At 42.3% G+C, this 60,948-nt stretch overlaps 4 protein-coding genes across 6 annotated transcripts in view; all 4 read right to left on the reverse strand.

Annotated features, from left to right (window-relative positions):
• The window catches only part of tafa4b (TAFA chemokine like family member 4b), a gene marked incomplete at its 5' end in the record, with an annotated part of 22,392 nt that extends 16,517 nt beyond the window's left edge, over positions 1-5,875 (reverse strand). The window contains one exon of the mRNA XM_083972343.1: positions 5,761-5,875. Coding sequence (XP_083828469.1) covers positions 5,761-5,875 — 115 coding nt within the window. The remainder of the gene's footprint in view (positions 1-5,760) is intronic.
• A 19,893-nt stretch (positions 5,876-25,768) lies between these two features.
• eogt (EGF domain-specific O-linked N-acetylglucosamine (GlcNAc) transferase) lies at positions 25,769-39,907 on the reverse strand. The gene is made up of 16 exons (XM_083971009.1): positions 39,854-39,907; positions 38,320-38,582; positions 37,878-37,975; positions 37,536-37,644; positions 37,192-37,286; positions 36,978-37,082; positions 34,386-34,492; positions 34,069-34,172; positions 33,225-33,317; positions 32,788-32,859; positions 32,036-32,122; positions 27,935-28,003; positions 27,537-27,598; positions 27,247-27,366; positions 26,762-26,864; positions 25,769-26,022 (listed from the first exon to the last, which is right to left on the reverse strand). The coding sequence occupies exons 2-16, from the start codon at positions 38,527-38,529 to the stop codon at positions 25,876-25,878; spliced, it is 1,581 nt and encodes a 526-aa protein (XP_083827135.1). The 5' UTR covers positions 38,530-38,582; positions 39,854-39,907; the 3' UTR covers positions 25,769-25,875.
• A 669-nt stretch (positions 39,908-40,576) lies between these two features.
• tmf1 (TATA element modulatory factor 1) lies at positions 40,577-50,687 on the reverse strand. Its single transcript, XM_083971109.1, has 17 exons — positions 50,029-50,687; positions 48,490-49,907; positions 47,735-47,838; positions 47,243-47,369; positions 47,018-47,123; positions 46,659-46,801; positions 46,229-46,395; positions 45,590-45,746; positions 45,092-45,184; positions 44,832-44,988; positions 44,550-44,742; positions 43,288-43,357; positions 43,107-43,199; positions 42,542-42,664; positions 42,289-42,447; positions 41,526-41,651; positions 40,577-41,416 (listed from the first exon to the last, which is right to left on the reverse strand). Exons 1-17 carry the CDS (start codon positions 50,162-50,164, stop codon positions 41,276-41,278), a joined length of 3,513 nt encoding a protein of 1,170 aa, XP_083827235.1. The 5' UTR covers positions 50,165-50,687; the 3' UTR covers positions 40,577-41,275.
• A 1,726-nt stretch (positions 50,688-52,413) lies between these two features.
• On the reverse strand, positions 52,414-57,665 carry uba3 (ubiquitin-like modifier activating enzyme 3; the record flags this gene model as incomplete). Of its 3 annotated transcripts, XM_083972688.1 has the most annotated exons (18): positions 52,414-53,115; positions 53,240-53,294; positions 53,570-53,633; positions 53,789-53,889; positions 53,985-54,066; positions 54,167-54,203; positions 54,363-54,416; positions 54,622-54,735; positions 54,896-54,998; positions 55,086-55,241; positions 55,344-55,408; positions 55,818-55,861; positions 56,111-56,191; positions 56,292-56,374; positions 56,475-56,555; positions 56,644-56,764; positions 57,475-57,513; positions 57,637-57,656. In XM_083972688.1, 18 exons carry the CDS (start codon positions 57,654-57,656, stop codon positions 53,027-53,029), a joined length of 1,389 nt encoding a protein of 462 aa, XP_083828814.1. In that variant the 3' UTR covers positions 52,414-53,026. The 3 variants fall into 3 exon arrangements, with proteins under 3 accessions (XP_083828814.1, XP_083828815.1, XP_083828813.1); XM_083972689.1 differs by lacking the exon at positions 57,475-57,513 and having other exon boundaries at positions 57,637-57,665; XM_083972687.1 differs by lacking the exon at positions 57,637-57,656 and having other exon boundaries at positions 57,475-57,624.
• Between the last annotated feature and the right edge of the window lie 3,283 nt (positions 57,666-60,948).

Consider the following 60,948-nt stretch of genomic DNA (forward strand, 5'->3'; position numbering starts at 1 on the left):
CAGAGGGTTCCATTTCTGCAGGCCATGGCCCCTCTCATCCTTTCTGATTTAAAGTTTGTTTGTTCTCTTCTCTAGAGAGCCCCATCAATGATCCCTGGCTTTCTGAGGGCGCCCCTCCGCTATCATCCCTCCACTTTCATTTCCCTCACTCCTCTGTCTCAGGCTCTCCTGAGGCCGGAGCAGCTGCCAGATTACCCCCCCACATACACACATACATTTGCGCACGCACGCACACACACACTCGCGCACGCAAACACATATAGCCTTTATCTACTGATGGAAATCTAGAATCGAATAAAATAGAGCAGAACTCAGCGGGTGAAGGGATAGGGATATCAGTGAAGCCGTAATCAGAGCTGTAATAATCATATTTTAAGCGCAGATGGGGGAAAAAAAAAAAGTTACGTTCATATACAAACCAAATTTCCCATGTTTTTATCAGACAGTATCATTACTGAAAATTAAATTCACTGTGTAGAGCGGTGACGGGGTAAAAATGGTCAATTGGCCGACCCCCATCGTAGAAACAGGCAGCTTGTTAGTGGGAAAAGGAGATGGGAAGAGAGTCATACAGGAGGAGGAGAAGGGGTGTCACAGGCAGCAGAAAGAACAAAGAGCAGCTCGCCTCTCTCTGGCATAATGAGGTCAGAAGGTTCACAGGTCTCCACTCTTTATTGCCTACATCAGAGCTGGGCCGAGGCTGTTTGTATTTTGAAACTGCAAAGCTTTTGAAGGTGTGTGTGTGTGCATTTGTGTGTGTGAGAGAGAGAAGTTGCTGGTGCAGCCTTCACTTGAGAGCAGCACAACAAACTACATGCAAAAACTAAACACAATGATGATGATTTGTTGCCTCACAACTTTCACTAACTGCAGCAGAATGATGACTAAGATGTGACAAAGATGTGTTCGTTTCTGCAGTATTTCTCAAATGTGAAGGACTTTGTTTCACTTCAGTGAAATTAACAACACCCCCCGAGAAAGTTAAGAGTAAATTAGATCCTGCTGGCAAAAAAAGAGTGAATGTTGTTTTATTCTTCAGTTTTCTGTGGGTGATGGTAGCTGCTTTTCCAATTGCGAGTGCAGACATTAACACTAACCTCAAACTGTGTCTGCACACAAAGCAACAGTGTTATAGTGCATTCTTTAGACGAGAACAAATAAGTTATTCTCCACTGATCTGATCACATTGTGTATCAAAACCTTGTTTGCTTTAATATCAGTGTTTACAAAAAATCAAACATGTTTTTTTTTAGTTTGTGTTTTAACTCTCAGCTTCTGAATCAAAGCTGAAGAAGAAGAAAAACGGTCTTCAATTTTAGTGATGATGTAGAAAAACGTCTTTGTGCGGTGGCTTAAATGTGAGTAAAGAATAAAAATAGTGTAAGCCTCAAATGACAATTTACAGGTATTTTATATCACTGCATCCTGAAAAGGTCAAAATATTCAAGTAATTTCTGAAAAATATAATCAAATCGGGTGCATGAGTTAAAATGTACAAGAGGTTATGTACGTCTATACTTTACAACTTGTGAGTGTGTGCCTGTTCCTATAGGCAGGAATATGCATGTTTGAAGGGGTATCGATGATTTATACCCTTGAGCATCCACGGAATTTAATCAATAAACAGAGGTTACAGAGTCATATGGAGTTTACAGCCAAAATCTATTTAATGTGGGAGAAATCGACTCAGAACCACCCACGCTTGTTGCCCAGAAACAAGCACTGCAAAGCAATTTTGTGTCTTTATTAGAAGCACACTTGTCTAACCATGATATAATGATGGTATTATTAGTGTATAATTGACATGCTTCAACATTGTCTCAGTTTGGAACTGCTGCCAAGTTCACTGCGAGTGTTCATCAGTGGTGAAGCTGTACTGAACTACCTGGGAATAAGTATGAGAACCTCGTGATTTTCTGTAGCAGAGTGTTACTGAGCAGTGATCCATCAGGTCAATATCTACTCTAGCTGTAACAACAACCAACTCCAAATAGAAACTGTGCAAAAGACTGAATTAAAATTATACAAAACCAATGGAAAGTGCCAAACATCAGAGAGTGGACTGAAGTATACTGCAGCTCCACCAGGAGCCCTCTCAGTTTTGTCTTCCCTCCACCAGCCGCTGCTCAGAGTGCCGCAGCCTCTCACCTCATCTGCTTACGATTCATGTGTTGAGCAGTCACCCTCCAGCCATATACACATAATAACAGTGTATCTAATGTCTCAATGTTGCCTTTAAACCATTCTGTTATGGCCATCTCAGTGTAATAGAGCCCAGCACACGCTGAGATGAAAAGACTTCTCAAGCATGGCTAAATGCTTCTATTCCCGCAGCAGGCAAAAGGGAGGTAGGGTGGTGGCGGGGGGTGGCAACAGTAGCTGGGCAGCCAACAAACCAAGCTACCTTGAACTGATGGGTTAGCCGGGCGATTGATGTATTCTGACAGACAAAGGCAAGCAGGAACACTGTGCAATTTATCAAAAGGCTGTGTCTTTCCCCTGTCAATAACTGACAGGCATGTCCACTGCTTTGAAAGGCCAGATATCTAGCAAACCTGACGGAGACGGCAAAGTCAGTGTAGAGGGGACAATACCGTACAAGGAGAGAATGATTTTACACATGTTCCCAAATCCTCTCTATTTTGGAATTTGGGAATATTTGGGAATATATCTCTCCACAATATATTCGCATGCTGCCCCTCTCTTCTGTCCTCTACTCCCCTCAATGTCCTCCTTACCCTGGTCCAGCACAGCCCATCAATCCTCATGACATTATCAGTGTTTAACAGGCCCACATCAGGCCTCACCCAGCTTTATGCTAATTATCATAACAGGTTGTTGGTACGGCTGAGTGCTCAGGTGCAACAAATCTGTTCCCAATAAAACCTGCTCCCTGAGACCTTGGCAGAGCTGGTTTTTCTTTTTGTTTTTTTTTACAGGATGCATCTTGTAAGCATGGCACACATAAGATAGGCTGGAGTTGGGTATGCTTGCTTAAACATGTGCAGACACACATACACATACAGATCTAGTGTAAGATGTGTTTATAACAAACGGGCTGCTCTTTAAAGCATGAATATGGTGTAGCAGACCTTTTGAAAGCAGAAATAGCAGGATACGCAGGTCCTCATGAGTCAGAGTGTCACACAGATACTCCATGAATTCATGAAGACATGTTTCTCCCTTCTCTCTGAGACTGAGAGATATCTTTTGTGATAAACTGTATGTTGAATCAGGGATAAGCAATACATCCAAGGAGCCAAATGTTATGTTTGCTTTTCTAATCGTACTGTAATCAGGCTGTGGAGAGTTGCCATACCCCAGTATAGCAAGACAGTAACTGAAATGTTGGTCTCTCAACTAGTTTCATGTGAAACGAGAAGAAAAAGAAAAAGCGAATTTTAGTGTGAATTCACTGCTAAATTACAAGAGAAACCTGAAGTTTCAATAAGGAACAACATTAAAGGGTAGAGTGCATAATCATTTGTGTTGCATTACTTTGACAGCTCATTCACTGTGCGGCCTGCTTCTGAATTGTTCCTTGTAATTGTTATGAAATAGGGGCGCAGCACTAAATGAATTGCAATAAAGACCTGACAGGTGTGTTAATGTGCATGTTTGCGTTAGGTTGCATAATTTTCTTCGCACCACCGTTCTACTTGTGAGAGGGTCGACTGTGAAAATGGCTGCAAGAGTAATGGGTAGATTAGCAGATCATTTCTGATAGCTGAACAAGATGTGGACCTAGGTATGTTTTTTGTGCATGTGTGTGTGGGTGTGTGCTATTGGCTGCTGAGAGAGACCTGGACTTGCAGGCTCTAGGCAACAGACTTAGAGCAAAGGGCAAAGATTTGTTGGTTTTATTTCTACTCTAAAATAACTACCTATTACTTATACAGTGATGCAAGTCAATGCCAGGCAATATGGGCCCTGAGAATATTAAAGTATAAACTTAAGCCAGTTTATCACGTTTACTCTATATGAATTCAAGATGTATCCAGTACTTTAGGTCAGATTAAAAGCAACGTAAAACAATACTAACTGGTTTTCAGACAGTTGAGGCAACAGCTGCCAGGTAGTCATGTGCTGAGATTACAGAGACACCTTGAGTGAAGAGCACATTTGGTGGCTCATTCTTCTCTCAATCTGCCTCAAATACCCATCAGAGCACTGCTGGGAAATAAAAAAGAAAAAAAAGAAAGCAGGCGCTACTTTTTTTGCACATTTATTTAAAGTGACAACTGTCAGTTATATCATGTGTGCCTGGTTAGTTGACATTCAATCCACCTATTCCCATTATAGATTTGTTTTGAAGTGAGTTTCTGTGAAGTGACAGATTGTCTTTGAGAATGACACTGTCTAAATGAGACTATAAGGAGAAAAAAAAACAAGATATTTCTTGAGGAGCATTTTTTGACCTCTAGAGCCACCATGTGGCAGCAGGTGGTACATCACCAGAAACACAGATCAAACAGATGCCTCACTGACCTGCCAACAAAAACAGCACTTAAGCAGCGAACGTAACTCGCAGTCATTACGTGCAGCCAATTATTTTTCAGCCTCTAACTGCTGCGTGTTTATCTGCTGGTATTCGCCGCCAACAAGTCTTAAACTTCCACTAATTAAAGTAAACCCTCTAATAAAAACCACCAGTTGGTTTGGGAGAGAGTCATCTTGTTTCACAGCACAAGTGAAGTAAGAAGGAGGCGGGTACTCATGCTGACCTTCACAATACACAGGGCCTGCAATTAGTAGTGTCCCTGCCGTAAGCAGACTGCCTCCTCGCCGTCAAAAAGGAAACTAATACCATCACTCACTTGCACAGACTGGGTGCTGGTAGCATTTCTGTGGCACGTAAAGGTCACCTTGCAAAACACGAGCTGCAAGAGCAAAGAAACCCTGAGATAATTAAGGGAATTGTCATAATTAAGTCCGAGGAAGAGGTGACTTGGGAGGTTGTCGCCAACAAATCGAGGCGCAAGAACTTGTGTGACTCAGCACAACTGTCCCTGTAGCCAGCCCTAATGAATTATTAATAAGACTGTATTGGTCATCTTTTGGTTTTGGGGGGGAGGCCTGTCTCCGTGACTTATGGAAATTAAAGATAGAGAATAGATTTAGCTTGTGGGCCTGAATTAAGTCAGCGTTGGCAATGCTTTTCTGTTTGTGTGTGCGTGTGTGTGTGTGTGTTTCTTAGGGAATAGTGGTGCCTTATTTAAGGGTTAGGGGTTTGGGATGTGGGGGTGGTGTGGTCGCAGAGCTATGCATATTAATGCAGGCATTGGCAATTATGAGCTTGAGGATTAGAAGTCATGAACCTACATGGCTTACATGAGACATACATCCTATTTTAAAGCAAAACCCAAACCACAAAGAGCAGGCCGCTTGACGACAGCAGCACCTCTGAACTGCTGAACGTTTGCAACCACTCTGAATAGATCAGATCACACCTACACTGATCTATTTGTGTTGACAGCTCCTGACAGCTTAAGTGCCATTTGTATCTGTTCAGTTTTCGATCACTCAAACTGGGGTATGTTTGCATCCAAGCCCACAACGAGGTCTCGTCTAGATTACATTCTGTCATACTGAGGGACAGAGCAAATTGTTCCCGCTCAGCCCCCTCCTGCAGGACAGGGACGGCTCAGTCAGCGACAGGCTCAGGGAACATGTGTTGTACCTCTACAGTGACAGCGTAATTAACCTCTCATGGTGGTGGAAGGGGAGGGTGGGAGGGGTTCAGAGCAAGACCTGGTGTACCTGTCGGTCCCCGATGGTTACGGCTGCCAGCGGACACCGGGTCAACGCAGAGCATCACCAAGGCAACAAGGAAGACCACCTGCAAAGGCCAAGCTGACCTCCCCCACGGTTTCATCCTAAGAGAGGAGAGAGAGAGGGGCAAAGAGGGAGCAAAGGGGGAGGAAGAGGGCATGAGAGGAGGTCAGGATCAACACACACACAAAAAAAACACACAAAAAGGCAGGATACAGAACAGCACAGCAAACAAAAATATTGCTTTTCGAAACAAGCAGAACGATATAAGAGGTGAGCCAGCAAAGGTCAGAAGAAACGATGACAAGCTGGGGAACAGAGCGGACCTGAGCAAAAATGTCTTCCAGCACAGATACATGTGGCGTAGGCAGAGTGGATACGGCTAAATCACCAGCTGTACCACCAGCATCCTCTTATGCCTGGTATTATTACATTAGGATTAACTCTTCCTAATGTGGGATTAACTCTTCCAATTTTCCAACTTTTCTCCTGGCAGCAGACCATCACAAAAAAGTTAATTGTATGACAAGTTACATCTCTTTCTCTATAAAAAAGTAGCAGAAAAAAAAAAAGTTTCCTGCCGGGGTGTGTGTGTGTGTGTGTGTGTGTGTGTGTGTGTGTGTGTGTGTGTGTGTGTGTGTGTGTGTGTGTGTGTGTGTGTGTGTGTGTGTGTATTGCTTGTTTGTTTCTAACACTGTTGATTTTGTCATTGTTTGCAAACTTGCTCTAGGCCTTATTGTATCTGTTTTCCCTTTCCTTTGTTGTGTATTTGTTTCTATATAATTGAATTTAAGCAATGTGTCCACTCAACAACCAGTAGGAGACATCATGCTTATGCTTCACTTATACTTCAGAAATAAAAAAAACTGGATAAAAACATCTATCACAGCTTCCCCCAACAGTGACGTCTTTGAATATCTTGTGCTAGCCAATCAAAAGTGTTAAGTATATAGGTGTGTATATTAGGCCTATATATATTTATATATGAGCTGATGAAATGAGTGAATGATTTTCTGTTGGGAAACGACCTGAAACAATCAATAATCTAAATAGTGAATGATGAATTTTTTTCTTGATCAAGTAAGCGTTTTAGCTCCGCTGTGGATTGGATGTTGTTGTTCTTAAAGCAACTAAGGTGATTAATCAATTAGTTGATCAACCAGAAAATTAACGGTCAAGAGCCGTGATAATGGATTAATTTAAAGAAGGTATTTTCCTGAAGGTGGTTTCTATTCATATAACTTCAGCATATTTGGGTTTAAGCTGTTGGTTCGACAGACAAAATCATTTGAGGATGCCAGTTTGTGTTCCAGGAACTTGTGATGTGTACTTTCATTGACATATTATTGATTAAACAATAAATAATCATTAGTTAGAGGCTGATGTTTTTTGGGGTTTTTTTCTACCATGTGCATCTATGCGGGACAGCAGCTCACCTGTTGGTCCTCTCTGTCCCCTTTGATTTCTGTTCCACTGAGTAGCTCCTCAATGGACAGGGCGCACAGGTCATGGCTGCATTCAGTTACACATCAGCTCTCCGCAGCTTCCTCCTCCGCCGCCGCCTCCTCCTCCTCACCCTCCTCTTCCTCCTGCCTCTCCTCCTCCTCACCTCAAACTGAAGAAGCCACTGGAGAGAGGAGGTAGAAAGACATTGGGTCAGAGAGGTCAGTCTGCCCTAGGGTTCTTCAACGGCCTCCAATGGCCTTGTATGAAGGTCTACACACGCAAACACACACACACACACACACACACACACACACACACACACACACACACACACACACATACACACACACACACAGGCGGATAGAGATGTGAAGGCCTAGATTCTGTCAGATCCATTGTTTACAATAGGTTCACCTACCCCCAGGCTGAATGTGATCCCCACTCTAGACATCACACAGCCCTCTCTCTCTCTCCCTCTCTCTCACTGTGTGTGTGTGTGTATCTCCCACACACACACACACACCTCCTACAACGCTATCATGTACGAACACATTCACTGATGGACACACTAAAGCAGTGTATTTAACACGGTAAAACTTAAATTGATTCCAAAATGAGTGTACATAAGAAAAACCTGCCGAATAACCTCACAGCTAAAAGAGTGACCGGAAGCAAATCGAATGATCAAACAAAGCCATAAACACAAGCTGCTGCTCTGCACACACACACACACACACACACACGTACACACACACAGACAGTACTTTGCACAGTGTTTGCAAGGTAAATTCAAACAGTGTCAGAGGACAGCAGGAGACACTCTCCCTAATTACAGCTGAGTGACAGCTTCTGATGTGTGTGCGCTGCTACACACTCATACACACACACATTCACAGGATAAATTACCATCCCCCTGTAAGAGTGTGTCAACACACCTCTCTTTACAAAGGGACTAACTCTGCAATCTAAATGAAAGACAACAGATTCATATTAATAACAAAATGTTCTCCCCTCCTCAAACCTTCATTATTCATCATAACTCATTGATATGCAGCTCAGTCTGCTGATTTGCTCAGAAACTTCCTAGGAAGGTGTCAGCTCCAACCAATTGTGATAGCCCACCTCCTCTGAGCCATCGGTGTAGTGCCACTGCCCCCTAGTGGAGAACCAACCAACAGCAAAGGCCACAAATCAGTTGCAGACTGAGCAGATACTCTCGGAACAAGCACTTTAGTTCTGCATAAGTGAGAGACCAGAAAGGCAACAAAAAAAGAGAAAGGTGGTTATTAGGAGCCGTTTGCAGCAACACAGACAAATTATCTTTACACACGACATCGAGGAGTGGGAACATTCAGAAAGACAAAGATGGGATCATGAGGAGGACAAAAAGAAGTGGTGAGATAATGAGAGGGCAGAAAGTGAGAGAAAGGCAATAATATAGGAACAGTGTTGACATTGAGAAATAACTGTTAAACATATAGTGCATAATATATTAGGTTCGCAGACAAACTGCATAAAGTAGGGGGTGAATGTGTGAGCGCCGCTTGCATATGAGCCTCTGCAGAGGAAGTGAAATGCAAATGTAAAAACAATATCAGTGCCATTCTGTACAGTATGTATATTTGTATATTTTAGATTAGCATTTTGTGTGTTTATTTGTTTTGTGCGATATGTATATTTGTGTCAGTGTATTTGTGCATTCACATAAGTGTGTGTTTCATTTCAGTACAGTATGTGAACGAATACGATGTGTATGTGCTGTGTGTGTGTGTGTGTGTGTGTGTGTGTGTGTGTGTGTGTGTGTGTGTGTGTGTGTGTGTGTGTGTGTGTGTGGAGTGATTAGGCATGCTGCATGGCAGCACAGTAGCCCATTTCTTATTCTCTTTTTAAAGGCTGGGCCATGGCACGCATTTTTATCAGCTTTGTTCTCTGATACACTCATTAAAAGAGCACAATAGTGCATGTGTGTGTGTGTCTGCGTGTGTGTATATGTGTGGTCTCCAGATGCAGCTCAGTCTCGTCAGGACTTCAGGGACATCCCATCAGTCACAGCAGTGCTGTCACCTCTACTAGGTGTCATACATATACACAGATTGTGGCCTTATACAACAGAGTAATAAATAAGAAAGAAAAGAAAAAAACGACAACAACAAAATGAAACAATCTGTGCTAATGCTCATGAAGACACATCCTCATACATTTTCATAAAAACCCAAACAGCTCTGGTGTCCCTGGGGACACTAGTTTGAAGGAAGCAGAGGTGTGTGTGTGTGGGGCTCAGCTGGTCATCATGGCTGTGAGAAGTTGCTGGATTGGGCAGCACACACACATCCACACACACAGACACACACACTCACTCATGCTAATAAACAGGGCGCAAACATGCTCAAGATTATCTGAGAACATCAAGTCCTACTCTTTCTAAAATTATCCCTCCACCTCCACTCCCTCTCTGTGCATCTCCGAGGGTTGAGGGGCTGACCTGTGTCATTTCTTGCAGTAATCACAGAGGAGTGACTCGGGGGCTCATTCGCATGCAATGAGACAAACCCACCTCGGCCACAAATATATCTGTGTGCCCCGCATCCAAACAGGGAATCTTCCAGCATAGCACACGTTGCACAGTCGCTAACATGGAAATGCACAGACAGTCAACTGCAAAATGATGCTTTTTACATCGAGCCTCCGTGACCTTATCTACCGCATCAGGAAACATGTATGCCGCACATCACAAATACAGCAGCGAGATGTTCTCTGTGTGACATGGATGTCACTGACACGCTGCTGTTTGTCAGTCACAGAGATTATATCATTTGTCAGGGCAGCACAGGAAGTTCCCGTTCAGTGGAAGTCAGCTCCTGCGAGGAATCCAAACTGAATTATTACTGGATGATCTCAAAGTCACCTGCTCAGCGTGTAACAATCTCAACCCGGGCCTTTGTGAACTTCTCTTGGCTTGTCTCTCTCTTAAATTGATTCATTATCTTTCATTGGATTAATTGCATTTCATAAAGTGTTGTTTATCGAACTTGATGAATAGAACAAGGAATGAAGTCGGCTTTAGATTGTTTGACTCGATAATCTTGTTATCAAACTGTGATTGGTTATGGTTCGTTAGACACCGCACTATGAAGATGTTGGTTCTTTAATGGATCCAACACTTTCTAAAGAGCATGATTTGTCACTTGTGATCCTCATAAGGATGAGATTTGGTGCCCTTGACTTGACCATTATAGCTTTAATGCATTAATATACAGGCCACAGGCATACGTTTCAGTGTTGTGGTCTAGAAATAAATAAATAAATAAAATAAATAAATAAAAATAAAACAGCAGGATGACATTAACAATTTTCCTTTATGCTTCATTGCTTAATATTTAACACTGTCTCTAACTGCTAGCTGGGACATGGGGTGAGGGTGATGCCTCTTCAAGTACCTTTAATTTATTTGTTCTTAGTAGTCATTCAGTCAAATGTGCCTTTTACATATCATTTATTCAGAGGCACAGTCGTGTCCTGGAGGTTGACTACAGTAAAAACAGATTCAGAGGATCACCTATTCTAAATGGCAGCTAATAATAATTTCAATCTGTGTTTTACCACAAAGTTTTTGCTCTCCCATGAGGCAATAAATACTGTTTTGGAGCCTGCTTTGCTCCATCTGACGAGATGAGTCTTCTGTACTGCATACAAGTGCACGTTAATTTACATGAAAAGTGAAATGAAATAAAGCTAGATAAATATCTAGATCCCAGATAGAGGAGCAAAAAAATGTCAGTATTACTTTCGCCACATGGGCTTTGGTTGTACTCCAGAGTGCATGATTTGTGTGAAAAATAGAAATGCAATGAGATTGAAGACCACACAGGCATCACACCAGCACATCGGGGTATGCTGAATATCTGTGCCCAGACACAGACCAAGCAGACAAAAAGCATATCAGTGTAAAACAAAGTGCATCTCCCAGAGGCGGAAAGATATTGAAAATGAAACGGCCAAAAGCACAAAGCCCAGTGGAATCTTATGTGGAGCGTTTCAGATTTCTGCCGATATGCACAGTATTAACATTCAGTTAGGGTGTGTAATGTTCTGCTTCTATATATTTGTCTGCCTCCGACTCTAAACCATTACAGCATGCTGCTCCTCGCCATTTCCTCTGGGTCGCTGGGCAGACAGAGCGGGTGTGTGCCCACACACAAACGCACTCTCTTGCTCACAGAGACACGCACAAACTTAAATTAACACACCAGTATGTATTCAGAAGCGAGGGCCCCTTATATTTTCCTTTCTCCTCATGATCCTTCCTGATATTTTCCTAGTTCTTGTTTGTTCTCCATTCTGCGTCTCGCTACAGTATCTATGCCACTATATGTTTGTATCTCTCTCTTCTCCTCCCTTTATCAGTGTGCAGATGAGTACCTCAGCCCTCTCCTCTCCTGCTGTTTTCTGTCTGCTACAAATAAAGTCAGTAACCCTCTGACTGCCCGACTGCATATGTGTGTGTCTGTGTGTGTGTCAGAATGTGCATGTTACTTTGACTGTGGTATTATGCAGGGGCAGTGGGGCAGAGACATTGGACATATTGCATGCGAGTCAAACACAGCAATGATGGACACACAGCACTGGTCACAGTCCTGCATCATGGAAGAATCAGTATATATGAAATATATTCACTCTGATACCTGCTCGTATGTTTCAACTGCATATTAATGACTCTATTTTAGTGTAATTTATGTAGATTTTTATGCCAAGGCGTCTCATATGTCAACACTTCTCATTCACATACAACTAATACTCCTGAACCGCAATAGTTGTATATTTACTTTTTTACAAATATAGCAGTTTTGTTATATTGACAGGCCATAAATATGTTCTCTTAAACCATATGTATAAATATTTAGCTGTAATTCTGTTTGGATTCTGTAAGAAAGTGCCTATAGCTGAGTAATAAAAAGTACAATGTGACCCTGTGTAAGGAACACAGCTATTGCACATTTATAATATTTTATAGCATGTGATTTATAGATCCATAAGTTCAGAAGCCATCTGTGGGACACATAAAGACACTGCACCTGCTCACTGCTATGGCTCTGCTCTGCCACACCTCCCCCACTGTATTGTTTCCTCCAATAAACCAACAAGCAATTAAGTGGAGGATCCTCTGTTTGGTGAAATGTCCAGGTGGGTAGAAAGAGAGGAAAGAGAGTTGTGAGTGAAAGTCTGAATTCAGGGCCATTACCTGGCTCTGGTATTGACTGCAGAGTTCAGAGAATGGCCTTGGCACTAAGGTACCATTACAGCTCAATTGATCGGCCTGCACTTAAGTCCAAATCCCACCTTGCTGCACAAGCCATCGTCTCAGGATCCAGTGACCACAAAGTGTATGTGTGTTTGGTGTGAGCGTGCGTGTGTTTGTGTTTGTGTTTGTGCGTGAGCAAAAAGGCTACAAAAATGTCTGTTTTTGTGTCTAGACGTTTGTGGTATCTTTGTCTCTTCTATCACTTTCTCTCAAGACCTGTCTAAGCATAAATATATATCTCTATCTCTCCATCTAACTATCCACGTGTCTATAAATGACGTGACTCCCAATGTGTGTTTCATGTGTCAAAGCAGGCGGAGAGCTGCAGATTCGTGCTCTGTTCACAAAGATCAGGCTTCCTGCAGCAGTTTACACGGGATGAACAGGAGTATTTGTTTCATCGTCTGGTTTTGCTGAAAGTGCCCGTCACATTAACACATTGGAAAACCGTCCCATTAAAGCCTTTTAACAACCACTCCCACTACAGCAGAGAAGGGGAAGGGGAGGGGGGCCGATGTAGGCTGTTACTTGTTTTATGGAGGGGAAAAAAAGCACAGACACTAACAGCCTAATAAACATTAGATCACTAACGCAACAAGTCTGTGACCGCAGCCCAGTCTCTGGTTTCCTCTTTACAAGTTTGTTGTTTAAAACCCAGACAGGCAGCCTGAGCTGACATAGATCAGAGCCGCCCTCCTCAGAGCCACTGACAGACAGAGGCACGGCCCGGGCCGTAAATCCGGCTCACTCTAATAAAGCAATAAAAGGCTATTAAAAGTCTGTGTCCCTCAGCACTGGAAGATGGATGGAAAGTTGGAAAGAAAAGGAGACACTTTCAGATGGCTGTACACACCCACACGCATTTTTGGCAGGTTTGCTTCCCCTCTCTGCTCGAGACAAACTAGGTATCTGCAATATTGATGTCTTTCTCCTGTTGTTACTCTTTTATTCTTTCTGGCTGCTGCTGGCTTTTGTGATGAAAAAAAAAGTAAACACTGTGATTTAGAATAGTGAATCGCAATATGATGTACTGTTCTGTTCACTCAGTACGGTCTCAGCCTCCACTACAGATCCACCTCCCTCCGTGCAAGCTGTACTGTGTGAGGTTTCCCACCACTGTGATTTCATACCAGCACTTGTGCATGCAAGCACATGCACACGCGTTTACACTCTCTATCATGCACAACTGCAAATGTAAAGTTGCCTTTTACATCCTGTCTTTACTATTTTACTGATACATGGCCAAGATTTAGGATTAGGAATTATTTATGAGAACAATAATGCCAAATTTAGCATTTTCCGCTTCTTTTTTTTTCAGGAAGAGCAATTTTCCGGTAATGGGACGCCAACTCCTTGTACAGGATGCTTCTTTTCTTTCTTCATCTTTTAGCTCCTGTATTGTCCCCAAGTTTTTCTTCCCTCCCCAACCTATAGAAGTGAAGGACCAAATCAAGGACAGCTGTAGAGGAGAGAGCCAGTGAACCTAAACAAGGTGGGAGGGAGGCAGCACAACCTAACCTACTAATAAAACATTGTTTCTACAAACCCAGTCACAGATCTTTGCTCCTTGCTGTACAAAGAGGAAGAAACTGACACAGACAGGAACAAAGTGTGTGTGTGTGTGGCAGTGTATTGCCCACTCTGACTGGACCCTTCGTCTGTGGCTCCTTGAATCGAATGGCAGCTCCACAGCCAAATGAAAACAGGCCGAGGCTGTGACAGTGCGTCTCCCGAGAGCAGCAGCAATTCATTGTGCTTTGTGGCCGAATTATGATTAATGGAAAATAAACAACCTTGATGTGGAGCCTGCTTTGATTTTCTATGAGCTTCGACCTCTGTTTAGTTGTAGCTGCTCCTTAAGCCCAGAAAAAAAAAAAAAAAAGCACCGGACAAACACTCACTGAACTCCAACTCTGGGCCTCATGAGGCTTTCGCACAACAGCTTTAAATCAATGGACACACAGATAAAGAAGCTCAGTCACTGCAGCTTCTCCCTCTCTTATGCCACACACATACACACATTTTGCTATCTCTGCACATCCATACACACACACAAACTCATATGCAGACAAACCGACATCTTGATTATATCAGTCGCCTCTACTGCTAATGACCAGCTTGCGCGTAATTATATTAATTACCGTACGTGCCATGCCTGTCAATTGGCCAAGTAGAGGCAGAGCTTCATATAGGAAGGAAAGAACAGGAGCAAAAAAGGAAGAAACCTATGGATGAAGGAGTTGGAGAGAATGGTCAGATTAGGGAAATAGCAGAGGAGGGAGAGAAGGATAAAGAGAGGTCGGGAAAATAGAGTGTGAGAGAGACAGAGAAAGAGAGAGAGAGAGAGGAAGCCTGATCAATTGTTCATTTTACAAAGTCACTGAGACGTGTCAGCAGTGTCAATAAGTGAATTAATTTGTCTGTGGGTCTCCAGAGCATGACACCATATCACTCCACTCCCCTGAGACAAGCAGGGCCTCTTACCCCTCTCACACACACAAACAAGCTGCGCACATGCTCACACACACTCGTACAAAACAATTCCACACAAGGATCGCACACTGATCTCAACGACGAATATGCTGACACAAAAACATTTTCATACCAATGTACTCGTGCCTGTAGATGCAGATACTATTAACCACACACAGCCTCTCTCACACAAACACACACAGACGAGTCGACGCTTGTTTTCACGATTTCGGAGGCTTTACATTGATTTTTATTTACTCCCTGTAGACGTACACTTATCTTAGTCGTAATCACTACGTGCCTATAACCCGGAGCCCCCTTAAAAACAAGGCAAAATGTAATCGCGCTTATACTGTGACAGAACGTACAGATTTTTGAATGAACCACGTTGCGTTTCTTATAAAAACATGTTATTCACTTCCAGTTTCCCATATTTTAACACAGGAGACGGTGCTCGGTAGCAATAATTGTCACTTTCATCCTGGAAAACATATGTGTAAATATATAAATCAATTCACCTTCTGGATGAATTCCAGTAAATTACAGTAAATGTGAAGTGACTACACACATATATGCACATACACATGCACACACACGTAAACACACACACACACACACAATGAAGATTCATCCTCAACTGAGCAGCCATCCCAAGGGAGGCCATTGTTCGCTGGTGACTGACATCAGTCAGGCACCAAGAGGGACCCTCGACCGCTGGCTGCCTGCTGTTTTCATTACAAAGCCATCACCTCCAGCACGCACGCACAGGACATACACATTTACACTCACACACACACACACACACACACACTCACTCCCCTGACAGATTTCCCCTCAGTCCTGACTATCCTCCCCTCTGGTGAAACCTTTCCCTCACACATCCGTTCAATCCGGCTCTCTGGCTAACACCCACACAGGGCCTTGGTTTCCTCTCTTGCCCTTCTCTGTTGTGCTATCTCTTCTTTTCCTCCCTCATCTGTCCGTACTATGCATCCCACAGGGTTAAACCCTTTCCCTCCCCTCACGAGTTGCAGTGTTGTTTGAGGGCTGCTGTGATGACCGCCCCAGGCTCCGCCACCACCACACCGCTTCCCCCGCCGCAGCTTCACAGCGGACCCGCGCTGCAGAGCATGTTGGGAGCTTCTCATAATCCCACAAACACACTAACACTCCCACAACCTCACACTGTCGCTCACGGTTACCAGCACATCTGCCGGCTGCCAGAGGGGCATGCTGTCTGTCGCAGAGACGGACACACATGCACATACACACACGCACACACACATGGGTGGAAGCAGCAGATTGCATCCAAGGTGATAGATAGAGCACTGTGGGAAGGAACTGTGCCTGTTCAATTACAATCATTACTATCACTTAGGGAGATTTGTCATGGTCAAAGTGAGTCAGAGCTGTGGAGAAAATCACCTTGAGGCCCCTGAAGTAGTGTTACTCTCAGTTTTCATAAAAGGGTTACGGCATCCTCGAAAGACTCTCCATATTGAAAATGACTAACACGAAACATAAATTAATTACTACAGAATTAAAAACAGATGTTTGAGAAATAATCCCCTCCACAGTACACGGCTGACTCTTTTTATAAGCACTTGAATAATAAAGAACAATGATCCACAAACCCTCAATCTGTCAGCTACCCTCAAATCATGCTGTCTTCTCTGAGCTGGACAGGGGGAGGCCATGTGGCCGTGTGAGCTGTCACTCAAAGCAAGACCTGTTAGATGGAATTAGAAAGTCTGGATGGTGTGATGGCGCCGCACAGGAGACCAAGGCCTCGTTGTCACTGATTGACTGACTGACGGAAAGGACGGATGGGAGGGAGGGAGGGAGGGAGGGAGGGGAGACGGAGGAGGACGACGAAGAACACACACAGCTGTGGTGGAGATCCAACATGAGACCTCCACCTCTGCCTGGACCAGCTGTGACCACTCTAAAGGACTGCTCTTTAATAAAAGTGAAGGCCAAAGTGAGAGCATCTGCTTATGGAACATTTTGAAAGAGTTGGATTTAGATACACTTTGTTTTTTTTGTTTATTTTTAGTGACTGAGCTCATGTTCTGGTTGTGTGATGGTGATAAATTCATGCTGCTTAGTACGAAGGCATTATAAAAACCAAAACGGAAGGTAGACAAAAGTTCAAGACAATCTATTGATATATAAAGAATATATATAAAAGAAGGAAGAAGGGCAAAATATATTCAAATACCGTCCTTGTAACTCAAGACCAAATTCAATCATGAAGCCTTAAATTCAGTAGACCTAGTCTAAGCCACCACATAAACTAAGGTATTATAAACACTAAAACAGCAGGTAGACAAAGGTTTACGCTAATCCACTGATATATAAAAAATGAAAGCTTGTTAAAAGTGAAGAAGAGCAAAAAATATTCAAAAACCCTCCTTGTAACTCAAGACCAAATTCAATCATGAAGCCTCAAATTCAGTAGATCTAGCCAGAGCCAGCACATACTGTTAACAAGGTATCGCATGTTACACTGTAGCCTGTCAGAAACATCTGAACTTTACCCTCTCTTCCCCAGGGTCATGACCTCTATCCAATTGCGGTTTTGTGGTTGAGACACGAAACAGATACACGGCCATGCGCACGCTCATTGATCTAATATCTCTGCTTCCTCCATTAGAGTCATGGATCTCCTGTTAGCGAAGAGACATCAGTCCCCGAGTGGATTTTTCCCCTGAACCTGATTTCATGGCGACGAGTGAAGGCGTTACTGTCAGCTGCTTCTGCGTGACACCTTATTTGTGCTCCTTGACTCAATACAACCCAGAAACTGCCCAAGATGAAAAGTTGTCCAGTGCACTGTCATTTACAAATGGGAGGCCTTCCTCCATTTTTCTGCCCGTGGCATGAATGAATGTCTCTCTTCTTTTCTTTTTTCTTGTCTCCTCCTCCTCCTCTTCCTCCTCTCAGTTGGGAAGTAGCCATTCATCACAGTCAATCTGTTAATGCCTGTGTGTGTGTGTGTGTGTGTGTGTGTGTGTGTGTGTGTGTGTGTGTGTGTGTGTGTGTGTGTGTGTGTGTGTGTGTGTGTGTGTGTGTGTGTGTGTGTGTGTGTGTGTGTGTGTCTGTAGGTGATCTCCAATCTGTCGTGCTGCTGTCACCTCACCAGTCCAACATGGTTGATCCCTGCTTATTCATCACTGAGGACGCTTTTCACACGTGCACTATCTCCTCTCCTTCGCACACATGAGTAAGTGCACATTCACAAGATTCAATTGTGCAAAGTTTCTCTTATTACTTACACACAGAGACACATACAGGTCATTTCACTTATGGGCTGTCTATTCCTCCTTCACACACACACACACAATCTTCCCTTGCCTCGTCTCTCACAAACATTTTTTCTGTCTCTCCAGCTCATTTCTCTCGCCTCCCTTTTCTCCTCACTGCCGTCCGTCGCCTCTCTGCTTGGACGTGTCCTCATGCACAATCACAAATGCACACAATCTATTCCTCCCTCATTCCCCAGCCAGTCATCCTGAACAGCCCTCTGTGGGATAAGTAGATAGGAGGCTGTTGAAACATGTAGAGCCGAATGTCCCTCCGAGAATACAGTCTGTCCCATAGCTGGGAGCTGCTATGAGGGGGACGGGTGGGGTTGAACAGGAAGGGTCCAGATGAGAGAGACAGAGAGAGAGAGCCTGGAGTGAGGAGTAATTGCCAAGTGTGTGAAATTTTGTGTGCGTGTGTGTCTCTGTGTGTGTGTGTGGATCTGTGAAAAGTGCAAGGGGGAGGAAGGGAGGGTGGGTGTGAGGCGATGGAGAAGGGTGACAAAGACAGAGGAGAAGCCATCCACTGCGGACAGGAAAGGCAACACAGTCAGGCATCGCAGAGCCAACCTCATACAGGTGTGTGTGTGTGTGTATCACGGGATGTGTGTATGTGTGTAAGTGGAGGACGACTGGGTGACAGGGGGTCAGGTTGGAGAGAGTAATCTCCCCAGGATTAAGAGTGCTGCTCCTGTGTTAATGTGACTGTCAATGAGAATTAAGTCCCTGGACCAATCCTCTCCACCAGGCTCTCCTCTCCCCTTCTCTCCACTCCTGTCGGCCCTGTCACACTAATGACACCACTTTCTGCGGAGTGCCAGTGCCGCGCTGAAAACAATGGGGGAATAATTACACTCTCTCAATACAGTACAAATTGCATAGTCGAGCAGCGGGACAGCGAGAGATATAAGCAAAGAGAGGGGAGGAGAGGAGAGGGAGGGAAAGGGAGGAGAGGGAGGGGTGGAGACAAGGATGACTAACAATTACAACACGATAGGGGTTGGGTCTCATTACTGCGCCCATTAACATGCACCAAGTAATTTTCCCCTCTAAGTTTGTGTATGTGTGTGCGCATGAGAGAGAGTGTGTGAGAGAGAGAGAGAGAGAGAGAGAGAGAGAGAGAGAGAGAGCGGGGAGGGGGTGTCTGTGCGTGCTGAGTGAGTGCGTGTGCGCCCAATAGAGTGTGCCCACTAGGTTCTGCAACACACCTCCCCTCCTCCGTGCGCAATCTGCTCGGAGAACCCGGCGGCACCTCATTTCATTTCTCTCTCCCATGTCTGTCTGAGCCCCGGCGCGCTCTCTCCTCTCCCCTCTCTCTACTCTCTCTATACCCGGCCAAACACGATCCATGCAAAGCCATTAGAAAAGAGCGCGGTCAGCGGATCATCCTCGCAGATCACTCAATAGGTGCTAAGCAGCGCCGGGGCTCTGGCCGATCGTTTATTTAACCTCACAGTGGTTGAGACACTGCATCAATCTCACCTCAATCTTTCTCCCCCCTGCTCTCACCGACAGCACGCGCGCTACACACACGGTCAGCGGAACCGACTGGAAATCATCGGCTTCATCATGAGTTCCCTTTTTTTTTTTACGCATGGCAATCACGCGCAGAGTTGGAGATCAGGGAGGTGTTTCGTTTCGAAATCCTGCTGTTCTTTTCAGAAAGCGTCTCTCAGCAAAAGAAAATGTGGCCGCTGCCCCCCCCCCCCCCCCCCAGCCAAGAACATCAAAGTTGTTTGAGCAAAAAAAAATAAAAAAAATCCACCTCCCTCTCCCCCTGCCACTGCCAGCCCTGGAGAAATGTTCCACATCTCTCCAGAAAAAGTCTCCCTCTGACCTCATCCTCGTATCAGCAGCCTATTGACAGTGCGCCACATAAATGAAAGGTGGGAATCTATTCTAATTGAATTTAAATGAAAAAAAAACACCTTACCCAGATCTATAAACTCGATGACATGATCACTGGGAATTGTAAAGGATCCAGGTGAGACAACAGAGCACTTTCACACTGCTTCAACTCCACTGATTTTGTTTTTCCCACTAAAACGGGGCAATCCTTTTTGAGCCTCCTGTCCAGATCCCGGTGCCAGCGCGCACACACACACACCGAAGCGGCGGGGGGGTGGTGGTGGTGGTGAGGGTGAGGATGGCTATTGCCGCCACGCCGGAGGAGAACCAGCAGCCCCACGGAGCCGGCTGAGAAAACACAGCTCGCGCAGTAGTGATGTGGTCCAGTCTGCCATGATCATGATCTCACCGCGTCCCATCTCAAAACCAGACTGAGGAGAAAGTCATCAAAAGTGCGTAATCCTCCCCCCAAAGAGACGCTGGTGCTTTTGGCGAACACTCCAAACACACATGCACGCGCACACACAAACACAAACACACACACAAGTTCATCAACCTGCGCGCGCGACTGTCAAAGAAAGGGAGGCGTTATAGTCGCCGCGGAGAGATGCTGATGAGAGTGATGGTAAAGTGATGTAGGAGTGATAGTTGCGCTCCCGTCGCTCCTCCCGAGCGGGCATCGATTGGACACGAGGAATGCGATGCGAGCCCCGTCTTCCCCATTCAGAACACGTGCAACAGCGCCCGCCCAGTTCATCAGCGCCCAAGTACACCCCCCCCCCTCTCTTCTTCTTCACTGATGTCATGTGGTCTACAAGTAGCCTGGACTGTTGGGGGTGACGGGGACGAACGAAGGAGGAGGGGGAGTCAGGGGCGATTTTGGCTTAGTAGCTGTATGTCCTATAGGAGATGCTGACTGCCATACCTGGACTCTGCAAAACAGTTCATCATAACAAGTCCCCCCCCCCCCCCCCTCTTTTTCCCCCCTTCACACGCTTTACTTATTTCAGTGGTTTGTTTTGAATGAATTGCAGAGTCGCAGATCACAAAGGCACAAACAAATGAGCTTTTGCTGCTTTTAAAAAGAGAAATGGATCTGGATCAAACAGACTTACTCAGCTTACACCTGACGGAACAGCACACCGTGGGGCTGTCATACATTTATCTGTCCTGTGCAGTAAGATGAATGAGTGCAGGGTCTCTGGCTGGCAGTGGAAGTGGAAGTGAGTTTTGTTCAGACCGGTAGAAGTTTGCCTGATAATGATATACCAGACCTTTTTAGACTCTAACCCTAAATTATCAACCTCTATACTTTGAGCTCTATCATAGGTCTTGACTGACAGGTGCTATGATGATCACCCCCGTCCCCCAGTCACATAATAGTCCACCTCGCTTCTACACGTCGATCATGTTACAGATGGTGTGTGGATATCGATACTCGCCTATATACGCGCGGATGGAGTAAATGTAAGTCACCCCACCACCACCTCCTCCGTGCCCCTCCTCCACCTCCCGCCGCCCCCCCCACCGAGATGTTAAACAGAATTTAATCACCGCCGCCTCTCCGTTACGCACCAGGAGACAGCCTATCAATTATTTCATCCCCGGACTATTCTAGTGTGTTGATGGCGATTGATTGCTTTGCGCTGTATTTGCAGTCGTTAAGACTTAGAGGAGGTCGATGTCTGCTAACGACCCAAGGTGAGGAGTATCCGATACATTTAGATGTCTTCCTTGTTGCCTTGTTGCCAGCATTACTGGGCCACACGGTGGGCCCTGTGTCAGTGGAGGGCTTCTGTTTGTTGGCAGTTTTTTTTTTTTTTTTTGTAAGATACATAGAACCAAAAAAGTGAGTAATGAGTTTTAGGGCAGCAACATGGAGCAATCTCAGGGATCCTTGTCTGGCACTGTCCTCAACCCCTTATGAGCATTTTCGCTACCTGTGCGCACTGGGAAAGTGTTGTTCTATTTTCAACCGATTAATCTCGGCTTGAATCTATTACAAATCGATCTGTCTGGGTTTGAACTGAGAGCAGATTAGACACTGGCGCAGGTTTGCCAGGACTGTGCTACACGCAGCGCAGCCCTTTAGTTGCAGGATTCAGATAAAAAACATTAAACTGAAGTTAAGAAGAAAAAAAAGGAGGGGGGAAAAAAACTAGTTTCAGCACCTTAAGCATAGCCAGACGCGCTGAATATAAATTCAGCACGTTGGACAGCTCCAGACTGTCCTGTCAATGGGCTTTTCTGCGCGCTTGCTTTGCTGTCAAGCGGTTAATCCAGTTTGCAGACAAAATAGACAAAAGTAGTTTGACTGTGTAAAGTATAAGTGAGGAGGAAAAAAAAAACTCCCGAAAGTTGTTAAAACATAATATATCCTGTCTGCACCGAACCCGCGTGTGTCGCAATGGGGATCGGAGGCCTTTTATCTTAAAGTGAGGCAGCTAATGGATGCAACAGCCCGTAGCACTTATCTCATCTATCCTTCCTCGGAGGGGTCAGATAGTATCAGGGGAAACCGCATCATGTGACCCAAACACTTTGCTGGACTTTAGAGTGTGAGGTTGAACGGTGTGAAATTTAATTTACTCCTCCTCTATTTCCCCATTATCAGTTAGTTGTTGTTACAGAGCCAAACATTTTCTTAACATGTTTCACGGTATGTATCAGCTTCCTTCTCCTCCTTTTAAGCAGAGCTGACATGTTAAAAGCTGCAGAAGCGTCCTCATATATTGCTTACAGTGCTGTGGAAAAGGTATGGAGCATGGGGGTTAGTCCCCATGTAATCGCCCAGGGGAGATAATATCAGTTCATAACTTGAGGAATATGTCTTCCTCCTTAAATCGATAGTCCTGCATGAATCCATCTGAAAGCCACATCTTTCTTTTGCGGATGTGGTGGTGGTGGTGGTGTCTCAAACCTGGCTGAAAACGCAACTCGTTATAACTTATCACCGCCATGTAGAAACTTCCTCCTAATTCTGAAGTGTGAATCACGACGTTACACTCAGCTTCCGCCTCGGTGATTAAACCTCAGCCTTTTGCTCGCGATCAAGTAACCTGCCAATTTGTGCAGAGCGCAATAAGTCATTCAGGGGAAGTAAAAGCTACTCAACGTTTTCTAAAGGAAAACACATCATTACTTACGGAAGAAGGAGAGGAGGCCACCCGTGCGCAGGGCTGCTGTTGCTGCTGCTGCTGCTGCTGCTGGTGGAGGTGGTGCTGCTGGTGATGCTGTGGTGGTGGTGGAGGAGAAGCTGCTGGTGGTGGTGCTGCTGCTGTGAGCGGAGGAGCTCAGACCGAGGCCGCGGAGGCAGGAAGTGTCGAGCCTGTTTGTTAATGATAGGTGAGAGAAAGTGTATCTGCAACACCTCTAATTACGCGAGCGCACACACGCTGCGCCCAGTCGGTCAATGAAGCATAAAAAAGTTCTACTGTGCAATGTAACAATGACCACACACACACACACGCAGGGGAAAGTTTGACTTTCTTAACTGTATTTTCCTCACGCTTCACACCTCACATCGAAAGGGGGGGAGGGAGGGGTGGGGGGGCTGTGTTGTGTTGTCGGGTGCGTTTCTCACTTTTCTGACGTCTTCTCTTCCACTCTGATGCTCCATATTGGATAGCTACACCCAGCAGCCAGGCTTTGCGCTACAAAACAGGATTTGGTCATCGATTTGGAACCGCAATGAAGGTTAATGAGAACAGACATCTTGGTTCCTCTGCTTTTGATCCCCCACTCCTGCATAGAGATTCTTCATTTCTTTACGAGGTCACTGGCAGTAACCCGAGCAGGGCCATAAATAGTGTCCATGGCAGACAGGCCCGGTGCCTGTCAATAGTACTCCGAAAGTTCAGACACAACATCCGCAAAGAGCGGGGCAGGAGCGCGACTGCTGACATCAAACTTGTGATATTGGAGCAAACACACTCTAACAAACATTGTCTTCTTGTGACCCGGTGGATATATTGGAGCATAAATTATTCTCACACTATACACTGTTGGAACAAGTCTGTCAGGGACGATCACACGGCGCGAGGTGAATTATTTTGGCCTCATGTGTGGTGTTGTACTGCCCCCATGTGGCTACGCTGCGTCACTGGTGGCGCTTGCAGTTTTTGAGGCCATCCAGATTTATTATGGTGACAGTAAAAACTGAACCAGTGCCCTTTTGCGAAAAGCCCCTTTCCTCCTTAGACCTGAACTCGCTAAAATAATGAAACCCGCAGCAAAGAGCTGTCTGGCATCAGCAAGAACTGGCAAGACAGAGGCTTCAGTTTTTACCCTCCAAGGTCAGACTTCAAAAGATGATTGATTAAATTAAGACGAATTAAATCTCTAATGCCTAATATGGCCGGCACAGACAGGAAGACATGCTTCAGCATTTTTTTTTTAGAATTATTTATTTCAAAATATTACCACGGCTGTAGAATAATGAACTTGCCTACAGGACTAAAGCCCTCGCCGAAAAGGTCTGACTCAGTTCTACACGGTTTCATCGATAAATAAAACATCAAGCTCATGGAGAGGCCAAGAAACACAAAAGTGATCCTCTGATCTCTCAAAATACTCTTGTGCATTGCATAAGACTGCAAAGCAAATTGTGCTCATTCTCTTTCAGGCTAATTCAGTGTAAAATATAACAGTAACAGCATACAAAAGGTTTTAGGAAAGATAACAACTGGCAGCAGCACACTCATTATTTGACCATACTGATCATGCATTTCCTGCCAAGGAATTTCCAGAAAAAAAAACAAAAAAAAAAACACGAGTATCATAATTATATTCCAACCACATGATATTCAAACCGACAAAACACACGTTTAAATAATGATTGTGACGAATGTAAAAGTAAACCGTGTAAACTTCAAATAAAGACGCAACAGATTTAAAAAGCCTGATGGAGAGTTTTGGTATTCAGTTGACAAAAATGTTGTGTTTTTAAAAACAATGGAGTGTTGAAACCTACTGACAACTATGTTTCACGATACTTATATACTTGCACATTCACTTAACACAAATACTGATACGGAAGAAGCCTCTTGGCAGTAGGAGTGTCTCACTTTCCTTCTGTCTCTTGTTTTAGGGTTTTTACTGTTGGTGAGCATGACTAAAGAACCACATGATCTCAATATGTCAAACTAATCTGCAAAATGTTCACAACTACAGCGTGTGCACAAATTCCTGCATGTGGACACTGCACGTCACATTAGAGTGGTGTACACTGGATGTGCTCAGAAACTCTGGTGTGATTGTCAACAGCTCTAAAGAGGCTCACATCAAGTTGACACTGATCAAATGTGACACCATGTCGCATGTGAAGAGACGCTGTAACAGCTGCTCATTAGCTAACTTTGTCGGCGGGGAATGAAGCAGACGTAGTGGAGGTAATGAAGAAACATAGAACACGTCTTATCGCACTCCAGATGCTTCGACTGGAAACGCCTCGTCCTTTAACTGATTTGACACTAATGGAGCTGATGGAAGCTGTTCAAACCCGAGGTGACCACCATACTGCCTTCACTTATCAAGACTTATCAAAGCAGTGGACAGGAGGTGACAATTACTCTGTCAGACCAATGGTGAATGAGGTAACTTAAAAAAAAAAAAAAAACATGTCACCAAAAAGATACACTGCCACCACTGTCTATTGATCATACCGCGAGGCTGGATCGTGTTAAGAGTTCTTCAGCAGCCAGATGTTGGTATCCCACTCTCCGCTCACAGAGACTAGAGTTCATCACGAAGGGCTCGGTGCTGCCATTTGCGATGCTGCGTGACGTAATCGGCAGCCTCCAGCACAAGCCCCATAAACTCCACCACATCAAAAGAGTAGTTGGTAAACTTCGGATGGTCCCCGAGGGTGGGATGGTGACCCTGCCAGAGGTGTTAGAGCAGAGCGAACACTGTAAATGGACATATAAAAGCTTTGGGAAACAACACTACAGGACAGCATAGAAATGTCAGGTGACAGACAATAGTTGTGTTTCCATTATCCCTAGAAATGCGAAAAACCATAATATCGCAATAAAAAAAACAGGTAATGGAAACACCTACATTTCGAAAAACCTCTCAAATATCGCTTAAACATTTTTACGCACTCTCTCTCTCGTGATTTTATGAGAAGTATGGGATGTCGCTGTTAAAAGTCTGTTCTTCATTCACAAGAAGATTACACACTTTGTACCGTTTCCACCCAACCGGGTTATTTTAATAAAACTTAGGCGTGTGAGGTACAATCATTCAGCTCAGTCTGATAACTCAGGCAGTGTCACACAATAACTATAATATGTCCGTGTGAATAACCAAACAATAGTTCCTTTATGTTACAGTCGCGAGAATTACGGCTCATTCGCAAAACACCTGTCAATGGGAACACCTGCAAATAGCAATTTTTGAAAATTTTTGAAATACCGCTTTCATTTTGTGAAACTCTGTCATAGAAACCCAGCTATTGTAAGGGAGGAATGAAGCGCATTTGTTCTGCTGAGAGTATAACGTCTTAACCAGAGTGTATTGTGTGTGTGCATACTATATGTGAGATGGGTGTGATGAATCAAGGAAGCTCACGCTGAGGTGCTGGGGAGCTGACGGTTCGGACGGGAGTTTCCCCTACCTTGTCCTGTGGGAGCACTTTGTCCATTTTCTGCCAAGTCACGTATCGGATGCCCCGCAGCCGCGCCAAATCTCGATAGCAGCTCTCATCCTGACAATTATATCTGGGAGGGACAGATGCAGACACTTTTATCTCTTGCTCTCCTTGGTCTGCCTTACTTTCACTCTTTCTTGCTCCAAGTTTCTCTCCCTGTATGCCCACTATGGTTCTCGCTGTGTCACTCACCAACATGCACACAATGTTGCCCCCCCCCCCAACCCACAGACACAGACACACACAAACCCCAGTCAGCTGCTCTACCCAGGGCAGCCAGGTATGATGAATGCCTGGTTAATTAGGCACTATTTCACAGTCATACAGCATAGTGGCTGAAGGGACTTTGGGGGCAGTACACTCTGCCAAACCCATCGCTCTCCCTGCTCACCTGTCTTTCTTGTCTTTCACTCACTCACACACACACACACACACACAAAAGTGTCACTCACAGCTCAAAGATGACAGCCCAGTCAGGGAGGAAGAGGAGGTGTGTGAGACCTGCCCCGTGCATGCCTATAAAGATGTCAGAGTTGTGGGTGATCCTCAACTGCTCCAGGAAGGGAACATCCCTGAAAGACAGACATCAATCATCTTCATTGTGTGAACAACACTGTGTCATATTACACAACTTTAAAAGTTAAACACTTTCTTCGTCACTATACAGGACTGTTACATCTCCAGTGCTAAAGCAGCGCTACAATAGCCTCTGTGGTAATGTGGCGAGCGCTCTATAACTCACTTGTATTTGTAGTCCACCACATTGACCTCCAGTAAAGGCACAGTCTTGAGGGCATTTACCAGCTGTAACAACAACAGAGGGACGTGTTGTCTGATCAATGAGAGAGGAGACAAATATGGGCAGTGACCATATAAATCACAAGCCTTTTTTACTTGTACTGTTTATAGCAAATAAGATTTTAAATAGGCACTTAACAGAGGCGGACAGTAAATCAATGGTAGAAAGGAGGGGTTGGGGGAGTTGTATAAAGTGAAGTAAGAGAAAGAGACAAAAAGGGGGGAAAGAGAAAAAAAGAAGAAAGGAAAAAGGGTACAGCTTGTAGAACAGGAGAAAAACAAGTGCATAAAGGGAGGGAAGAAACAGAAAGAGGGAAAGAGGGAAGTCGGTGGTGGACCCACCTCCACTTGGTTTAATATCCTTCTGTATTCTGTGCTGCGTGCCAGCAGGGTGACACGAACACGCCCCTCCTGAAAACAGCAATGCACCCAATAATCAATCAGCCAAGGACAGAAAAGACAGGCGTCTGGGAAAACATGATGTTCATTCAGAATAATTCAAAGGGTTCTTCTTAAAATACAGCAAAGAGGACCAGGTGAAAATTAGCTGAAATCACATTAAAAAGTGGAATAAAAGTGTTTTTTTCTTTTTCTGATATGCTCCTCTCAGTTTATACAGACAGTGAAGCGATGCTTTCTTTTTCTGTATTCTTCTACTGCCACCTTGTGTTCAAAAGAGTGTTTAGGTGTCCACCATTGCAACATTGAGCATGGAGCATAACTGGACTATCATAATGACAATTAAAGAAATGTACAACCTGTGAAATCTCCTGTACAAAACGAATCAACCTCAACTACAGCACCTGACTACAAGCAGGGAGCATACAGTATATGTATTCAGAACATATCTAATTTCTCCTCTTCTACTTAAAAGTGATTTTTTTTTTAAGTATTGAAAAGGATGATATTCTGAGCAAGACCAGACCAGAGCAAATTATGGCAAGGGGGAGATAGGAGGAGAGGGGCAGTAGAGGCGGATGAATAGAACACAATAGACGGGAGTAGCTGTGTGAGTCTCTGGCTGTGCCATTAATCTAGGGATGAAAGGAGGAGCTGGGGAGAGGGTCAGGGCCGAGAAGACCTCTCATTCAGTAGCTGGTCTGCTATCACCAACAGCTCCACGTCTCGCTGAAAAGCCTCTTAGCATATTTCCAGTGAAGGCCATGAATACACAATGAGCTGCTCCACGGGATGGAGGGAAGTTATTGGGCTTTGCTGGTCATAAAGATACAGTCAAGTACTTCAAACCTGGGATCATAAAACTCCTGAGGACTGTTGGAGAGTTATAGATGTGAAAGATCAGTACGGAGCTGAGTGTATGGCTGCAAGAGTCTTAGTATGCATGCATGTTGACGCCTTATGCATGTACTCTTTCAGAAACGAGAAGGCTCATTCCCTGAGTTTAACGCAGTGAGGAGACCACCTACAGTGAAGTGTGGTTGTAGTGAGAGTAGCGGCTCTCCATCGAGTACGGCTGCTTTCAGTGTGAAATTTACTGTAACAACTCGTCTTTGCTGAAAACGGCAAGGGAAGTCTGATCAGTAAAAGACATGAAGAAGTTTCTAAACTCCACATCCAAAATACAGGTTTGGAGAAACTATAGTTCTTGTTTTCTGCACACCATGAGATGACACAGAGGCTACAATACCCTGATATGTTATTAGTGTATTACACTACACATTGTGAATTGATATTCACTGTATACTTGTTGGTGAGCAGCACACATTCCTAAAATGTTACTATGCTGTAAAAAAAAATCTGAATTTGTTAAGATGGCGACAGTTAGCACTTGATTGAAGGCTCAAAAGAAAGGTTGAGTCGGTCACTGCAGCGTAGTTTCATTATGGTGCCTCGGCATAGATTTATGTTGGTTGCCACAGTTCTATATCCTAAATGTCCTAACCTCTCAATCAGTGGTTACAGTATTCAGTAACCAGAATGTCAGAAAACAATAAATAGTAATTGTCCCCTATCAGGAACTGAACTGAGGCCACAGTCATGAAAACCTCTAACGGTAACCACAAGAGCACCAGGAGCCTGTGCACCCACTTACGATGCACTGAATGAAGGCAGATACGCTGTAGCAGTAACTTAATCTCAGGCTTTTATACATGGCCTGTACAGATCAGTAAATGAAAAAGAAGGTAAAAGAACCTTTCCCTGACCAGGAATCAATCCCGGGCTGTGGCAGTGAGAGCACCAAATCCTAGCCAAAAAATAAATAAATCTTTTTTTTTTTTTTTTTAAAGGTTACAAAACAAACCTCCAATAGCAACCAACTGGACAGATGTTGCAATGCATCATCAAAATATGATGATAATGACTACTTTCTCCTGAGCAGGAATCAAATCCAGACCATGGTGGTGACAACAGCAAATCGTTATTAATACTTTCACTAAACTGTTGATAGTTACTGTTACTAACGGTCAGAACAGATGATGACAAGAGTAGCAAGATATTAGTGCAGTAAGTCTTCAATGAGGGTACACTTTGTTTACATTGTGGCATCAGCCTCCAACTAACATGGGTTTATTAGTCTGTGCTATTAGTTACGTAAAGATCTGTTCCCTGACCGGGAATCGAACCCGGGCCGCGGCGGTGAGAGCGCCGAATCCTAACCACTAGACCACCAGGGACTTGATGGCTATGTGCCTTATGTGGTAAGACTAGAACTGTTTTTTGGATGACCGCATATAAGTGCACTCATACATGTTGATAGGTTAAAGTGAAATAAGAAAAAGGACACACATTTGTGGTACTGCTGACAATTTTCTAATGCAAACAACTAACTCAGCAGAGATACAAGCATTATTATGTGCTAACACGAATGATTACAAAACAGGTTTAGTGCCAGTGGCTCAGCTCACAGAGAAAATACCACTTCCAGTTCCAGTCTAAACAAGAGCAGCCCAAGTTAAAATCTGAATGTGACTCATGTTTTTTTGCTGCATGTCATCTCTGCTCTGTCCCCTGATTTTCTGTCTCTCTCATAATAGAAAAAAAAATAATTACAAAACGAATCTTCAATGGCGACTAAATGGACAGATGTTTTAACACCTGACTGTAGCGAATACTAATCAATGATTTCACTAAGTTCACAATTTCTATGTTAATACTATTCAGAACAGAAGTTCACAAGACCAGTGAAGTGATATTTTATGAGTACAGTATCTTTTGGATGACGGCACACTTTCATTATACTGTGGCATCTACCTTCAGCTTAGAAGTTTATCTATGGTCTGTATTATTTGGTACTTAAAGAGCTATTCCCTGACCGGGAATCGAACCCGGGCCGCGGCCGAATCCTAGCCACTAGACCACCAGGGACACATTGGAGATCCAATTACCAGAAAACACAAACACCTGTGTTACAGCTGACCATTTTCCAATGCAGTGATTTGAGCTTGCAAAGTACTAAGCATTTATTTTGCCCTAACACAAAAACCATTACAAAACAAACATCCAATAATAAGTAACTGGACAAATGTTGTTAACAAATAATCAAAGTATGGATATAATGCCTATTTTCTCCTGACCAGGAACTGAACTTGGATTCAGTTTGTTCTTTGTTCCAATGGTTAAGATTGGTCAGCACAGAGTTTTCCCAAGGCTAGTGATATTTTATTTACATGTAGTTTGTTTTGAATGAAGACATTGTGGCATCTAACAAGCCCTTATAAAGCCTATATTATTAGTAAATAAAGATTAGTTCCCTGACCGGGAATCGAACCCGGGCCGCGGCGGTGAGAGCGCCGAATCCTAACCACTAGACCACCAGGGACCTGCTGATCATCTCCTGTGTGTGGTGAGGGTGGATCTGTTCTTGGATGTACTTCTGTAAGTGATCTTATACGTGTTAATAGGTTTAAGTTAACTGCTAAAAAACTTCTATGTTACTGCTGAACATTTGCACTTCCAACAACAACTTACTTATTCTAACACATTATCAAAGTATGGATATAACACCTATTTCCTCCTGAGCAGGAACTGAACATTGGTTTCACCAAGTTCTTCTAAGTTCTTCCAATTGGTATTACTGGTGAGAACAAATGTCTTCACAAGGCTAGTGACATTTTATTTAAGTGCAGTGTACTCCAAATTAAGACCCCCTTATAAAGATGTTGTGGCATCAAACAAGTACTTATTTATAGACATATTATTCAGTAGATAAAGATCTGTTCCCTGGCCGGGAATCGAACCCGGGCCGCGGCGGTGAGAGCGCCGAATCCTAACCACTAGACCACCAGTGACTCTCTGCTCATTACTGGAGTAGGAAGAGTGGATCAATTCCTGGATGAAATTCTATAAGCGATCTTTTACTTGTTGACAGATTTGTGTGAATTACATGTGTTAATGCTGACCACTTTCCAATGCAGTGATTTGAACTTGAGATGAACTCAATCTATGTGAATATAAGCATTCATTAAAAAACATTCCGCATACCTTTGGCCCATCTTGTGCAATGTTCAGCCGGTGGAGGACATGCTGGGAAAATGCCCTAAACATCCCTTCACTGTAGCAGTCTGAAATCTGTCATCAGCATAGAACAAAGGATTCATTCCAAATATGCATTTTTTTCTAAGTTTTATAAAAAAAAATGTACTCTGTCTTAAAATAAAATGAAGGTAAATTGAATGAAGCACACGCTTGTATGCTACTACATGGACTGGGAATCTCACAATTGTAAACATATTTTCTAATCTCTCAGGAATGAATATCATATAAGCCTATGTATTGCTCAAGTCTGAGATTTTCTCACATACACTGCTGCACTGCAGCTCTAAATGTGAGCACATGAATATAAACATGACATGTGCTGCAGGGGCAATCAAAAGCATCAGCTTGAGGCTGACCTATCAATATTTCACACCTCAAGGCAGCAACCACAGGACAACACATATTTACATGGCATCATCCTTATAGTAATCTCCTTGGAATTATCATTTAAATAACATAAGCACTTGCTGAGCTTTTGAATACATCACATAAATATTTGATATCAACTGCAAGTTTATGACTAAACAATCACTGTGTGCGAATCTATCATAAAAATGTGAGATAAAATGAAGATACAAACATTTGGAAGTATGGGAACTGCAATTTGTTCAAAGCAGAAAAACATATGCATGTAAAGTACATCCTGTTAGCAGCTACACACAAACGCACACAAGACACATACATGAGGGATAACTTACAAGAGGTGTGTTGTAGAAGAGGCCATATCTCATTCTTGGAAGAAGGGAGAAGAAGGCATCTTTGAAACACACCTAGGAGCAAGTGTGAACAGAATGAAGGAAGAATATAGCACGGCACAATAATATGTATGTATGTTATGGTGTAACATACATGTGATGGAAACTGATAGAAAATGCGCTAATTTACAGTCTCTCGTTCATACTAACTTCACTTTGATATAGTTATATTTCAGACCATGAGACCATTGTTGCTGCCATTTCCTGTGTGCCACATGAATACAAACAGCCCAGTGCCTGAGAGCCACAACACAGTCTAAAGACCTTTAATTACCTCAATGGACTACCATTAAAAACAACTAATTTGGTTGATATTTCTGAACATACTTCAGAAAATGATGGGTTCAACTCGGCATACAAGAACTTCCTCTTTTACTTACTCTTTTTGAGTCATAGGTCTTCAGGTGGATGATGTCATACTCTGAGAAGGCCTTCCATGTTTCACTGAACAGATCGCCATAACCATAAAAACTCTGGGGGAAAAAAAAAAAGAAAGAACAAATGTTGATTATGTGAATGTTACAACTTGGATGAAAAAAACAAACCCATAAAAATAAAATGAACTCCAGCCTGTAGCGGTGCTGCAGGTTGTTATTTCTTTTAGAGGCTGCGGTTTTATACAAAATCTGTTAGCGCACGATTATCCGACTGTTTGACCCTGTTTGGTTTGCAGTGTGTAGTTTGTGATGAAAGGTCACAGCTTTCCTTCCCCCTGTCAGGTTTGTTTCCCTCCCTCTTCTTTTTTCTCCCTTTCCTTTTTCCTCTTTACCTTTATGCGCAGATTGGGAACAATGGGCCGGATAAAGCTGCCAGTAAATCATTCCGTTTTTCAACTGGTGTTTCCCATTGATGTCTTCATGAGGCAGTCATACAAACTAACAAAATCTTGTGTTGTGGTCCAAGAACAGATTTGACACACCTTTAATCTGGGCCCAGCCTAAGGATTTTTGCTGCATAAATGCAACAAATTATTTCTTATGTAGATATAAGAGTCAGTCTGCAATTCACTGGAGGCAAAAAACCTGATTAATGTTTGAATTTGGTAGGTAAATAAAAGTGTAACATCAATATCTCAAACATTCATCTTCTTTTACTGCAGTCTGAGAGGGCAACATAAAATGCAACAAACAAGTATGCCATTCACGAACTGCTGTAATTTCCAATGGTAATAAAAGACATGTTTTCTTCAATCTGAACAGCTATGATCAGCTAATAACAACCCACCGTGTCCCACATGACAATGTTGATATCAGTGCTTAAGGAGTTGTTGATGTGCTGGGAGATGTAGAGGTTGACAAAGTCACAGAAATGGTGGTACATGTTGACCCCTGTGAGAAAAACACAGTAATTATTTTGTCATTTTCACAAATGAAAACAGAAATGTGTGGTAATGAGTGTGTTTTGGGTATAAAAGCCTTCCTTGAGTGTTTAGCCTCAAACAAGTTAACTGTGCTCTGGTGCATTATTTTCTTTTAAAGTGTAATGGCAGTTAAGATTTTAACTACTTGTTCTTCACGTTCACATAAATCTTTGTTACTTACCAGCATCCAGTTTCATAAAAACAGTGGGTTTTTCAATAGTGATATCACATTGTCCATCCTCTATGGGACGGAAGTCCAGCTCTGTGTATGTCTGCAGTTCAGCATACCTACAAAAACAGCACCTATGATCAATATTTTAGGGCAAATATAAATGTTAACATTGTCATTAACATGGTGCTGGTGTCACAGAAACATTACAACCCAAAACAGTGATTTGACTTAAAAGCGCTTTGGGCTGGGTGAATGGACATTGTCCTTTATGTTCAATGCAATACACAGGTCACAGACAGGATTGTTAGTATCATTTAGAGTGGTGAGATAAATCCAGAAGATTGAGAAGGGTTGAGCAACAGTTTTTTGGACAATTATCAATTATTACAAATGTAATAACTTAATAACTATCACGATAAACATAATGTAATTGGTAATTAATAATTAAAAGTAAAAGGAGTGTCTTTGACAATGTGAGAATGAGAGCGACAAACAGACTATTACATGTATGTATGCATTGTATATAAGATTTGTATTATGGGTACCATTTTCAACATACTGTCACATTTGCTCATTTAGTACAAGACCAATGCAATAACTGCAGCGATGTACAAATGATGGGAAAAGGAACGAGCCAGCCAGGAGTCGAACCTAGAATCTTCTGATCCGTAGTCAGACGCGTTATCCATTGCGCCACTGGCCCACTGGTGCAACATGTCATTTTAACAAAAGACGAGCACACCCACTCCAACCCCAACCCCACCCCCACATTCCTGACCGGTCTTGCCCCCCGCCCCTCCCCTTTGGGTATTGCTTGAGAAGAAGCTGTGCTTTCCACTGCACCCAGGCATGCAATCAGTGAGGAGAGACTTCAGTAGCTCTGTCAAATATTTCAAGGCAGATCACTGCTCCAGTTCCTTGATTTTTGTTTTTTTAATGGGAATTGATGTCAATTCCTTTAACTAATTCAGGCTAGATGCAGAGGGATACAACCCCTGCTAACAGCGTCTTGTTCTTATGCAGCATGTTTCTGTGTTTGTAACAGTCAGTCCGACTCAAAGTAAACTTATTACATGCTCTAAATTTTGCAGGTCACTAATGGCTACATTAAAAAATACAGATGTCTGTTCTGGAAACAGAGGGGTCAGAGTAGTTTATCATTGTGGAAAACAATATCAGGACTACACAGGATGCCTGCACTGTCTTTAAACTGCTGAGATCATTTCTTTTTATGCATCTATGTGCAGACACGTCAGCACTTGCCATTCTCAGTTCAGTTCACAAAACCAAAGACGTGTATGATCATTCAGTCCAGACCATTAAAAAGTCATTTGCAAACCAACCTACACGGACACAGACTGGGAGCATGTGGCCTCGTGTATCATATGATGTCAAGTCTGTCACATTGTGGTCCTGACAGGAAACACAGGTCCCTGGTGGTCTAGTGGTTAGGATTCGGCGCTCTCACCGCCGCGGCCCGGGTTCGATTCCCGGTCAGGGAACAGATCTTTATGTACTGAATGATATAGGCTATAAATTAGTACTTGTTAGATGACACAATGTCTTGAAAGTGGGCCTTCAGTCAAAATGTAGAGCACATAAATAAAATGTCATGTGTTATTTACATAGTGAATAACAGAGGCCATGAACTAAAGCTCATAACCTGCAATTAGATGAAATAGCATGCTGAAAGTGAGTGTGTCGTGCAAAAAAACGACTTCACTCAAACATAATGCCACTAGTGTCAACTAAACATCTATCCTGGCCACATTCAAGTCAGAAGTCAGCTCTCCCTGCCATGCCTGGGGTTTGATTTGATTCCCATTCAGGGGAGAAAGTTTTGTGTTTCATTTGTTTATGTTTTCACTAAATGCATGTCATTTTTACAAACACTCACTTGTACATGCATACAAACATTACACTGTTGAAATAAACATCACTTCTTCAAGTAAGGAATCGGTACTAATCTCATGAGATCACCAACACAATCCTCCAATCAACCAGTTCCTACTGTGAATTATCATTATCTCCACACTTCAAACTTGTGTTATAATATCCATCCAATTAGTTCTCAGTTGGAAGTCTGTAACTATTTTCTTGTTCTGTGTTCTGCTCTGACCACAGAGCAGGTTTTACAGAGTCCCTGGTGGTCTAGTGGTTAGGATTCGGCGCTCTCACCGCCGCGGCCCGGGTTCGATTCCCGGTCAGGGAACAGATCTTTATGTACTGAATGATATAGGCTATAAATAAAAGACTGGAACATGTATGTACCAAAACACTAGATTCAAACAAAATGTCATTAACCTTAAGAAGACATCCATCATAACTAAATTTACAATGCAAAAAAGTAAGGATTCAGTGAGAATGCAGGTTAGTGTTTTGTACTGTATGTCAAGGAATATTTATTTACTCACTGAATAATAGATTAATAAAGACCATAACAACACATAACACAAAAACTGTTTGGAAATTGTCATCATGGACCCCCTGGTGGTCTAGTCAAGACTCCCTTTGGCCTATTTTAGAAACTATAAACTCATGTTTACCCAAGTTCATACCAAGATCTTTGGTTATGCTCACTGAGTGTGTGTTCCTACTCACCATGACTGCAGGGGGCTCTTGTGCTCTCCCTCGGCAGCAAGCGCTCGTGTGTTCAGTCTACAATGACCGCCAATCTCCCCCTTCTGAATGAAGTCCTCCATGTATCTGCAGGATGAAAATAGATGGTTTCCAGCTGTATTTTTTATCAGTCATTTCCGTCAATATCAGTGTCACACTTCCTTGTTAAGAACATTTCAGTAGGACTTTCACTGACCTCTCATGACTTCTGCGTGGTGTCCGCAAGTCAAGATAGAGGTTAGTTGCCTTACAGAATCTAGTGTGGCTGCTGCATTTTAATGACGAGTCCCCCTGAAAAATATATCAACAAAAAAAAAAGAAATGGTCAGTATTCAAGTAATATTATTAAACTCTGTATTTTGGAGTTAGTATGAGAGCTCCCTGGATTATTAGCTCTCTAGACTACTGCTTTTTAACTGAATATTATATCCACAGAAAATCTGGACTATTGTCTGCATAACATTGTGTCTCTTTCTACCTGTTGTTACTTCCTGTTGACTCAATAGGACCCGTGGGAACTAAGGAAATGAGCAGACTTACAGGCTTGCTGGCCTTGCACAGTGTTTTGAGCTCAGAGAGGCGCTCCTTGACATAGCCAAAATCAGCCTGCTTCCAGAAAAGCTCCTGGGCTGCCTCCAGTGAACGCGTCCTAACAGATCAGAGATTTACTGCAGGCAATTCAGCAAAGCCAAAATGAAAATGGCTCATCAATGATGCATGCTGTGAATGAACACACATTAACTTTGCAAAAGACAATGGAGATAGTGGTTTGGTAAATTCAATACATATAAGGGAGTTGTATTATATGCAACACTTTAGATTACTTTTTTTTTTATACATTGTAACAAAGTGAGAACATGAAGTGCGTCAGAGGAGCAGTACCATCCTGAGTCAGCTTTGGTACACACTGGATAGCTAAAGCGTTTCCCTGGATCACAGTTCTTCTCGTAACCCCAACAGGCAGACAAATCCAGAGCATCCTGTTGTAAAAACAAGTGTGAAAATGTGTGTGTGTGTGTGTGTGTGTGTGTGTGTGTGTGTGTGTGTGTGTGTGTGTGTGTGTGTGTGTGTGTGTGTGTGTGTGTGTGTGTGTGTGTGTGTGTGTGTGAAAGAGAGAGAGGGAGAAAAAGAGAACAAGCAACAAAAGAAGGTTCATACAGTGGCGTGACACATTCATAATCTCAATCTAACATTAAAGTAAATTAGCAAAGGGCTTTTTGTAGCTTTCCCTTTAAAGCACAGCAAAATGCAAAAGAACTAACTAAGATGTATTATTCTACACTGAAAAAAAAAAAAAGTGAAAAGTTGCCAGTGCATATCTTACTTTAAAAGGGCAGAGTGGGTCCAGACGACATTTCTTGATGACCCTCTTGTTGTTGTAGAGGAAGTAGGGTATGTGCTCAGGAGGCAGGGAGATCCTGCTGTAGTTGAGGAGCGGTGCCGGTGGTTTGTGGTTGGTGTTCGCAGCCGTCTCAGCGGTGGTGGTGACCACAGTGGAAGAAAAAACTATGCCCAGCGCTACCAAGAGCAGCATAGTCAGAATTACGCAGACATGTGAGATACGTAGCTGCCTCTCTTCACAGCCCTCTGTCAGAAAGTGGGGAGAGAGAGAGAGACACAGACTCAGACTTGCACTCTGTAATCGGTAATCTTTGTTGAAAGCCTAAAACCCCAGTAAACAAGCATGTGGGCACAAGCAAGTGTGTGGGAAACAGAGCTCCAGGCGGATCTGAGCTCCACATAAGGAGAGGTCCTGCTGCAGGAAGTATTACTGACCTTTTTTCCGACTGTTGTCTAAGAGCAATCATAACTGAGACTGGAGGGGCACATGAAGTCTCGGCTGGCAATGACAAGGCCAACACACTCGCTCCAGGTGGACAAACTCATTATTCACACACATAACTGTTATTTTTCCATGATACAAGCTATTGAGTCAAAGTTAAAGCCGCCTCAAGCATGAATGTGCTGACCCAGCCTATAATCAAAGACCTTTTTCACTCCTTAAAATCAGTGATGATGAACAGTGTGAGCTTTGTGTGAATTTGAATTTGAAAATTAGTAATCAGTCTATGTGCCATATTTTGGTAACAATAGCCTAAGTGGTAAAGGTAAGTGCATGACCAGCCACTCATCACAGCATCATTAAATAATATAAAGGAAGTTAGATAACAGGGAAATAAGTCGGCACTACTGTGTTACAGTGAAATCTCATGAAACTTCCCAGGAGGAAAGTTGTGTAAAAAACCGTATACTGACATTTATTTGAACAGGTTTAATTTAAGTTTTAATATAAAGCGCATAATTATCCCCCCCCCCCACCCCCTTTTTTTTTTTTTACAACCTCTAGAAAACCTCTCTCATCTCATCTCCATGTCTTTTGTCGCGACCCAGATCACAGAAAAGGAGCTAACTTCATGTTAGCCAGCTGTTTAGCTTCACTGTTAAGACTATCAAACTTTAAACTAGCTTCACGTAGTTGTTTCAGGTAACATTAACTGAAGTTATCGTTTCAATCGACCATGAGAAACTCAGTGACTAACGTTACACAGGCTTGTCAAACAAACATTAAGCCTGTGGACATGTGGAGGAGGTAATGACGCATTACTTACCATTTTCTTAGCGGTATAAGGTCAATTAAAAACACATTATTTGGAGGATGTGTGAAATATTTAGGGGTTAGCTAACACGTAAGTTAGCGTTAGTTCTTAACAAAGCCCAGTTCCCTTAACAGTGACTAATGACCTTCCGATGTGGAGCAAAATAATTGTACGTGCAACAATAAACAACATTTTCGCGGCTACAACAATTTGCATTTAACACAAGACTGGTGAGAGTTTGTGTGAGAGACCTCCGGTTACCTGTACGTGCAGCCTGCTGCTCTCCTGACTGAAGAAGCGTTGATGTTGCCGGTGGTCGCCATAACACCGGAAATCTTGTGCCGGCATGACGTGTGCAGCAACGGCCGCAGGGTGGCGCTGTAGACCGATACTGCAGCTTCAAGTACTGTGTGAAATAAAGGTTGACATCAAAATAACATTCAGCACCTAGGCTGGAGTCGGGTGTTGGAGAAAAGAAAAAAAACATTTTTAAAGGCAAAATCCTCCTCATCAAATGTTGCACATTTGTTTCTTACAGTCTGTGTTTCCTAAACAGTATAAACTTTTAATAACATTCAATTAAACCAGTGGTGTCAAACTCATTATAGTTCAGGGGCCACAAAAAGCCTAATTTGATCACAAATGGGCCGGACCAGCAAAATAATAGCATGATTGAATTTTTCCCTTTGTTTTAGTACATTACTAAGATGTTTACAGTTAATGAACTATCCTTTTACAAAACATATTATGAACAACCTGAAATTTCTTGGTAAAAATAGGTGCAATTTCAACAATACAATGCCTATTCCGTCTTTTACGTAATTTTCACACTTGGCAAATTCATCCCGAGGGCCAGTTTTGGCCTGCGGGCAACACGTTTGACACCCCTGAATTAAATGTTTTAATTATGGTAAATGGTGGGAACAACATATAAAGATTGGACAACGGTATGAATTTCTCAGAACACAGAGATTTATTGGAGGAAGTATTTGTAGCATTGAGATAATCTAGTATTTTGTGTGAATGCAATGAAAATGCTGACTTTCAATGTGGGAGTCGACATAGTTTAAAGTAAGAGTGACAGAATTTCTCACCACCACTGAATAAATGTTTATTCATTTACATATTTATATAATTTAAAATCCCATTCATGGGATCTCTATCACAGACTACTCTCAGGTCTACACCACATTTTGTGATTTGAGTTAAGAATACATACATTTCTCTGTACAAATTTTTATATATATTTCTTAAACCATTCTGATTATGCCCCAAGAAATAAACAAGGATGACTCTGGATAGTGCAAAAAAAAGCTTTCACCCTTTCCTACAGTTATAAACTGTCTCTACAGTACTCTGTCAAAGGTTCAATCATGAGAAATTATGTCTAAAGCAAAGCAAAATGATTTAAAATGGAGACCTGAATCACAATCTGTGGCTATCCTTCATACTGTTCTGTAGTAACGCAGTGTATGTTATGTAATCCCGCCACCCCACTTAAATAGAGTATATTATATTTAATCAAAATAAAACAATAGATAAAGATAAAATAATTTCCTTTTGACAAAGTGACTGAACTTGTATTTTCTGGCCCATCTTTATCCGTGAATGCAGTTGTGGCGAAGATGGTCAACGGTTTTGCTTGTGAGCGTCCAGATGTAATACAATGGCAGTAAAAACTGTTCATTTCTGGTTCTGCAGAAGTTCATCAATCTGGGTTTTGTACATGTTCTTCACATCTTCAAGGTCCAATCTCAGCTCCTCTGCCTCTTCAGCCTTTTCTCCATACATCTGCAGGATGGTGTTGTGCCTCTGCTCCAGATCCTGATATATACACAGTCACAAGTAGGACACATGAAGAAGATGATACAGAGTTTATGGCTGCAATTACACTCTTTTTTTCAGATCTTTTCTGAAGATTTATAGCTCTCACCTTGAGCAGGACTCTCAACTTGGGGATCTCTTTCACCTTCTCGTCCATCTCATCGTTTTGATTGGTAAGTCGAACCAGTTCCTCCGCCATCACAGAGCGACTCCTCTCCAGACCAGAGATTTCAAGCTGCAGCAACAGGAGAAAAGAAAAGGGTTGGTAAAAACAGTCCATTATGTCGCTGGATGACACTTTTTTTTTTGCTACCAAAGTGTAAAATTTGCAGCTGACAATTTTTTCACATTTCAAAATCACATAATTTTTAATTGAAAGAAACTGGAAGATTTGTTCAACTTTCTTAACAAAAATTCTGAATTAAGCAACTTAAAGGGGAACTATGCAAGTCAGGTCGCTTTTCTGCTGTTTTGCTAATCCTCCTCCTGGCCTTGTGCATTTGTTTACAACAAAGCCAGCGAGAAATCAATCAATAGAGTGGTAAATAACGTTATATATCATATACAATGTTATGATGTATATATTTGTGTAGTCTTATCCGCCCAATAAACAAGATATTACAGGTTATGGGGCGTGGTCTGTGGCAATGCGCAGAGACGAGAGCTGGGATCTTGCAAAGTGTTTTTTCAGCCAAGAGACGCTAGGTGGAAGGCAGAGAGCCTCCATTCTCCCTCGTAACAAGTTACATGTCATTTAGTAAACCATCACAAATACTCCAAAGCTGTTTAATTAAGGTAAAAATGTAGCCTAGTTAGGCTAAAAAAAATCCTGCATAGTTCCTCTTTAATGCAACCTTGTTGTGAATTGCTACCTGTAACTGAGCTATCTCTCCTTCTCTCAGTTTGAGTTGTGACTGGAGGTTCTCTATGATGCTGGAGCCTCCTGAAAGCCTGGCAGCCTCATACAGGTTGGTCCCGCTCATCGACATAGACATGGTCATGGTGCTTAGCGAGTGGTCTAAAGAGTCATCCTGGGAGGGGGGAAAAACAGAACCAGATCAATTACAGAAATTGAATTATATACAAACTCAAAGTCATTTCTAGACTTTAACCCTAAGTGTGTACCTGGGAAAGAATAGGTGTGTGCAGACCAGCATTGTCTGCCCCACTGATGGAGCTGGACCGGGACAGAGAGGGGGTGGAAGATGCTGCAGGCTCTCCTACAGAGTGGGTCGCAGACTTCCGCTCCTTAAGGGGAATCATTTTACAATATTAGACGGCATAATTAAAACATCCTCACTGTTTCAATTGATAAATGTTGATTTAAAGCAGAAGTAAGCGGGATATTTGTGTTAATATAAGTCTTAAATAGTTATATCTTCCGACAGCAATCACTTATATAGAGTGATTGGTCTGAAACACGGGTCTGTCAGTCACTCTGCTCTGCTGTAAGCCGAGGAGAAAACTTTCCTTGTATCCTACAACCTTTATCCAATGAGGAGAGAGAACGGCATAAAGGGGCGGTCCTCTCTGTGTGTGCAGCCAAGGGATGCGCGTGGATGTGGTGATGTAGGGACGAGGGCGGGGACTGCTAACTCCATCGGCTGACAAGAAGTTAGCCAAAACGACCGGATCGCTTACTTCTGCTTTAATAAAAACATTCTAATAATTTCTAAAAATCCTCTTAAACCTTTTCTTTGAGTGCCTCTTGTGCCAAGTAGCATTTCTTCTTCTCCTGCTCCACCTTCATCTTCTCCATTTCTAGCTGATTGGTCAACAGCAGCTGGCAGAGGAAACAAAAATGCACACATGAGGGAAATGTTTTTCACAATGGATAATAACAACAATATTAGAAACAAACATTTTGTTACCTTTTCTTTCTTGGAGTCTTCTAGCATTCGACCGTGTTCTCCTCGTAGATTTTCCAATTCAACATGCTCTCTGAATTGAGATAAAATAATACAAAGTCAATACAAACAATCAACAGCATATTATTCTAAACTGCCGTAAGCATAATGTGGCTGTTATTTTCCCCCCTGTGCTTCATAATGTCCACTCAAAGTGAGAGAAAAACACATCGAGCCAGCCAGGAGTCGAACCTAGAATCTTCTGATCCGTAGTCAGACGCGTTATCCATTGCGCCACTGGCCCGGTCACATCAGGAGGCCTTCCCACAACACACAGCCCTGCCACAAACAGCTATGTGTACATGCATGAGTGGCTCCCTCAGAAGGGGGAGGGTTGCTGCCTCTGCCTCTGCCTCGTACTCTGTCTCACAAATGGCTTTGTTGTAAAACAAAAACACTCTCCAGGAAGGAAGAATTAGCATTACAAGGGGAGATGTTGTGACTAAATGTTTCAGACAACCTCCACAGTCTGAAAAAAAAAATTCCCAGTGAACACACAATTTTTTCACCCTTTGCCTTAACAAAGTGGTCTGACAACAATGGTAAATTTTAACTCCAGGGTCATGTATAATCAACAGGCCGTGGTTTTGGGACCTTGATTAAAATCTAATCAGTTCATCCTCGAATCCAAGTGAACATCTGTGCCAAATTTGGAGAAATTTCCCCCAAGGTGTTCCTGAAATAACATATTCACAAAAATAGGACAGACTGCCAGCTTGGAAACATAATGCCTCCAGTCCCAGCTGTCGCCAACACGGAGGCATAGAAATGCCACCATCCAAAGACAAAAACACTACACTTTCAGGGAAGAATTTGAGAAGAAGTCAGCTCTTCTATTTTTGTCATACAGCACTCATTCATACAGCATCTCTCTCATCTGCAATGCACTCTCTCAGTGGTCTTGTGGTGAGAATTCAGCACTCTCACCACTGCAGTTTAATTCCCCGTCAGGGAAACGTACAACTTAAAAGTTTCACTCACGCAGCTTGAAAAACCAAATATTTATTAGCCAGCCTGCAATGCTCTCACTCACCCATAGATTTCACACAATAACTGAAAAGAAAATGAGCTCTTGACAGCAAAATTAAATGCATCTTCTTTGTTAAACTGCTAAAAAATATAACCGATTGATCCCAATCTAAGTATTGGTGACTGGTTGAAGGATGGATGTGCATCATGACTTTACTCTGTTGACCTGAGTTTTAAATTGCATATATAATATTTACCTGCTGCACTCATCCTCCAGTTTCTCCCTCTTGCTTTTCTCAGCGTCCAGGTTTGCCAGGTGTCGGGCTTTCTCTTGGCGGAGCAAAGAATTCTGGGACTCCAGAGAAGCCAGCTGGGACTTGATGGACAACAGTTCCTCTGTTGCCGAACGCTCCTTCTCCACAGCGACAGCCAGCTGTGCCTGGGCTTCAGCTGTTGAAAAGTGCATGGCATAAGCTAAATATTGTTACCTGCTTCATACAATGCTTGTTGATTGTGATTGTTGAACTCTCGCCTCCTACCAAGCCTATCAGAGATGCTCGTCTCCAGTTTTTCCCAGGATGCCGTTTGTCCACCCAACGAGGCCTGCAAGTTCTCGATCTGTCGCAGAAGTGGCCGTGTTGCCGAGGTTACACTCTGGCTGAGCTCCTGGTTTCTGGTCTCTGCCTCTTGGAGCCTCTGTGGAAAATGAACAAGAAAAATATGGCACCGCAGATGAAACAAATGCTGCCCTGTCACGATTAGCTTGGTCAGACACAGTGGGTCACGCATATTAAGTTACCTGTTGAAGCTCACTGATCTCCTCCCTCAAATAATCTTCTTTCCTTCCCTGCTGCTGCTCAGCCCTCTGCAGAGCCAGTCTCAGATCAGCCACCTATGTACAACATTAGAGAGAACTGATGAAGTAAATCTGGGCAACAATACAATGAAAGCAGACAGTAACAGTTTAATTTCATTTATGTATAAATGACAAAAATAAATGCAAAAAGAAAGTAATATTGTGAATGAAAGAGGGTGCAGATAAACAAAGCCCGGGTGTGGTGAAAGAATCAATCATTAACTAAAGGATCTCTGCTGCAGTGCCTCCAGCCCCAAGGCACAGACATCACAAACAAATTACAGCTGCAGAACTGACTCATGTTTGAAGACCAAGGTTTACTGAGTCAAAACTAAACCCCTATGAATGTGTTGCATGGACATTTTTTCGGTGTGTAGTATTTCCCAAATCCAGCAAACAAACTGCTTCATGGTGTTTTTTTACATGTTGAGTATGTGTTACCTGGTTGGCCAGAGCCTCCTGCTGCATCCTGGCCTCCTCCTGGGCTTTCTCCAGCGCCAGACCCAGCTGCTCCTTGGCCTGTGTTTCTCTGCTCAGAGCTACTTCTTCAGCCACGCTGGCTCTGCTGGCATTCGACTTGTGGAGTTCTGCCAGCTCCCTGGCAGCAGATGTTGAAGAAGACCATTAACATCATGAGCCTATTACAGAGTAGTCAGCGAGCATAAGTGAAGCATTCATCCTTTCTTTGGCTCTGTACTCCACACACTGGATTTGAAATCAAACAATGTCTATGGTGTATTTATATATCATTATTTAAAAAGCAGTTAGTTTATCAAACTAATTTCTGTTCGCTTAGAATTTGGGGGATTGTGTATAAAAGTTACAACAATTCCCACACTACACCCAATGTAGATGTAAAAACCATCAAAATAAAGGTGGAAGTTAACACTCCAACTTCAGTTTCATTGTCTCTTTTCAAATCCAGCAAAAAGCGCCACACAATAAACATGCCACTTTCCAAACATTTAGCTGTATTCTCAACCATGGAGGAATATAATAACCAGCATGATGGAATATATTTACACTAAGAGCTCTGGTTCTCAGCATTCACTATTAACAGTGGGGTGTGGCAGTGTTTACTTGTAAGAGTTGTCCAGAGCCGCCTGTAGGCTTCTGTTTTTCTCCTGCAGCTCCTCAGAGTCCGACTGCAGCCTGCTCAGCTCCTTCTCCTGCCGCTCCACCACAGCATTCAGCTTCTTGATGTTTTCCCGGTGCTGTTTCTCCACCTCCTCCTTCCCATCCAGAACCTAAACACACAAACATAGACAGAGTGGTAGCCATAATTACACTAATTGTAGTCAGTTACAACTAACACTTTATCTATTCAGGACAGGAGAAAACAAGTCACGTGTTATTCTTCTCTATTATATATAGGAGATCGTAAGAGAACATGGTGTTTCCTCATGTCTTACAAACAAATTATCAATAGACGATGTGTTGTTTTTGACATAGTCTGTGATATATTTTAACTATTCAAATATTCAAAAGTATAAGCCATCTGAATTCTGACCTCCTGCAGCTGCCTCAGCTCTTCCTCGTGCTCCTTGATTTTCTTTGTCTGCTTGATGATCCTTGTGTCGCTCTCCTTCTCCTTCACACGCAGCTTCTTGATGATGTTGCTGTGCTGCAGCTGCTGCTTGGACAACTTTTCACCTTAGAGTAAGAGTAAAAAAAGAAACTATTTAGGGAAAGTTATAAACAGATGCTGAGACAAAATCGACCATGTCTGAGCAGTTTTTCGGTCCCAAGGTATAAAGTCTCTGAATGTTCTTTAAAACATTCACAATCCTTTACTCAAAGATTGATGTATGGTGGATTTATTCTACTACTATTCAAGTGGAGGTGGCAAATTATGTAAATATGTATTACCTTCCTCCAGTAGACCTCTGATCTGCTCCTCTTTCTCTTTGATGATCTCCATTGTGTCACTGGAGTTCAGCCTTGTAGAGAGCTCCTCTCGCAGTCCTTTTATCTCCTGTTAACACAGAAAAACATCTTTGACACAGAAACTTTGGACACGTTTGAGTGGGTTGTTGACTTCTTTGATGTGAGACAGAGAAAGAAGAGCATGGATCGCTAAAATATGAGCGGTACCTTCTTGGCTATATCTCTCTCTTTGCAGGCCAGCTGAGCCTTTCTCTCTGCGTCTGCTATGCGCTGGGTGAACTCATCCTTCAGGGACTGAACAGTGGAGCTCTCCTCCTTGAGGCTTATCACTTCACTGGAAGATGAACAGACTAATTAGTGAAAGAGCTCACACTCAAAATCTATACAGTCGCAAGGCCAACACAATCATTATTTTAAGCATTCAACACGTACTGAAAGAAAACACCTAAACATTTAGACAGTATTTCCATATTGTAGTATTAATAATTACACAACAATTTATAGTAGCTGCACAGTGCTGTTTGTTTTTTACATAAAAGATTAACGATGATCATTTTATGGGTGTTAAGCCTACGTTGGTTTTATGTTGGCAAATCCTGGCCTGAAGTAAATATTAGCTAGAACACTGGCCATAACAACTTCCTTATCAGGATCAGATTTAGTGCCTTTGTGAAGCAGGTCCGTGTCTCATGTACTCACTCTTTGAGGTTGTCACACTCCTCCTCCAGCCTGGCCTTGTCTTTGCTGACTGCGAGCAGCTGAGACTCTCTCTTCTCAAGGCGACCCGACAGCTCGTCAATCGTCTACAACACATCCGCAACAGTCTTTGTGTTTACAACAGCAGTTGCACAGGAAAGCTTGAAAACATAAAAACTTGACTCTTGAGGAAAAACACTGAGATGGTGTTTAAATACACTTTTTTGATTTTTACAATTGCCTTGTTCACATAACAAAACAAATTCTTGGGGAAAATATTGATAAATGACTCAACAAAAATGAAAACTACACTATGTATTTAAGACATTAGACAGAGAATTAAGTGTAATTAAGCCATTTTCTTCTGGTTTTCATGCTAAGGAATCATATGCAAAATAGTGTTGCTCTGAAGTTATTTTCAAGTAATTGCTTTTGTTAATTCATGCAAGACAAGGCTATGACTTCTTCTTGGTATTGCTCTGTATACACACTACAGCAATGACAGCAATCAATCACTCACATTTGTTTACCGCCGAAGTGTTGCGCTAAAGAAATGCTCTGGGGGTAGGGTGTTTCCAGTTGAACAAACAGCCTAGGATATTCACTGTGGTTCATGCACACACATGAACTTTGTAAAGTTAAATTTTACAGACTGTCCCTATGATGAACCAACATGTAAAAAGTGTGTAATATGTGCATGAAACAAATCTTTACAACTGATATTGACAGCAACAAAGGAATCCTATGCAAAGCGTTACCTTTTGAAGCTCCAATATCTGAACTGTTGAGACGCTTTTCATCTCTTCTGTGATTGGAGGTGTGATCTGCTCTTCGGCTGTGGATGGATCAGACAACGTGACGTTGGCCTCAGACTCCTGTTCTTGTTCTGTCAGCTCTTCAGGCTGCTCGCTGTTCACAGGCGTCGCACTCCGTCCGCTCTCCTCCATCTCATCCAGTGACTGCTCCCTCATTGTTTCTGTGAATCCCTCTTCTTCCCCCTCGTCCTCCTCCTCCTCCTCCTCCCCCTCTCCTGCCTTCTCCGCCACACCATCCTCCTGCTTCTGACAAACAGCTGATGACACTGTCAAAGGAGCAGGACCCGCAGTGACAGACGCTAGCGTCCGGCTGCCAGGGATCTCGTCATCTGAGTTTACCTCGCTGACGCTCCGGCTGTCCAGCGACTGCACACTGAATGAATCGATGCGTTCAAATGCATCTGAGGAGGAACCGCAGCTCTCCGTGAGTTTGGGGTAGTCCTCCAGTCGAGGGAAATCTCCACACGTGGAGGCAGTTAGAAGCTGGAAAGAGCCCTGCATTAAGTGAAGGCCGGCCTTGCCATCACCCGTTTCCTGCCTGGAGCTGGCTGAGCTCTCACTCAACACACTCTCGTGGTCGAGCACTTCAATGTCACTGGTGGTAGAGGTTCCTGAGGAGAAAGCGCTTACTGGAGGGGAGGGGGTATCATTTTGACGGTCTTCCCCCTTCGAGTCTTTATGCTCTAGCAGCGCTTCTTTAGAGGATGGAGAGGGCGAAGTACCAGAGGGGGCGGAGCTCTTCGGCTCAGACGTGACAGCAGAAGATGGAGACGAGTCCGTGGTGTCCTGCTCAACCTGGTTTTCTGATGGCGTGGCCTGTGACTCCCCTGTTTTTGAATCCAGCTCATCCGTCGAATCGACCGTTGTTTTTGTGCTACTCAACTTGCTGTCAGAGTTACAGGTCAGATCACCGGAGGAAGAGACGGGAGAAAGAGGCTGCAGGAGAACAGTGTCTTGGTAAGGTGGTGTCGGCGAAGACTCGGACTCCACAGGCTGGCTCTCAGCAGCTGTTTGACTCTCGTGACTCTTATCAGCAGGCTCTGAACTCTGCGTCTCCACCACATCTGTCTGGATAACGGCCTCTTTCTGTTTCTTCTCCTTCTCCTTCTCCTGAGGCCGCCTCTGGGACTTCGCCGGGGGCACGGACACTACCTGGCTTTGGGTGACACCTTGTACATCCACAGGTGTCAGGAAGGCACTAAAAAAGTTTTCTGATTCATCCACAACAGTGCGGGTCACAGGAGTAGTAATGGCCTCAGAGGAGGGAGGAGGAGTGATGGATGGATTTTCCTCCGGGGGTGCTTCCCACTGCGTCATCCCCCATCCTCCGCTTAATGAAAGCTTCCCCGGTATTGAAACATCTGTAAAAAAAAAAATAATAATAATAAAGACAAAAAAACAGACAAAATGTTTAATCTACGATGTGGCACCGGTCTTGATCCATTAGCATAAGTGTCACCATCTTTAAGCAACGTTACTTACCATCATAGGGCATTACAGTTGTGCCACCCCATTGGTCCTCCTCTTTGATGTCCAACACACGGTCGATTGACTTCTGAGCTGTTGTTAAAGCTTGTTTAGCGAAGCTGGACAAGTGAGATGCGTTGAACCAGCTCATTTTTTTGGACTGTTAACTAGCAAGAAGCTAACTAACAACAACACCAACCAACCAAGCTCAGAAATCGTTGCACCACCACGGTTCTTCTTTCCAGCAGGGATAAGTGGCGTTAACCACACAAACAAACCACGGTCACTTCTCTGTATGTCCTGGCATTTTTACGTTGTCAAGTTATGAACAACGTTTAGCGATTTCAAAGGGTTTGGTCTGCCCCCCGAAGAAAAAAAAAAGCTCTGCTCTGTTGACAGCTAGCGTCCACCAAGCTAGTTAGCAGAAAGCTGTAAGTCGTCGGTGCACACAGGGACGAGACACCGAGATACACAGTCACAGCTCCCACAAACATTTGGCACGCATTATCTATCCATCCGGGTCAGACACGTACAAAGAAGAAAAGAAAAAACACATGTATCTGTTATTCCGCACCAGATAAGCTTCTGGTACTATCAAGGAAATTCAATCCCAAGCTTCTTTCGGCTCACTTGCTCGGCCGTCATCGTTTGTTTTGGTCGCTCTCAACTTGTTAGCCCAGCTGCTAGCATTAGCCTGCTGCTGCTGCTCGCCACTTCCTTTCCACGTAGCACCATGACGTCATGATGATCCGGCCTGACTGTGTGGGCCTGTAATGCTAAAACTTGAACAATATATAGTGTGTAAAATCAAGATAAACATTATAATTGACTGTAAAAGTGTGATTATGTTTTTTGCCCATGAAGAAAATGAAATTTCACATACATAAATGCAAATACTCCAAAACCTCACCCAACTTTAGAGGTTTCTTGCATGAGTTCAAAGAATACATGAAATCCCTTACACTAATTTGACACTAAACAAAGCATCACATCCATAGATATTTACGAGAGATTTTTCAAAGAAGAATAAAGCTTTTACATTCTGTCCCCTTTTCTTTCCTTTTTCTATTTTTTTATTTATTTATTTATTTTTCGTCTGTCATATTATTTGTTCATTTATTTATTATCCTTCCTTCGATTGAATGTTTACTAACATTGCTAATAATTACCTTATTTTATTGTGATTCATTTATTATTTATGATTACTGATAGATATTGGAGCACCTGTCTGTTGTTCTATTGTATAATTGTACGTACAACCCTGTTCTTTGTACATCTGTTTATATGTACAGCTGTTTTCAATAAAGCTCATTGAGAAAAAAACAAAAAAAAGCAGAGGAACAAAAAAAAACAAAAAAAAAGGGCCTGTAATGCTAAATAGAAGGAAATCAAAATTGAATGTACTTTATTTGGTCTTTTTGATAAGGAAATACATACCTACAAAGAAGTTGGTCATTATCAACCTTTTTTCTCTATTAGCAAAAATCCCATAAACACACCAGCAAATTCACAAAACAAAAACCCAACTTTTCTGTTTAATTTCTTACTGTAAATTATATCTGGACACACTTAAGTATTGCATGAATTCCAAAGCTTTACGATAGCCTTATGTAATGAGTTTGACTTGTGATTTATTGTATTTTTATTTATTTATTTATTTATTTTTGTCTCTATCGCTCTCTTCATTTGATTTCTGGTTTAATGTTTTTGTTTTGTTTTGCTGCATTACTTTGAGCATTCCTTGTTTCCTGCTATTGTTGTTGACAATTATCTTGTACTGTACTCTGCATTGTGTAACTTAAACTGAAAAAAAAGAAAGAAATGCAAAGGAAGTGCAGTCAGCAGAAGGACATCCTCCAGAGATAAGTACACCTCTGGAAAAACTTTTAAAAAACACTTCAAAATGATCAGTTTCTTTGGTTTTACCATTTATAGGTACTGTATGTGTCTGAGTAAGAATGCACACTTGTTTTATTCTATATAGCCTACTACTGACAACATTTCTCCCAAATTTGAAATTAAAATTTTCATTTAGAGCATTTATTTGCATAAAATAACAACTGGTCAAATTCACAAAAAAAGGTGCTGTGTTTTCAGACCTTCATTTTTTTTTAACTAAGGAAAAGTTCAGAGATCAATATTGGTGGAATAACCCCAATTTTTTTATTCAACTGAAGTGGTTTTCATACTCTTCCGCATTAAATAAGATTTGGTTCAAGTGATCACCACACCAGTGCCTCATTAAGTAAAATTAACTGAGCTTGAGTTGTATATTTTCAACAGTTTGCCTACTTAGCCATCTAATTAAAACACCTCTATACAATGGAAGTACACATTATTATATTGTTACTGTAAGCTTGAGCTTTTGCCATTTTATAGCTACGGTAGTTCAGTACCTTGAAAACTAAATGTTCAGTCTGTGTCATACATCAGCGCCTGTAAAGCAAAGTGGATCTCCATTGATTCATTTACACTTTATGACTCATCATTTCACTCCCACATTCATATGGAAAACAGAGAAAGCAGAAACATTGCCATGTAAGAAATAAAAACGTTTTTATTCCAGTTCACACATCATTATCAGTGTCTCTTCACTACTTCAAATGTGTTGGAATAAATAAATATTTAAAATATTCAAAACCAAAAAAGAAGCACAGAATAATATTTTCCAAAGTAACCAATGCTCATATCTTTGTTTGCACAGAGCACATTTGAGTGTAGTGCAGATAACACATTAATGCAGAAATCCTTCACACCTGCAGACAATTTGTCACCAAAACATTACATGGTGTGAGCTAATGATTTGGCTTTTCAGTGCAAAACATTAACTTTAGTCAACAAGTACATTAAAACAATAAAATTACCTAATGTATCATCATCATTTATACTATGACTGAATACACTGTAAACTGTTCCAGTTTTTAGGCCATTTTAAACATTCAGCACTCATGTCATAGTTGGCCAGGAAACACAAATGACATCGGCTGGTCAAGGGAGTGCGCTTGAGTCTGTCCTATGAGGTAAAGCAAAGTCTGAACAACATGGTCTGTGGTGTGGTGACATCAGCTACAGCAAGCTCTTGCCCATCAGACAGTCCCAGTTCTGGAAAAAAAAAAACAAGTTCATAACATGACTGTGTCAGAATATTCATAATAGGTTCATTCAACATCCAGTGTTTGCTGTGGCATTGCTAGGGAAACATATTCTGTATAGACAAGCATCTCACCTTTCAAGGTTTTGGAGAGATTTGGTCGAGTCCTCTGTTCAATTGAAGCAACAGACTGGAAAACAAAATAACAAATGAACTTGAGCTCAAACTAACTTTAATTGTTGCCTAAACCCATTAGCACACACTTAATATGTTCAATATTAATAGTTTAACTGTGAACCAATAATAATAATTTTGACCTTTTAAAATAGTCTTGGACATCAGTAAGCTCTGGGCAGGTATTCAGACTAACTCAGCCACAAACATCCCTTGGACACATTACCAAGAGAACCTCAGATTGATATGATACTGAGCTGAAAACACAGAAGAGTGTGATACTAGGATTACCTGTAGATATAATGTTTTGTTCTTCCCTTCCACTGTTGCTGTTATAGCAGGTGATTTCATTTGTCTGAAAAAAAAAAGAAAGTTTGTTGAAGGCAATGCAACATATTTTTACAAATCAAACAGCAACCCAACAATCTGTATGTATATATTAGTAATTAGTCTAGTAATTAGTGTAAAAAACAAAACAAAAAAAAGACTTAATGAGGTAGGCATCCTTACAGGGAGGCGCTCTCAGTCAAGTGGTCAAGCACTTCCTGAAGTTTGGAAGATGGGGCAAAGTGCAGGTCTAGAGGTACTTGGCTGCAGGCTGAACAGTTTTCCTACAACAAGAGTGAACATAAACGTACTGTGTGTGTAAACCATGACTTGATCACTTTAGAAACCATGAACTAGAAAATGCATTTCAGGGGCATACCTTCCGTTCTGCCTCAAAAGTGTACGTGTACAGGCCGTCAACGTCATTGAAGACCATGTAGTTATTGAGAGGCATATAGGCACTGCACATGGAAAAGGAAACATCATCAGAAATGGTGACAGGCATGCAACATTTATGCAAAATTTATACAAATGGCTGCAGAGCAAATCCTGCAAACTCACCTTGATGCTATCTTGAAAACCTCTGTTGCACAAGCAGCTGGGTGAAATAAAACAGAAAAAAAGTTGTAAACAAGTTTCTGTTTACAGGAAGTCTGTATATTCAGCACGGTTTAGAAATGATTAACTATATGGTCTGGCATACAATTTCACAAAGGCCTCTACCACAATACTCATGTATTTACTTTTTGCTACTTACCAGCAATGACAGCGTTTGTAGATGCTACAGCAGGGATTATCCTTTTCACAACACCTGAAACATTAACATATGGTACAGAGGAAACAAATCAACCCTGATGCTTTGAGTGAGAATTTATAAGAAATACTGGTTGCAATGTTCTCCATTATTTTGCACAAAAAGAAAAAAATATTTTACAGACAGAGACTTAAATATCAAGGTCCAGAAATAGTTCAGATAGAAACAGCTTGCTGTGTTTACTGATGTGTACTGTACCCACCCTGGGTTAGTCTGTATGTGACTCCTGTTATGTTAAATTCTGCTGCCCTTTCCAGAGATCTCTGGTACACCCACTGGATATGTTCTGGGTCGTCTCCATCCAGGGCCACACCATCTAATCCACATGCACACACACACACATCCACAAACAAAGCCTTAAGGTTACTTCTGTGTTCATAGGTTTTAAAGCTAGGTGGCAGAGTTTCTTCACGTTGATTACATATATTACAAAGACCATTAAACAGAAATGATTGGAACTGCAGGCTGTCTCATACCTCCAAAAGGTAGTTCCTTAGGCCACAGCAGCATCCGGACATACTCAACGCAATGTTCTGGCAAACGAGGCATGGAGGCTATTGTACACATGGGGAAGTTGATCTACACAGACAGGTGTATTTTTAGGAAACAGACCAGGAAATGTTTGTGAGATGACATTATTTTATCAAAAAAAACTTTAAACTTTACCTGAGGAGGATAAAGCTCAAGTGTGCAGTCAATACAGGCAGTCATGCCAGGGAGAATGACTCTGGCATTTCCTTTAAAACCTTCGGTCCCCCCATCGATTAAGGGAATAATGGAACCTGGATCCAAGACACCATCCTCATAAACCAACAAAGACAGCTGCACAGAAAGACACACACCATTGATTACAGTTACACAAAGAGAATTTGTATAGAGCATCCACAAATGTGACAAAGATTGTATGGAAGACGAATAACTTACCAGCATACCATTCATCCACCTCCTGGCCACTACAGAGTCCAGCCCACAGACAATTATGTGGAATTCTAGATGAAAACAGAGGTGAATACATTCAAATCCCATATCTAATAATAACGCAGTTCAACCAGTACAGGTTAGAAAGCACCAAAGCATTTCTTAATATAAAAACAATATGCATTAGAGAGCTAAAAATGGATCCCAACATAATTCAACACAAATTATATGCACAGTGGGAATGCATCAGCCAGTGTACTGAAATATAACAAGCAGGTGAAGACTTGTTAAATGTTGATATTGCTTTTCAGCCCATCTTTCATCTCATGTTATTTATTATAGAGACAAGTGAGTGAGTGTGAGTGAATCAAACCATGAGCCTTGTATTATGTATTGTGTATTGAACTGAATCATAGAGTGTCTGTATTGTTAGACCCCCACCAACCATTTTGAACAAGCAGAAAATTAAAAAAGACTTACGTCTGTAGAACGTTTCATCCAAGTCTTGGATTTTGGTAAAATGTCTGAACAAAGCATTAAGAAAAAGTTCACACTGACTGTGCTCCAAGAATGATGTCTACTGTATCTACATTATTAGATTCTATTAGTAATAGTATTGTGTCACATACTTTGGAGGCGCTACCTTGTTCTTTCCACTGGATTATGAATTATTGATTTGGTATTTTTGTACAACCCCATTTCTTTTCTAGCATCTACAAACATCTACCACTTCTGAACAACTGACACACAATTCATCACTTTGAAAAGGATACGGGACTACACAGCATCCAGGGATTCGGCTGTTAGTAAAGTCAGCTGCAACATCGGCCTTCGGTCGACCTACATCCTTTGGTCTGGTCAAAATTAGACAACAACAGAAAAGAGTTACTTGACATTACTTAATAGTACAGGTCCAACTTGACTTAATACATAAAGCAACATGACAATACTGACCTGAAAAGGAACTGTCGATTCAGGTTGGAAACATCAATGGTGTCCATGTCAACAACATGGATGTTGCGAAAGCCTGACAAAGCCTGCGCCACAAAATGAATGAAAACGTGAAAAGTTCAAGTTGACACTTCATTAAAAACTTCAATTCAACCGTTAAAGCACTCAAAGTAATAGTAATCTTACCAGGTCTTTCAGCAGCTCACATCCCAGACCACCAGCACCAATCACCAGGATTTTGCATGTTTCTAACATGAACTGCAGTGACTGCGATGAGAGATGAATATTGGTTAGATCCAATGAAAAATTAGCAACCTGCATCATACTCACAATGTTAATGTAATTTCTATTTCACCTCTGTGCTTGGTTCAAAGTCAGGATGAGTGAAAGGCCCTGATCTTTCCAGAAACTTTTTCATATGGTTCCATCGCCCCTCCCACTCACAGGTGCGTCCATTGCCTCCATCCACCACCATCCTGAAAACAACAATATGAACATTTATAATGTGCCATCAGCAGCAACTCTGACAATCTCAGAGTATGTAATGGGTAGACGGCATGCATAATACTGTATGGCTTTATATTTCACAAAGTGTAGTGTACAGAGATCATGCAAAAAACATAAAACAAAAATCAACCAGTCAAGACTTAAACTCAGTACTCTGATTAAAGATTAATTTTCACATAGCAAGGAAATGGACAATTTCTAGCAGGTCATGCAAAAAAAAATGAAGATTCAATAAACTACTGTTTTGGTGCCTGCCCCGTGTTAACGTGATCTCTCTGTCATATTTTACCCATATAATACGTTTAACCCTTCCATGAAAAGATAGTGAAATTGCAATATCTAACATTGTGACCCTATGACATTAAAGGTTTCCTACTATCTTGCCTGGACAGCTCCCCAATGGGAGGCTACGTGAATAGCTAACATGTCAACAGTGAGAAGGTGCAGTAAAAGACCTCTAACTTTGCCTAGAGGTGAATGATACTATAAAATAATCACTGTACGGACATGTTAGCTACTCACGCTGAGCTAACTAGCCGCTTTGTCCGTATACTGATTACTTTATATTCTGCTTTCAGCTACTGTCAGGTTAGCTGCCTCGGCTAGCTAACGTTAACCTTCCTCCTCTCTCGTAAGTTAACCTCAAACCTTCCGGCAGTTCTACCAATTCATCACTAACTTCTCAGTCAGCTCCACTACTCTCCTTCTTTTCTTCTCCCTAAAAAGAGAGAATAAAAGAAGGTTCATTCATGCTGTGCTTTCGTAGGTTAATGAGATTTGAAAGCATCTTTCGGGCAGTTAATGACTGTGTTTCTTGCTTGTTTCTTCGGCAGCTACTTACGGCTCATCCGCGTCCGCCATGTTTTGGCTACTTAACTGCTTTCAATGCCGCAGTTGACGGTAGTAACTTCAAAATCTCTTCGGTAGATAAAATAAAAAATAGTTCCCGGTGTCGTCCGGAATAAATATAGATTTGGGCGCTGTCTTGGAAAATAGACTAGCAGAGCTGTTGTATTATGCAGCCTCGGGTTATGTGTGATAAAAAAGCAATATACGCTACTTTTGCTGTACCTATGTGGTCTTAATTGAGTTGTAATATTTCCCATAGCCATGAATGCAGCATTGTCAACTGTCCAATTTATATGCGGCAATTACATCAAATATCCAACAGATGGCAGCATTAATTTTTTGTGTAAAGTTCTCCATACAGTTCACAGCACAGTTACATCTCTGTGCTGTGTAGAGTAGCTACAAACTGAGACAGATAAATGATCAAAACACTTAAAAACACATTTTCTCAAATGTTGATAGTTTCTCAGAAAAGTTCATCAAAAAGCAATCAATGTGGCGTTTGGAAGAGAAATGAAGGAGCAGTTGGTCCTCAAATGGAATTTTAATAATTCAGCCACTAATTAGGCAATAATTGCTCTGCTGTGTGGCTCACACCTATAACTTTAGTAATTATCTATAAACGCAGTTAACAGCCAAGGAGAGACATTTGGAAGGAAAATGACCCATTTGAGTCAAATAAACTTTTCACAAGAACAAAATTAAATTGGCCTGATTGGCATGAAAGATGGAAACAAACTGTAACTGAGTCAATGATCAATCCAATCTATTGATTCATTTTGAGCATTTCTGTGTGTGTGATTATGATTACCGTTACTTGCTATAACAAACACTGAAAAAATAAATAAATAATATATAGGCCTATATTTTAGGCTATATATTTTTGCACTTTTACTGCTTTGATTTGCTGCATTATGACGAACACATGAGCTCCTATTATTAAGTTTAACGACTTTACAAGTGATGATAGCCTACCTGATTTACTGTGTCCACCATGCAAATGAATCTCAGTCTTTAATCTCTCATTATAGAATAATTAATTAAAACCTAGACAGGCTATATGCATCTTAAGACACATGTCTGAGGGCGCAAGATATAATAAATTCATCTGTCCACGCCCCCTTCAGTATTAAAGGAAATATGGAGGAATGACTTTTGCAGAGGTCATCAAAAATAGGGATAATTGCCTGGTGCACTAAAATTGGTGTGTGTGTGTGTGTGTGTGTAGGCTATATAGGCGGACAAAGACACCGATTTTTTTTTCCTTAGAGTTTCTGTGATTCAAATTGGTTGATGGCGTTGATTTTTAATGAGATGTTCCGAATGACAGCCTCTGAAAACTGATAACTAAAAATAACTGCTACGACCATGTCCTTCATAGCTGACTGCCTGCCATCTCAGCCCTCCTCTCCCTCTCTCTTTATTTGTTCTGTCTGTCCTGGCCACTTTCATTTACCCTCAGCCATGTGAAACAGCAGAGTGATATGATGTAATCACATTTAAAAAAATAAAATTGTTTGCTTTATATATTACTGTGCACATGCGGGCACTAAAAGGAGACATGACTGTACCCAACCCAGAGCTTCAGGTTGACCCTGTGTCTCTTCTGTTGTTGGTTTTATATTTTCAAAATCTTAAAGTGACGGTGAATGTACCTTGGATCTAAAGTAGGGCAGCGAAATACTACAAGTCAAAACATCTCCCAGTGCTGACACATTTTTATAGATTCCATTAAAATGCCATCTGTCATTTTCCCACCTTAAGCAGGGACATTCTGAATGTCACCACGGCGCCTTTGAGGTGACCCAGCTCTCTGCCATCCATCACAGCCAAACACTGTTAACGTGTCCGTGCAGAGATCGAAAAAGTCCAGAGCTGAGGAGACCGTCACTTTGAAAGACTCGATCATAGCAGGTTATCAAAAGACTGACACCTTTTGCTTGGAAGAGGAACCTCAGAGGAGTTGCTGATATTCTCCGCCTGTCCACGTCTCTCGTGCTCCAGTTTTTCAGAAAACAGAGAGGAAAAATCTCATTTTCTCCTTGTGCACTTCCTTTACCAACATTGACATGGGAATCAGGTTTTGTCAGCTTTATGGCCCCATATATCTCCATATCCATTTGCTATTTGATGGCTTTCTGTCAGTACATCCAAAGTGGTGTTGATTGTGCTAATGATAATGTGTCACAGTGATATGTCCCATGTTGGGTGCAGAGTGGGGCTGCCAGCCACAAGACAAGGAGACAATATGGGCTGATGTTGTGTTGTGCTGTAGTAAGTGATTGATGACTCTCTCTGTTGTAGTGCTTTGATTAAGACTCCAGTGATTTATCGCTACTGCTCACAATGTAATTAGACTCTCTATATATACACTCAACAAAACAGTGTTGTCTCACTTTCCCAATATGTGTGTGTGTGTGTGTTTGTTGAGTTATCTTCATACAATTTTATATTGCAATAGCATACATGTAAGTCCTTCCTAAAGTCTGTGTAAATAGATTGTCAGGGAAACACACATCCTCCCTCCACTTTTTTATATTAAAGCAGGAAATGTGTTGCACGTGAGGTATTTTCCAATTATTTAATACATGATGGATGTGTTTACCTTTGACTGCAATTGCCTGGAGTGTAGTCAATTCACAATTACCAAGAAGCTCTATAAAGACATAGTTGCTATGAAAGTGCATGCATGCTGTGTTTGATGGGTCCGAGCTGTGGGCTTTGGTTTGACTATTGCTCTCTTTAGTTTGACGGGAGAAGAGGAAATATAGATAATAGGTGCCACAGAGGGATACAGACTAAGGATTGTTATCTTGATAACTGATGAAAAATCAGTATTTGTTTGGTATTTTCCCATGAACACCATTAGATCCCCATTAAATACACTTTTCACCTTGTTTCCTCCAGTGTCAATATAGATTAATTTTGAGACTATCATGACACTTACACCTAATCTTAAATTACCATTATCATTGTTAGAGGTTGTTACAACATCACCAAGGTGTTCAGCAACATAATCCATCTTCCTAGTGTGAGGGGTGGGGCATCATTGCTGGTTTGCACTTTGTTCTTCCTGTTTCTGATGGGCAGAGCCCCACAGACGATTTGTGCTCGGCACTTCCTGCCTAGAGGGGTGGAGGACTTGCTGTGACTTTGTTGCACATGTTTTTTTCCCCCAATGTTTGGTCCCTAAGAGATTTTTCTGAGAAATGTCGATCACATGGGTGACTTTAAAGTCCCTGCCCCCACCACTTTGAATGACATGCAATTCTAATTGGCTTATTGGTCTTCACAAGTTCACATG

The sequence above is a fragment of the Trachurus trachurus genome, assembly GCF_905171665.1.
Source record: "Trachurus trachurus genome assembly, chromosome: 5".
NCBI lineage: Eukaryota > Metazoa > Chordata > Actinopteri > Carangiformes > Carangidae > Trachurus > Trachurus trachurus.

What these genes read in the sequence shown, in the direction of transcription:
- eogt (XM_083971009.1), bottom strand. Translation starts at nt 38,529, where the DNA reads ATGCTGCTCTTGGTAGCGCTGGGCATAGTTTTTTCTTCCACTGTGGTC. An exon ending in GTGGTGGACTACAAATACAA is followed by an intron (nt 27,367 to 27,536) that starts GTGAGTTATAGA and finishes TCTGTCTTTCAG; the next exon opens with GGATGTTCCCTTCCTGGAGC. An exon ending in TGGGCTGTCATCTTTGAGCT is followed by an intron (nt 26,865 to 27,246) that starts GTGAGTGACACT and finishes TGTCCCTCCCAG; the next exon opens with ATATAATTGTCAGGATGAGA.
- tmf1 (XM_083971109.1), bottom strand. Translation starts at nt 50,164, where the DNA reads ATGAGCTGGTTCAACGCATCTCACTTGTCCAGCTTCGCTAAACAAGCT. An exon ending in AGATATTGGAGCTTCAAAAG is followed by an intron (nt 47,839 to 48,489) that starts GTAACGCTTTGC and finishes GATGTGTTGTAG; the next exon opens with ACGATTGACGAGCTGTCGGG. An exon ending in AGGAGGCTCTGGCCAACCAG is followed by an intron (nt 45,185 to 45,589) that starts GTAACACATACT and finishes TGTTGTACATAG; the next exon opens with GTGGCTGATCTGAGACTGGC.